The 72,089-nt window shown below is 37.4% G+C and overlaps 1 protein-coding gene across 3 annotated transcripts; it reads right to left on the bottom strand.

The window, feature by feature from the left end:
* Positions 1-19,660: 19,660 nt before the first annotated feature.
* Positions 19,661-51,748, bottom strand: FUT9 (fucosyltransferase 9). Of its 3 annotated transcripts, XM_031066574.1 has the most exons (3): positions 51,651-51,748; positions 49,251-49,408; positions 19,661-28,778 (listed from the first exon to the last, which is right to left on the bottom strand). In XM_031066574.1, the coding sequence occupies exons 2-3, from the start codon at positions 49,291-49,293 to the stop codon at positions 27,691-27,693; spliced, it is 1,131 nt and encodes a 376-aa protein (XP_030922434.1). In that variant the 5' UTR covers positions 49,294-49,408; positions 51,651-51,748; the 3' UTR covers positions 19,661-27,690. The 3 variants fall into 3 exon arrangements, with proteins under 3 accessions (XP_030922434.1, XP_005418391.3, XP_030922435.1); XM_005418334.3 differs by lacking the exon at positions 49,251-49,408 and having other exon boundaries at positions 51,651-51,742; XM_031066575.1 differs by lacking the exons at positions 49,251-49,408; positions 51,651-51,748 and adding an exon at positions 33,770-33,871.
* Positions 51,749-72,089: the final 20,341 nt, after the last annotated feature.

Raw genomic sequence — 72,089 nt, 5'->3', positions numbered from 1 at the left:
AGAATAAAGGGTTTACGTGTTAACCTACAGTAGAACACAGAAGCTGACATAGCTGGCAAGATCATGGGACAATCTCTCTACCCCGTACACTGGCCTAAGTCAATGGGGTCCAGAGCCTCATGGTCCACACAGACACTAAATAAATCTGCGCCATATTTCAAAACTCATTCTGCCTCTTGAGATACCTCCTTCAAAACCACTGCAAGAATGTTCCCCTAGGTAAGCAATATGATAAATTCAGATGTGGACATCAGCCTGGTACTGTAGAGACAGCCATTGTACTCAGATGGAATAATACCAAGTAGACAGTGATTTTGATTTTGTTTTTGTGGAAAAACTTGTCTGCAGTGCAAGTTCTGCATTTGCATGTGTGAGATTCTGTACAACAGCTATAGCCCTAAGCTTGAGCTCCAAGTAGGATTTTAAAATATCAGTAAGAGCCTGCAGCCTGAAATCCTGGCTAATAGTGTCAGATCATAAATATTTATGAACATATACTTTTGCAGAGATGTTTTTGTACTTTTACAGAAGCTTGTTTCACCTGCACTCTTAGTCAACAATGTACTCACCAACTTTAAACTGAAAGCACCGTGCCTGGAGTAGTACAGTAAGCCTTGCTCAGAGCAAAGTGCTGCCTAAGGAAGCTATGGGAATTCTGAATGAGACCTTGCATGCATTCTGCCAGCTCCAAGAACAACCAGAACAAGCTCAGGGCTGGCTGCAAAAGATTTGGTAGATCCTGAAAATAAGCAGATTACAAGCTCTTCACTGAAAACTTAAATAATGGCTAACTTCCCAGTTTTGAGGGCTAGGGTGAGACTGAACAGTGTTTGAGCAACAGTAGCCTTAAGCCAGTATTTTCACTTCATTGTGGAGTGCTTGTATGTAGGCCCAGTGCTGCATCCTAGAAAGTGAATAGAGCATGGGTGCACCTGAGGGTGCTGTTCATGGTCTGGCCTCAGCTGCCAACTCAGCCCCGTGCAGCTGCTCCCTCACTCCCCCCTGGTGAAATGGGGGACAGGATTGGAAGGGTAAAAGTGAGAAAACTCATGAGCTGAGATAAAAACAGTTTAACAGGTAAATCAAAAGCCATGTACAAAAGCAAAGCAAAACAAGGAGTTAATTCAGCATTTTTTATTGTCAGGCAGGTGTTCAGCCATCCCCAGGGAAGCAGGGCTCCATCAAGCACAACAGTGACAAACACCATCATTCCAAATGTCCCCTACCCCTTCCTTTTCCCCCCAGATTTATAAGCTGATCATGACACCATATGAATATGGATATGGCTGTGGTCAATTGGGGTCAGCTGTCTCAGCTGTGTCCATTCCCAACTTCTTGTGCACCCCCAGCCTCCTCACTGGTGGGGTGGGATGGGGTGAAAAGCAGAAAATGCCTTGACTCTGTGCAAGCACTGCTCAATAGTAATGAAAACATTCCTGTATTATCAACACTGTTTCCAGCACAAATTCAAAATATAGGCCCATACAAGCTACTATGAGGAAAATTAACTCCAGTCCAGTCAAAACCAGCTCACCACAGTGGTGAAGAGTCTTTGGTTTAACTAGCATAGTTTTTCAAATATTTGCAAGTTTTTACATATCCCAAATATTTTTTAGTGTGGAAGGTCTTTGGGGCAGTAACAATATATATCTGTCTTTGTGTGCATATTCAATGTATACATTTTTTCTTATTCTTAGATGCTCCAGGAGGAAAATGGTGAATGCATTAGAATAACAGAGGGGAAGTCAAACATAGACACTGGTGGCAGAGGTCATAATATTTTTAAGAGTGTAAGGTCGAGGTAAAACTAACTTCCTGATCTAAATTCTGATAGTCCATTGTTTGTTTTTCAGTGTTCATTCTTGCATCATTTATAAAATATTCTTTCTGCAGGCAGAAATCATGTGGGAAGAAATCCTGAAATCCTTGTTTTTTTAGCCAAGAAAACTGTGAGAGAAATCAGTTATTCCTGAGTGGATTCAGACCAGCAAAGCATGCTTGTTATCTGTTGCTTTCCCCAAATTCTACAGGATATTAGCCTGCTGAATGCAGATTTCAGGCACCACTAGGTCCTGCTGTGCAGAGAAGTGCAGCAGAGAGGGTTTGACCCTCATCTCTTCACTCCTTCCTCCACATTAGTGCAGGGCAGTGCATGGCAGGGCAAAGCAGAGTCTGTGTGACTGTGCTGCAGATTTGGCATCTCCCAAGGATTGAATTCTCATTCCCTGAGTCTGAAGATTCAGACGGCTGTGCTCCTGGGGCAGTACAACTGCATGCTGCTGGCTATTCAGGGCTCACAATAAATTGATGGTCTCACCCTCAAAAATGCTGGATTTTCTCAAAGTGAGAAAAATACTGCTGGAGGAAAGAAGGACACATTTCAAAGTCCTGTAAATAGCTTAGCTCTGTTAAACTTGGTGGAACTTGACTGCTAATATCAATTCAGGATTTTGATATTTTGGCAGAAATGAGCCTTGAGGTTTCAGCCATAGTGAGTTCATCATTACTGTTATTTTCTCTCCAGGTTTTACGGCAGGGAGAAAAGAAATGGCTGTGAAATCTTGTTAGCTATCTGAAAACCATCTGTATTTTCTTAATGAATGCTGCACTCCTCTTGGAACCATGAAATATGCAATATTGTATGTTGACTCGAAACCAAATTGTGCAGAATTGAAACTTTGCATATACACTGAACTTTCCTTTATTTAACAGATTCTCCTGCGAAATCTACCGATGTGATATTAATCATTTAGCAGCTGCTACAAGAAGGAGCTCTCAGAAACTTTGACTTAATGTCTTGCACTGGAGTAATTACTAGGCTACAGGAGCTTGATTCTGTGCAGGGAGGAATTCTGAATTTTGGCTCATTACTTTTTATGACGACTATGTCCTTTAGTGTAAACTTGTAAGCAGCCTGTCTATACTACAGCTATAAAACACAAGGATGGGGGAGGAAGTATTATTATATGTGCAGCCTACCAGAAATCCTTTAAAATCCTTTGAGGAAACCTTCAAATAGTACCAAATGTTAATACAGAATAGCAGTAAAATATTCAGCTGAGTTTCACAAAAAAAGATGGATATTTCATAAGTGTCCCAGAAGACCTATGAAATGTCAAAGCTTATAAGCCATTAAGTATTAGGCTGCTTTGATTCTGAATTCAGAATTGGTATGCTTTAATTTTTGCATTATCATTAACACAATTATGCAATACATTGAGGTTTCACAGAACATTTTAAAAACCAAAATAGCATGAAATGTGGTTGGGGAATAAGAGGCAGGCTGTGCCAGAGAATCTCCTCTTCTCTCACCAAAATAGTTCACACTTCATTATATGAATATTGTGAGATCTGGGAGAGGTTCTCAGCTCCTCAGAGCTGTGCACATCCAAGCCACAACCCCACTCCCTGTTGGCAAAGGAGACAGGCATGAACCACATGTATACATCTGCCTGACCCTGGTTTCTATTAAAAAAGGTTTGTACTACTGAGGTAAAGACCCATGGTGCATTTTCCCACATTCTCCAGTTTAGACAATGAAGGATCAAGGCTGAGAAGGTTGCCACAAACATACTTGCACTGTGAGCTAGATAGCCAGGGAAACAAAGAACTTATAATAAGTCCAATTAAATTCCTTGCTGTACGTACCTAACACTTGCGTGACCTCACCCACTCATTACTTAAAGAAATGGGATAGAATAATTTGACTTTATAATCCATAAATTGCTGAGTTTATAAGAAACCACCAGCTATAAATCATGTGTGGGAAAGAAAAACTTATCTAAAATAAGTATTGTAATAAAAACTGTCAGGGACCATTAACTTCAGGCATTGTTACTGCTCTGTGAACGTTGCAATTAGGCATCTGCTTAACTTTGAAACATTAAATAGTCCCAGATTAAATGAACTAACTGTTTGCATATTCAACACTGATTGTAAACTGTTTGCAAAACCACCACCACAGTGGAAACTGTAGACAGCTGCTTTTGACTATTGTTTTTTCTTATGTAATTAAATGAAACTTTTCCTATTCATTTGTATTCCTGCACATGGGACCATGTCTTGGAGGAAATGCCACATTTGCATCTACATAAATGGAAGGTATGGAGATTAGGACATCCTACAATACCTCTGTGTAACAGGACATTTAATTCTTGAAGAGACCTTACCTTTGAGCTTGGAGAAGCTGAGGTCCAGCTGAGGAAGCTCCACAGGGATGTTCCTGTATTAAAGCATCACAAAGAATGAAAAAGAAAATGAGCCACAGGTTCCCTGCTTAACTATTTGACACTGATGGTCAATAAAGTCGTAAAAAAACGGTGGCAATAATTCTTTTGCTGCCTAGCAGATCCTCCTCATTTTCCTTCTCCTGACTGTTTAGTTTTGAAGTTCTCCTTCTGAGAAGGAGAATCTTCTCTCACAGTGTAAAGTGCATGAAAATCAGACAGAAATCCCTGCCACATAGGACAAAACCCACAGCACTTCAGAAAAGAACACTATGGCATTTTTGAGGACAAAGGATTGAGCTTTTTGCTAGGGTATGAAAACATTACTTGATGGAAGGAGTGGGCAAGAGGAATCTGCAAATGTTTTTTGGCTGGCAAAAAGGTTATGTGAGAATATACACTTTAGGGCTCAGATCCTGCCTCATCTCAGTGCCCATTGTGTCCGGGCACAAGGACTTACAGCACATTTGGACCCCAAACCCTGAAGCTTGGAGGTCCAATCTCATGCTGGCTCTAATTCAGAGCAGGGTCTGTCCAGTGCTTTTCCTGCTGCTGGTTGTACAGCCCGCAGTGGCTGCAGAAGAGGAGATGCCTCAGTGCAGCTTTGGGAGGTGTGTTTGTCTCCATGGTGACTTCACCTGAAAAGAAAACTGCTGCATTAGACAGAAATGAATTTCTGCTGGATTTTCTGATACACAGCTTTCCAATTAGCCGTGCTGGTGTTTGAGAACTGGGAGCTATTTCACTCTGTTTCTCCCTGGAATTTCATGCCAGTTCTTAAAAGGAGGACTTGGAAAGAAAACCTGAATGTTTTGTGAAACTTTCATCAGAGACTCAAACACACAAGGATTAATCTCTTAAGTGAAACTCTGGGTAGACAGGAGATCTATTTAGAATTACCCACCATGTTTCTAGCACTCTAGTATATATAAGCTGGGGAGCTGTGTCTTGGGATGTTGTTTAGACCATGCTTTCACTTCTTGTCATATATGCACTGTTATCCAATAATATCAGGCACTTGAGGGTGGATAGGATTACTTACAGGCTCTGTTTTTAAAAGCAGGAAGTTACTTATGTTGCTTATGTGTGGGTACTGAAAGTGAAATGAAAAGCAACAACTGGTAGTGACAGTAGTTCAGACTGTACCAGAAAACAGCATGAAATGAGGCCTTGTTGAGTTTGCTCTTTGAATTAGCCTTTCCTTTTTGCTGTTAGGACCTTGCCATGAGCTGTAGGGGTGTTGGTGCAAACCTAATGATCTCTCTAAGACAACACAAGGGGCCCCTTTGGAGTTGGATTTTGTATCTCATAGTGATTCCATGTCTTTTCTGTAGAGTTCAGAAATCCTGAGCATTCAGTGGAGCTAACTGCAACCTGCACCTTTCCCTAAACCCACAGGCACACGTGTAGCAGACTGAGGGAGAGATTTACTTCCACATGCTAGCAAGGATTTAATCTTGTGATGTGTTGGATGTCTGCATCTCATCTCAAAGTCAATCAAAGTGAAGGCACTCCGGCTACTCCAAGACTGAAAAAATAGAGCATAATGTCTCCCATCAAGGGAAAAGAAACTCCATATTAGCCTTAATGTTGCTGGTTTCTAGAGTTAGTAATTATTTTGAAAGAGCACTGGTGCTGTTTTTTGTAATATCTAATTTATGGGTATTTTGTAATATCTAATTTGTATCTACTATCTCTTGCCCTCCTAGCAATTAATTTGTAAATACTCCTGCTAACAGTATAGAATTTTGAAGTGGGGCTATGAAAAGTCCTTCTACATTAAACTGAAAGATAGGAATTAAATAAGGCCCATTCAAAACTATTGATGTTGTTCTCAAGGCTACCTCTGCAGTTAAGACAATTCAGTTATTAAATCAGCTGTAAGATTTCTGTCATAAAATATCAGGTAAAATTCTATCATACAGATTAATTGTTATTTTTTTCTTCTCAATTCACAGCACAGCAAAGCCAGACTGTTTTTAGAACTCCAGTGTTTTATTCATAAATGCACTCTTAAAACAATGATAAGTTTTAAATGCTGCTAAAACAAAAATCATTCAAGTTAGAAGCAGCTATAACCACTTCCTTTCAACCAAAAGAATTAAATGGGGATTATAGTATTATTTATTTTTATGTAGTTGGAATTATCTTTCCCCACATACAGTCTTCCCCTACTGATTACCTTTATTTTAAGTTAAAGAAGAACAAGAAGAAAAAATAAAAGTCAAGTGTCCATCAGGCAGCTTTGCTTTGCACAGACTTCTGAGCACAGAGAATGAAATAGAAACCATCTCTGCAAGAAAAGAGCTTTATGATTTAAGAGTGAAGTACACAAAAATAAACTGCTCTGTGTTTATTGCCTCATATGCCATATGAAGGATATTGCCACTCAAACTTTTTAAATAGCTCTTCAAAATGGGATTGTTCTGTATAGCTTGCAGCTGTTTGCAGTTTTATAAGTCTGGAGGAAATGTACAAATTATGGACAGATTTGCACCCATTCAGCTTTGTATCTCAAAGATGTTTTAGAGATCAAGCCAATGCAAAAAAAAAAAAAAAATCAGATAGGAAGAATAAACTTGGAAAGATTTGACTTTGCCTTACAAAAATGGTACAGCATGTCAGCTAGGTTTCCTTTTCATCACCATTAATTTATTTGGATGTAAGTTCTGAAAACTCAATGTTTTTTGGTAAAAATTTAAACACAAAACCTGGATAATAATGTTGGGTGACCTTTTATCACTGATTATATAGCAATGGCAGAAATCAGTTCTCTAAAACTCAGTGCAGGTCCTGGAAGAGATACTTGAATGATTTCAGGCACTAGAAGTAGAGTACTTTGGTTATCACAATGCCTTCCTGCAGCTTTTCTAGTATCTCTAGTAATAATACACATTGTCTTTCAAATTCCTTGCTGCGTTTGTCTGAGATCCAAAGCAAAACTCCAACCCCATTTTATTTAGAGTATGTGATTTAGTGTCAAGGGGAAACACAAAAATGTTTCATTTTGTAATAACTTCTTTCAGCCTAGTCTTAAACTTTACAACTGTAATTGTGGTTTCTCCTAGTTTCCAAATAGCCCTCAGGTATAACTAGCCATTTCATGTTTATCCTTCAAAACTAACAAGCAGAAAGCTGTTTTCATCTGGATTCTAACCCTTGCTCCAGAAAATTAGCATTCCCTCATAAAATCTTCCTCTACAATTTACTCTGTGTTTTACACACACCGTAATCTTTTCCCCTCCCTTTACAATCATTAATGCTCTCTGCACACTAAAACAGTTCTTTGATCATTCAAGACTGAAAAGTCTGTGCAAATCAAAATGATGTTATTTCATGCTGGACTTCTAAGGTAGTATATGCTTAATCCAATTTATCTCCTCAAGATTTAGATATTTATATTAATAAACTATTTATATATTTATATTTTATACTTTCAGCCATTTACCTAAACTTCATCTACAGTTAGTGGAGAGAGACAGGCATCTTCAAGTATATATTGATCTTAAATATCTAAAATACATATCTTATTATTCCATGGAGATTTTTGAAAGGAGAAAGCCCAGGTGTCAAGACTTTAAACTATACACCCAGCCTTAAGACAGCTGAACTTAGGTGATATAAAACAGCTTTACCATAAATCTAGTTTGTTCCTTTGGGCTCATTCCAGCTGTGAGCCTACTGGTCCCTGTACATAACCAAATTATTTCCTGCTTTTTATTTTTTCTTTCTTCCAAATCAGTTTGTGTAAACGTATATCCAGCCATTCTTTTCCTGGATATTGAGATGGGAGGCAGTCAAATTCACATCAGATGATATAACTGAGGCTATAGTGCTAGAATGGTTAACTTGCTGTGAAATACATTAAAAAGTATTAATGGTTTTAGAAAAAGTGATCTCTTCAGGGCTGCTTAGATCTACCCAGCTGTTTCACATTGCTTATGAACTAGATTTTTATTTTTGAGATCTTTGATTTCAGAAATAGTTGATGTCTCAATACCCCTAGAAATCTTGTGTGCAGAACAAATGCTTGGAATACCAGAACAGACACTGGGCTGTCCTTTTATTATTTTTTCCTTGAAAATAAATGGAAATAGATTAATAAAAATGCAAGAGTCTGGACAGCACAATACAAACCAGTAAAAGTATTTATCTTTTTTTCCCCCTCTCTTGAAGTATTTTTTTCATTTACTTCTTATTTTTTTTCTTCTAGCTAAGTTGACCATAGCAAATTTTGTGGACTGTGAATTGTAATTTCTAAGAAATGTCTTATTTGCTTTACACTTCTCTGACAGTTGCTTCTTTTTGAACCTCTCAGGCTTTCAACCATTTTCACTCCCATCTTTTATGTAATAAAACCCAATTTCCCAGTGTTGCTTCCTTCTGCTGATACTTCTTCTAGAGCAGCAGTGAAATTCTTTCTCATCTCCTGCTTTGCTTTTATGACACTGAAATTGTTGTGTTTCTAGCCCAAAGTGACACCTTTTTTTGCCATGCAAGAAGCAGGGAGCTGGTGCTGAGCTGTGGTGCTGCAGGAAGAGGAGTCTTTTCTCCAGCTACAGCCATGCATCACAGCCCCACACATGTGGGGAAGGATGTGGAGGGTAGAAGTGTTCCCTCACCACTTGGTGGGACATTAGGAGAGAAAATTCTATGTACCTTACATAGCTGCAGCCATTCCGCCTTATCCATATTTCTGCTACCAGTACACTTTTGAAAAATTCCTGGGCTTTGAGTTTGGGCTCATGAGCTTTCCTGGAGCAAACTGAGGGCAGGTGACAATTCTGTTTTGCTCCTCCCACCACACAATATTGGTCACCTCACTGGATAAATCCTTTGATCAATGTATGTGATATACAGCAATCCAGTCCAGCTCACCTTATTTTCAGCCAAATAACTTCAAAGAAACATTGGAAAGATCAGAATACAATGGTTCTTTGTAAATGGAAGAAACAATCTAAAATTGAAAAGGCAAAATTCACTAAATACAGGTTCAGCAATCAGAAAGGCAAAATCAAAGGTGTAAGTACAAGATGAGTAATAACTGACCTGTCAGAGATACTGCAGTGAAGGCTGTGAGAGTTGTAGCAGATCACAAATGAAACATGATTCCCTGCTGGGATATTATAATGAAAGAAAAGTAACTCTCATTCTGTGTTGTATTAGCAAAAGTGGTGTATAAAAGAACAAATTACTTCCTCTGTTAAAGACTGCTGAGAAATTGGAACTTGAGCAACAAATTTAAAGAGGAAACTATAAAAACCTAGAGAAAGACCACTGAAATTAAAGAAAAAGCACTTGGGAAGCAGTTGGGTTTATTTGATCTAGAAAACAGAGCAGATGGGAAGATGGCAGCAGGCTGTGGCTACCAAAATGGAAGTATGAGGATATTTTACATAGTGATCAGAGGTAAAAGTTACTTTGCAGCAAGGAAGATTCAAGGCAACTACTCAGAGGGAAAACACTTTTATCCCTCCTTTATATTATGAGAAGTTCCTTTCTGGGTGGGTTCTGGCACCTCACTGGACAGATATATTGTAGTTAAAATCAGTTTACCTCCAGATACCATGTTCAGTTCTTAAGTTCTCTCCCTGACAAAAATGCTTTTGGTTCTACAACATAATCTCTGCAACCAGTCAGCCTTTAAGAACAGTGGCTGTTTTATTAATTTACTGTGAAAATGTTTTAAAAGAGATAAATATAAATTGTCCTAACTTGAGAAACAATGCAAGTACAAACAGAAATACATGGAAGCTTATTTATTCCATTCATAATTTACTGTGGAATCTTGCCAAGGTGAATTACTTCCTTCCAAAATATTTAGTTGAAGGATGAAACAGATGGGCAGGGATTTTTTCTTGCTATGTGTCTATTAAATTATAATTTATGCTACCAGCCTATGAGCTTTGTCCAGCTGGGAACCCATACATATGCAGATTCAGTCCTAGTAACAGATTATATGCTTAGTAGGTAAGTCAGTGGGTATCAATTGAAAACCAACACAAAAGAACTTAGACTAAAATCAAAAGATATGCTGACATAATTTTAGAACAAATTCCAGTGAAATTAGCTTTATGTAATTTTGGAACTAAAATAGATTCTTTTCTGCAGCAGACTCTTTGTTGAGCCTCATGGAGCTAGTGTTGTTGCAGAATAATCTAGTGTGTGTTAATTGTGTGCTATATTAGTGATGTTCCTCAGTGAACAAACCAGACATTCACCTAAAAAGGCTGCTGGGCCACAATATTTTGATAAAGAATTCTGTTTGTAGGTATTACGACTGAGTTCAGACACAAACTACACCTGGGAACTGAACATGGAAAAATACAAAAAAGGGCTAGAGTATTTTCCTTGATAATTCAAGAGATATTAAAAAGTAAGCAAGCTTTATTGCAATAATCAGTCTTGCCTGCAGTTGTATGAGGGTTTAATATTGTGCAGAGGTATAATCCAGTTGCAGTCAATAAGATCCACTCAGGAAAAAGGGTAAGTGAACACATCCCTTCAGTCAAAGTTTATGAGTAGCATGTGAACAATTGAGTGTTGCCATCCCAAGAATGAAATAGAAGGGTCTTGTCAGTTTATTGAGGCTTCTGCCAGAAGCAGGAGGAAGAAAGAGAGGATCTGAGGCAGAAACAAAAAGAATAAATGACATTGCAAAGTATACACCTTTCATTCACACTCAGCCAAGATATCTGATGGTATCATCTTGCTGCCATGAGGTTAATTCAGAATAGCTTGGGATATTGGGCATAAATTCAGCTCAGCATAACCTGATTTTTTTTTGGTAAGAAATGTTGTTCATTCATCTGGTTCTAACCATCTAACCACATTTATGTGTAAGCTGTGTAGTTATGCAAATTTGTTTTACGGAGTTTTGATGATGAGGTCATAACCTATTACTTTAGAGAAAAATGCTGTGCCAGTCAATAGTTTGGATGGAGAATGTTATTTTCTTGTATTGTACTGAAAATTAGAACACAAGAAAATAGTGGTGGGGTTGTAAATATCTTTATCTTATCTGTGTGACTTTTAGTTTTTAAATTTTAGATTTGCTAGGTTGCACATTCCTTACTCAAAACATCAAAAAACACAAACCAAAACAATATATATCAAATTTTTGGGGATTTTTATCTGAATGGTATGGAATTTTTGAAGCATGTTGATCTAAGTAATGAATTAATATCCTAATTTCCTTCTGAAAAGTGAAATGCAATATGTGTGAAATAGGTGAATTCGGGACATCTATTTAGTTGTGTTTACAAACATGCAAATATTCATTTGATTCATTAACATTCTTCCATGCCAGGCATCTGATTTGCCATGGTGAATTTCTTTTACATTTCTACTAGTATATTCAGTCCCAGTTTGGTAAAAAATATGTCCTGAAATTTAAGGAATTTCAGCAGATGCTTATCAGAAGAGCCAAATTTCTTCTGCTTGCTTTGAATTTTCTCTTGATCATGAGTTCCTGTTCTGTGCAGCTCGTATTTGGAAATATGTACAGAATCTTGCCTTCTATTTCGATTATATGGAGGGTATCCTTTTTGTCTGAATAGAAATTGTGTGCTGTGGTTTAATGAATGGACTATTTAATCAAGAGCTATCAATTCTCCAAATACCTGAAAAAGATTGAGTTCACTCTTACACAGTTGAACTCTGCAGGAGGGCTTTCATAGTAATCAAGGGGAGGAGGTCATCAAACAGCACAAAATTTAGACCTAGATTAGGTTCACATTTTATGTCATACCAGTTGTAAAAAATTTTGATTTCATTAAGGAAGAATTGCCACTAAAGAGGGGTAAAATCACATTAAATACAGGAGAGTAAATTGTTAGAACTCTGCCAAACTGATCATGCATTGAACTGTAACAGAAAAAGATTTTTCGTAAATTGAGTTTATGGCTCTTTTAGCATAACATGATTACCATTCCCAGAGAATATGACAATGCCTTTTGCAGGTGGTGGGATGTGATATGTTTTAGTTCATGAGAAAGACTGTTCACAAGTTTAAATAGGTACCAGTATTAAATGCTTAAATCTACACTTGAAATTTAGATGCATTTTACTAGTGAAATATGTCCATGACCATTCTCTGGGACTAGCTATGGTAGCCACATGTGTCCACATCAGTCAAATCTATCCCCCACAACAGAATAGTCACATATTAAGGGCTTCTTGGCATGACATGACTCCTGAAATGTGCTAGGGAGGTACTGGGAGGGCAGCAGGTGGTCTGAAGCATAAGTGGGAGCAGGGTTCACTCTAATAATGTAGTTATCTAGATCCCTCTAGCAATGTAATATACTACAACAGGTAACAAAAGCCTGGGATGTGATGAAAAAAGTGAGCTTGAATATCTGATTCCCACTGTCTGTGTGTGCATTTGAATATTTGGCCCATAGTTTCACCAAAAGCAGATTTAAGAGAGAGTTGTGCATTCCTCAGTCACTTTAGGGCAGGTTGGGAAAGAAAATCTGTGGGGTCAAAAGTTGTGGAAGTCCATGGAGCCAAGCAAGGATGAGCCTTCTGACAGTTATGCGAGGACTGAGAGAACTGTATCTTTCACTTATCTGAGACTCCAGGAGGCTAATGCTGGCTCTGGAATTAGTTAACAGAAACCAGACTATATTTTCCAGAAAGAGACCAAGAATTCTACTGGTGATTCCAGCAACAATGTCATGGTGCTGACAGCAGTAGTGAGGCAGCTCTATCCACTCACTGCTGTCTCCAAGGTGTGCAGCTGGCTTGTCCCTGGCAGCGTGTTGCTGAGCGCTTCTGCAGGTGCAGACAGGTCAACTTACAATTTACTCACTCAAGAGACTTCCTTTGAGATAAATGATGCTGTTACACAGGTCTGCTACCTGCCCCCATGTCTGAGACTGACCAAAAGAGGTGCATGCTCCTGGGATGGCCTGAGGAGTTCACACTGTCAAATACCTAAGACAGGGATTTTAGAAGTTGTCCAGAGAAGGTGGTGCTGACATTGGTCTGCAGAATGAAAAGCACTGGCCACCTGTGGGGCAGTTCTGAGATGCTCTCATGGAAAGCTCACCATGGCACTTTTGTGTGAGGGCATAAGGAGGATCAAACTAGGAGTCTCTCCAGCTGGGCTGGGTGGTCTGTCTGTCTCCGAGAACAGACACAAGCAGATGTCCGAATGTGCAATTTCGTAGGCTGCCGAAGAATCATTTTTTAATGGCTGTTTGGCTGAATGCTTATTTGTGAGCAGCTTGTGTTTGAATGAACAGTTGGGAAATGGTTGTCCTTTAGCAAAAATTCTTAGCTGTCATTCTCATGTTTAAAACATTCTATCTGGACATTTGAGAAACAGAGTTTTTGTCTGTGAGACATGAAAAATATTGTGTGAAAAGAGCTCTATGTGAAACTTACAAATTCAAGACAGTCTGAAAAAGAAGGAAAAGTTTGGAAATTGGGTTAAAAGTGAAGCAGCAGTTGTTTCAGCACAGAGCCTGGCTTTGTCTTTCATGTTGCATGGAAGGTGGATGGCTGAACCTGCATTTCTCTAAGTGTGTAAAAATGGCACATATTTATACTGCTCTATGGTAGAAGGAGATATGTATCAGAATTAGACATCTTAAGATATCCCCTAAGGATATCAAGCTTAAGTGATTAATTTCTCTCTTTCTCTTCTTGTCTCTACCTGTTTCCCTTTCTGCCACCCTCTTTCACACTTCCTAATTTATCAACAAATCAGCTGATTTCACAGTGTTAGTAGATGCAAAGATAATACGTTCACATGATTTTCATCAAAATGGACCCTGGAATAGTCCAAGCAGACCTGTAAAGTCCCCTTTCTGAAAGAGAACCTGATTCATGAATGCAACCCCCCAGAGACATGAGGGAATCCACAATTGAGAGCTATTATGAGTGCCCTAATTGTGAGTAAAGCTTTAATCAGTTATCATGCCTAATTATATGCTAGAGAATCCAACTACAAGACCTGAATTCATAAACTAGGCTTCACTGCTTCCTCTGCTAGAGGATCTTAAAAAGAATATATGTCTGTTACGAGTATGGGGCTGCTGATAAGCTTTGCTGAAAGACTGCTGTGGAGGTAAATTTTTTGTTTTTGGTAAAGAGAGGGAGGAAGAGCACCATATTGTCTGGGTTAAAAAAATGATGGTGAAGTGGGATGTTTTGAGAAACTTTTTAAAACCAGAACACATTGTGAAGGAAAACCCACAGAAGCAATTAGCTTCAGAGGAGATAACAAAGCTTATTAAGCATGTATTTTTGTGTCCATGGAGTGTAGTGTCATACAATGGAGATATTAGAACAATGAAATCAACAATGCCTTGAAATTAACGTTTCTGGACTTCACAAGCAATTTCAATTATATTATGCTAATATGTTAAATTGGGAAAACAAAAGCTATGTAAGACTTTTAGATAACATTGGGGTGCTGAGCTGATAAATGAATGAAGGGAATTCTCCTGTAGTGGGAATAAGTGACTGAAAAACTCTTAAAGGAATGTAATTGGGAAATGCCCTCAAACTAAGCAATCAGCCACTGGGAGAACAATAAGAAGCCACTATAAGACCCAAGACACCAGCAATAAGGGTCTCCCTTGGGGAGGAAGATGGAAAAGTTATCAATTACTTTTGAAATTTTGAAGCTGGTATGACCAAGCGTCTCAAGCACTGTGTAGATGCCTAGTCACTCAGATTCAGAAAGGATAAATTCATCCTAGCAGCTAAGAATATCAGGGGATGGCAAACCTGTGGTGTGGAAAGCAAATGGAAGAACAAGCTAAAAATGGAGATGGATTGCAATGCTATGGAAGCACATCATGAGCCTAAACTTAAGGGAGGAGAAAAATATTTTCCCTCCTAAGATAAAGTGCAGTGCTCTCCCAAGATGAGATGGACTTTCACCAGAAGGAATGTTCTGACTTAAGGAACTGAGATTTCAGAGCAGCAAAACACCTTCAAAAGTAAGTTTTGGCATAAGTATGAATTGTACACTCAGATTTGCTGAGAATTGCTAGTTCTGGGTGTCCTGGCCTAGAATGTGTCTTTTCCAGTCAAGTCTTAAATATTCAGTCAAGTCTTAATATCATGTTGCCAGCAAGTGTATAAAAAAGACAGACGACTACTAGAAAACCAATTGGTAGGAAGAAAACAGTTCTCTCTTCAGTAAGGGTTTTCCAAAACCTTAAATGTTTCACTGAGGACAGGTTAGAGTTGTCTTAAAAGGATTGTGCTGAGAGTTCAAGAGAAGAATCTTTGAGACCTCTTTATTAAAGTTGTGGTGAACTGTGAAAGTGTGCATTAATGTCCACCCCAGGGAGGTGCTCCCAGGTGACTTAGTCACACCATTCACTATGGTTGAGAAATTTAAAAAAGTGCCTAAGGCCTGTTTTGTGACTAACTTTCCTGAAGAATTCTAGAGATTTTCTGATTTGGAAGGTTTAGCAGATCCCCTGCAGAAGTGCAATGGTTTGAAGCGAGCTTGCTCAGCTGCTGGGTCAGTACGGACAGGGGTTTGTATTTTTGTACAGCCATGATGTACAACAACTGAGCAACTGAGCTCCTTCACCTTGCAGTGGGTTGTGCAGACAACCCAGATTGCTCAAGTGTAATGTCAGTCATCAACTCTGCCTCAGTTCTTTAATGCAAGGATGAAAACATGATGTTTATATAACACATTTTATATAAAAAATATATTTATAAAATAAAATATTTATGCAAGACACCAGTTTTTCTGGAAAGTAAAGGCCACAATTCTGAAAATACTTGTGCAGATGCTTTACATAAGTGTGGAAAGAGTCTCAAAACCATTTAAGCCTACAATTTTTAACATCAAAGGAAAACATTTTTAAAGATGCTGAAAGGTCAGATCTATTTCAACAACTCTTTGATCTCCTTGGTTGAATGGGACTGGTGGCTGTGAGAGTTATTATCATTTTGGTGCACATTCCTGCATACTTTTGCTGAAAAGATAGAGCTCATAAACTATATTTTGGTTTACAAATACATATTTGATCCTTACAAAAAAGATAAATGACCTCTGCCTTGCTACACAATATGTTTATGTGTAAATGCATTAATCTTGAACACAAACTTAAATTTAATGCATCAGAGTCATGTAAAATCACTACCAAGGTTAAGGGTTTGATTCTGTAATTTTTGTAAGAGGTTTTGAGCGTTTATATTAAGTGCATTGCTTACAGAGCTTTTTAATATCAAACAAATAGAAGATAAAAGAATTTTCAGACATCCAACATCAAAGACTTGAAAAATAATGGAAACAAAGAAAGCTCCACTTTTGAACACATTCTCTTGTTGATCTAGCTCTCATATGTCTAGGAGGTGGACTACAGGACTAATCCTGCACACCAGGCAGTGCTATCCAGCTCTCAGGAATGCTTGGAGATGCATCTGCGCTTTATTATTTCTGGGAAGATTGTCCAGGGTGCTGGAGAGTTCTGTGGATTCAAAGAAGCCAGAAGTGCCAGGCAGATCCTAGGCTGAGACTCAAGGGCTGTGTTGAGACAGAGCTGATAAACTCTGCTGTACACAAACCGAGCCTGTGCAGGATGATATGACTGTATAATAAATATTATGGTATGTCTAGATGCATTTTGGTTGCTTTTTCTTCTATTAATCAGAGAGTATTGGATAACTGCCTAAATTATTATCCTGTGGTATTGGTCAGCATTTCTTGCTGTCTTTGAGCTCAGGACTGGGGCTGGTGTGGTCTAACCACATGACATCCTGGATCTGCATTTGAGTAAAAGGTTTCAAGGGTAAAGCCACCACTCTGGATGTAATTGTTACACCCAGCAGATTGCAGTGCAATATATTTGTTTGACAAGCAGAACTGATTAAAAATCACCCAATTGCCCATGTACCTCATTACACTTCATTTCAGTGCATTAAACTTAATGTGAATTAAATCTAATTCAGTGACAAGGAAGGGGCAATGGCATGAGGATGTCGGGCTCACTACTTCAAGGTTACAGAGCCTGTATTTGTAGCTGGAAATGGATTTTTTTAAAATGTCAAAATGCAGAGAGAGGATGTAAAGATATAGAATTGGTGTAGAACAACAGGGCGTGATATGTCTGAGGAAAATGATGTCTGAGGAAGCCACACGGATATAAGATGAACAGATGTCAACAAATATCAGAAACTGTGGTAACAGGACTGGGCAGCTTGAAAAGCAGAGTGAAGTTCATAACTTGTCAGTGTGTATGTCTGAAAGCTGGAAATCAGCCATTAAATGATTGCTCCTGTTGCAGGAATAACATAATTGTGGTATGGCAACAATCTGTGACTATATAGAAATTATTTTGAAACCATTTGCAACTCTTCCATATTGATTAACCATATCCCACTGAGTATGTATTCTTCACACATGAGAGAACTCAGATGACAGAAGCCAAGAGAAGAATGAAAATGCAATTAGTGATATTTTCCTTATTCAAGAATCCTATCACAGAAAAACAGGCTCCTTTAGGAAAAAGAACAATTTCAGAAAAAAGTGTTAAAATTAGTGTGAAATTTCTCAAATTAATTTCATTTAGCAATTACTGGAATCTTAGGTTTTTGATTAAAGACAGGAAATTTGACAATAATTTTGATCTTTCAAAAAACCATCAATCATAACATCACAAACAACTAATTTTGATTGGAAAATGAAACCTGATAATTTTTCACATTTCAACACAAGTGCTTTTATTTTTGTTCCTTCTTCTGATTCATTGTACATCAAAATCAATTGTAATAACAATTGTTATTGAACTGCAAGTCATTAAACGATTTTTTAATGTGATCTTAGATAGGATTAAAGATGAAAACACTCTGAGTAGGTGAGCTGAGTTACTCTCAGACTCCATTTACTTTTTCAGATTTGTGACTACCTTATATATACTGGAAATTTAGGAATTCAGCACTCCTCTGTACACCTACCTGTAGAAACCTGTTCTGAAGTATCTTAAACTACCACCAGGTCTTTGGTCTAAAGATTTGTTATTCTATCCAAAGGGTTTACCAGAATGAAAATATATGTTGAGATTATATATTTCCTGAAAGGAGGCTTCTGTTTTAGTCTGTGAGAGAATTGACATGGAGTGTTTTGTATTTTGAGCGATGGTAGCTGCCTGCTCTCAGGCTCACTGGCTGCACACTTGTTTCAATGAAGTGCTTTGTGCTGCAGTATCAGCCTGTGTAGAGCTTATGAAGAGCTTATTGCTTGTTTCACTGCATGAAGAAGCTGTGCTAACAGCAGCCTTATCAGCCAGAGATGCAGTTTCAGCATCTGTAATAGCACACTATTGCTGGCAGGGTTAGAAACCTGCACACCTTCTGGGCCTGACCCTTTTCTCTTTCAGGTTTCACTGCAGTGCTGTGCTTTCAGAAGCATATCATTAAGCTGACTGCTTCTGACATTCAGGGCAGGGACCAGGCTTTCCAAACACACAAGGCTTTGTTGGCATATCCAGGGGAAGTTTGTGAGAGGAAGTAGAAGTGGATAATTTAAGAAAAAAGTCCTGTTTTAAAGACAGAAAATTGTATGTTCTGCCCTAGATTGAATTTTCAAAGTGGATTTTGAATGTAAGAATGTGAAAGGGTTGTGTGTGTGAGTGAAATGTGGCAGGGACTTCTGTCACACATACTATTGAAAAGTCAGTCTGTCTCTGTACTTGTCAAGGATGAGCTCAAGATGATGATAAGTTTGGTTTAAGTAAATGGCAAGTGTTAAATAAACTTTTAAAGAATGTATCCAAATTAACAAAGATTTGTTGCCTCAGAAGTAAAGTAAATTTTCCTGTCTGATAGAAAGGAAAAGGATCTTTGAAGACCCCTAACCTATTCTTCAAGGTGCGTGGCAGTCAGACATAATATTATGTCTTGAATGACCTGCAATTGCTGTGACCAGATGATCTTTTCTACTGGAAATACTGCATTATTTATTACATTTATTTCAGTGGCAGCTATTTCCATTGTTTGCATAAATATTTAGAAATAAATCTGACACCATTGTTTTAACCATTTGCTATTTTAGATACAGTTAACCTCTGCAAATGTAGGTTATTTGTACGGTAGATAAAGCAATGAAATACGACCATGTAAATTACAATTCCACTCCTAGGAAAAATTTTAAAGATCATTGTTAAAAACAAGGCAAAGTAACCTTAATAACAATACCATATTAATTCATCTGTGGTGGTTGCTGTACATAGTAAACTCACATGACAGTCTGTATGAATTCAGTCTGACCTTGGGCACTTAGAAGAATTTTGTGTGCAACAGCTTAAAAAAAACCCAAAATTCTGTTTGTGAGATCTCTGCCAAAAGTCATGGTTATGAGTAGCAGCAATCTTCAGATCAGGCTTTTAGTGACAAGTACCACAAGAAGAAAAAGTGTGACATCAGACCTATAAAATAATGATCAGAGACTATGGTACACTTGGAATGTTCTCTTTTTATTTTAAATGTACCTATTACAATATTTTGTTAGGCTTATATAGAGCACTATTATTTACATGATTCAGTGTTTATCCTTTAGGGAGAATTCCAGTGCTCAATAAATAAGAGTCAATGAGCTGCTCGTTAACCATCTTGGAATCAGTGTTCTGAAATATTAATTTCACATAAATGGTGAAAGTCTTTGAAATAATTATGGTTACCTGTAGTTTCATTCAGTAGGTATCTTCAGTCTGCAGTTAAATTATGTTGAAAACTCTGAACATAGCTATAGGTAATCAGAAGAAAGTTCAACAACAACATCATACTAAAAAAATACCACAAAACATCAGTGGTTGACCTCTACAGTTTCCAGATGCATCTCAGGGTGATGGTAGTGTTCAAAGGGAAGAAAAAAACGGTTTTTGGTTGACTCCCTGATATAAAATGTCTAGATCATGGGGCAAAATATACAATCACTAATAAATAAAAATTACACTTTTTACAAGATCTTTCAACATGGCATCTCAGAATGTGCCTGCAGGTAAGAATGGTTTCTATTATTTTTATTAAGATTCAATTTGCTGTGGTTACTCTTTCTTACACATGAATTTATGCATTATATATATATTATATAAAACACATAAAAGTTGTCAGTACAAGGAATATCATTAGCTGGGAACATGAAGAAGAGGTTCTTATCAGATCTCACTCAGTGTTATGGGCACAAGTTCAAATGTAAAAGGGACTTTGGTCCTGATCTTGCACTAACACAATAAATGCAGTCCCCACATGTTTCTATGCACAGAACTTACTCTCTCTGCTGAGGTTGTCCCAGTCCTGCCTCGACAACCACCCCATTTTCATGTGACCCATCGCAGAAACTGAGTTTGAATCAGGACAAACAGCTTGTTTTTTCCTCTTAATCCTCATTAATGTACCTCAGAGGTAAAATCCATGGCACATTATTTAAGCGACTGAATGTCTATGACGTTCAGCTATGGCACACAGTTTTGTTTCCTCAACATACACAAAGACAGCAGGGAAATGCAGCTCGTAACTACTGGGCATTTATCCTAGAAAATGTGACATTGTCATCATTATTGGACTAGAAACTTATGTTTATTGACAGTGTGCCTATTTTTCAACAAAACACCATTGATTTTAGTAGCATTACAGTTTGGCAAAGAATAGTTTCTGAATTATTTCTGTTACAGATTTGAATCTCTGGCACATTTAAGACGCTCACCCACCTATTCAAATAATATTTTAAAGCAAAATTAATGTTTGATATAAAATAACAGTTGTGTTGCAAATGTGGAAAAATAGTCTAATAAAAATAAGTATAAAAGTGATCTCAGATTTATGAATATGTTTCATATAAACAAGTCCAGGTGAATTATCAGTGTTAGAAATGGCCCTTCATAGGCTGTGTCACAACAGAACATCACATTTTTCACGGTTTACAATAACACAGTTAGATTCACAATGTAATGACACCTTATATCAGAAAAATAGTATTTTACAAACTATACATTTGGCATCTATTTTTAGATTTTTTTTCTGTTTCTTTTTTCAGTTCCTTTTTAATTTTTTCCTTTTTTTTAAATTTTCTTACAAAATAGTGCAAAATTACAGTGCGTTAATAGAAGATTTTGTAAATCCTAATAAAAAGTCAGTATACTTAACTGTGTTGTTCATTCACTGGAAACAGTTTGGCACATTAGGATTTTGTATAGATGGAAAAGCTTCTCACTTCTTTTCAGTGTGTCCATGGATTCTTTAAAACATTAAATTACACCAAGGGAGTTAACTTTCCAAACTTTTTAATCTCAGCTCTTATGTGTGTTACAAAGCAGCAAAAAAAAAGTAGGTTTTGCAATTAATTTATTTGCCAAACAGCATATATCAGGCTGGCTTTTCATATGATGTTATAAAGAAATGGATTGATGGGAACATTTTCTGTCTGGTGACTGCTAAAGTGCTTATTTATAGTTTCAAGATTGTGTAGGAAATTTGTCCCAATTTTATATATATGTGTTGGTTTACCATATATCTTTCAAATTTTGCTATCAAACACATTTCTATATCTGGATCCAACCGGGCTATATCAAGCCAGGAGGATAAAGTTTCATCAAATCCTCTTTTCCACTGGACTAATTCATAATAAAGAATAACAAACAGTTGTATTTCCTGCCAATTTGCAATGACTAAATTATTTTCCTGCTAATTAATTACTTAAGAACGTTAATGAGGAGTTCCCCCAAGTATCAATAATTAATTTGCACAGACTGGCACCACACCTCAAAAAAATGAAAATTCTTATTACTTGGAGCAGCAAAGTCTTCTGCATTCTCATAAGCAGGCAGGGTATAGGCTACAGGAGTGAGAGTGTCTTAAGCCCCCCTGTGAGTGTGCCATGAAATGCACAGAGGGTGTCAGATGAGTCTCAGCTCTGTTCTTTGCCTTCCTTGGCTGAAAGCAGCAATGCAAAACCTGCGACCACAGAACCACCTGCTAGAGGCTGCCAAACAGTGACCTGTACCAAGCAACTCCTAATTCAGGCTGTTAACCTGGCAGTGAGAGGCTCTCTGCCACGTGAGCAAACTCTGAGATATTCACTGCAGAGAGACGGCTGCTTTCAGTCAATTGGTGACACAAAAGATTGCCAATTAATTACATTTGCAATGGAGTAATGAAATGACTTCCTCCAGTATGAAAACTGCTGGATGATGTCTCTAGGCCAAGTTATTTCTTACAAGTTGATGATTTTATCATCTGTATCGCCCTGTAGCAATAGTGCCATGAATTAAAATTGCCACGGCATGGTTTATTTAATAAATTTATTGGTATTTCTGTACCTTTTATGAGCATCTCTAACCAGTATGCTTTTTATATTGATTCTCTGAACGTAGAATTGTCCATAGCACAAACTACATATTCAAAAATTAGAAGGGAAATATCCATTAATAAGACAGGGTTTTTCTACACAAGCCATTTCACTCTTAGCTCAATCCTTTGTTACTAGCATAGGAATCTCCCAAATCACCTGCTAACTCTGGTAGAAGATTTGCCCAAGCTAGAAGCAAAAGATAAAGGTGAAATAACTATCTTGTATGAATCATATTGATTGATTTCTAACATTTTCAAATCACTTTTATTAAAAACAAACAAAAAAGCTAAAACAGAACTGTCAGCCAAAATTAACGAAGAAGCCCACCAGCTGGTAGGTGGGTATACAAATACTTCTCCTGGACTCTGTTGTCAATAACACACTAGTTTTGACCAAGGAAACACTTGAGTATTTGTTAAATTTTCACTGCTAGGTTTAAATAGGTCAGAAGCTTCCTTGTCAGCCTACACAGAGACACCTCTTGTTCCCACTTTGCACACACAGTGATTACTCACAGTCTCACCTAGAATGAACCAAATACTTTCCTCAGAGGAAAATCAGGTGTGGCTGAGACTGACTCTCTGTAGGGCACAACAAGTTCAGGTTTCAGGACATGACCAGGTTTTATGCTTTCATCCTTGGACAGGCCTTGAAATACTATCTCAGCATCCTCAGCCACTCTGGCTTTTTCATGCCACATGGAAGTTCAGTGACCCTGCGTAGCACGGGCAAGCTGTAAGCTGAGGTGCTGTGCTCAGGCGATGGCCTGAAGTGGTGGAGGAGCAGAAGAGCTCGGCCAAGATTTATTGGTTAGACACCAAATCAGAATGAATCAAAGGTTTTCAGTGTGGACCTATACCCAGCCAATCTTTACTCTCTATGTACATAATGCAAAAGAGGCCACACAAGCTGGTCTCTGATGTCTATAGATTGCACTCTTTGGCACAATTCCTAAAAGGCAATGAAAACGTATTCTCTGGAGCCCCAGTGCATTAAAGCATTCAGGATGCTCTTAAAATTAAGCACACACTTAAGTCTCATTGTCATCTGCATACTCTTAGTGCCTTTTTGTATCATGTCCAGAAGGTGTTGCTGCGTGAAGACTTATAAATCAAATAAGAAAATAAGAACAAAGATCCTTGAATCTAGATAAGAAATAGAATTATCTTACTGACAAAGGTTCTTCTTCTCCTGAATGTTATTCTGCATCTAATAAAAAAGATAATACAAGGCTAACAGGAGTCCCATTCTTGAATAAAAAGAAACAGTTATTGGTTACTTAAATGCTTGTTTAAAGATGGGAGAAAATTATGTGGTTTTTTAAAGCCTATTTTGAGAAAAAAAACCAAAACAAACATGAGTGTCCAGAGAGAGCAAGTAGAGCAAGTAGTTCTTTATTGTGTTCAGTGGTATCCATTTTCCATGTCTTGCTCAGCCTGTGTGAACTCTACAAAGCCCCACACTGATGCTCTCTCAGCCCAACTTTCATTTTATTTTATCTGTTTCTTAAAAGACAAATATGTTGCTGAATGTCTCACACTTTCAGTGGGCCTCACTCAGGCTGCTTGCTCACCGTGGTATAGACATCTGGAATGAGGCATTCAAAGAAACTGGCAACAGGATTCCCTAAGGAATGGAGATCTCATACTAAGCAAGGTCTGCTGTGGACATTGTCTATGTAATGGATGGAAAACTGCTTTAGAAAGATCTGCTGCCAGTTTTGTCTTATACCTGTCCACATTCAGTGGAGTAGCAATGCATGTGATGTTAGTATTTTATCTGGTTTGGGTATTATTTTCCACACTGAAAAAAGAGTAATGTTGATAGCTCAGTGCACGACAGAGAGTCTAAAAACATCCAAAGTAAAACAAAGAATGGTGGTTACCCTCTGTCTTCATTGACTGCTTAAGTTAACTTGGGTTGAGTGCAACTCAAGATTGTTGTGGGCTAGCAAACAAAAGAAACTGAATGTCTGAAAGAAATTTCTTGAGAAAACAGTTAGGACTGGTGTGATTTCCCATTTTCTAGTTCACTTTTCTGGTACAATTATCTTCTTTTGCCAGTGGTACTAAAGCACAATACCTATTTTGTCTAGTCCCTTCCACAGCCGCTTAAGTTTGCTCATTTTCTTTCACAGTGATTTGTTATTTGAGTGTCTATGCTTGCTGCCCATGTAGAGTAGATCACAAAAGAAGCACAGACCTCACAAAGCTGAATGTCAGATACAGACTGGAAGCAGCCTTAGGTGAATTAAGTCTAGGTCTAGGCAGCCTTTGTGCATGCATGGAGCATAGATGTTTTGTATCCATTGCTTCATTTACTACATGGGCTGAACATGCCCAAAACTGCTTCATCTTCTATCAACAAAGATATTTCAATCCAGAACTGCTTAAGGTCTGATACTTGCAGATCACCTTAAAATCTTCATAATAAATTGGCTCAATTTTGTTCCAGCACTTACTCTTCAAGAATGCCAGCGAGGCATTAGGGTCATGTATATTTTTTAGGGCTTGGTAGTGATTCTTATGCATAATTCTGGATTAGATTTCTCTCCTGTTTTATTAATCTTTGAAGCAATTTTAGCAACGTTTCCTGAATGAAATATATACAAGCCTTGTGTGGAGCTTTTCTTCTTGTGAAGAGAACAACACTCTTCACTCCTTCCAGTTCCATCAAAAGACTTTTCCATTTCTTAAAATTCAGCCTAAGATTAGCCATGCTGGCTGAATCTTGTGCTTACAGGGGTAAAGACATTACTTACAGGATTAAAATTCAGAGTATATTTCAAATCTTTCCTGTGTATACGCTGACCAATATTTCACACTTCATATATCTTATATATTCTTGCTTATTACTGAAAGGACTTAGCTGAACTTGATGCCAAGGAAAGAGTCTGAATCCACCCAAGCCCTTCTAACACACAGAACAGCTCTCACAATCTGAAGTGAGGAATGGTTGTACACAATCACCTTTCATTGAGGTAAATACAAGTGACTTCTGAATTCCAGCACTGAGGGAATCAGGTTATTGAGCCAAACCAGTGGGATGTTCTGTCACTGAGAATTTCACAGTCCTCCTGAAAATAAAATGTTATGATGTCCTGTAGGACAGATGATTAGCTAAAGAAACTTGCCTTCAAAATGATAAGATACTACTTATATTACATGCACATCAGAAATTTGTTTTTAGAAGACTCAGTTTCCTTGTATTGCATTAATGTTCAAGGTAAGCTTATCTTGCTGCATACTAGAATGCTGGTGAGTTTAGGTGATTCACAGTATATTGAAAGCTAGCTGGATCAGAATACACCTTTTGAAACCACAGGCAGAGCAGAAGTAATTCTATAGCTTTTCCATGGGGTTTTGAGTTCTATAAATTTAACTAATTACTTTTATAGCCTTTTGTGTTTCTATTCCAGCCTCTAATAAGTTCCACTGTCTTTTGCTAAATATTTATAATTATCTCTCATTTCCTTACAGCAGCAATTTTTTGTTTGAAAATTTAATCTCAGTTACTTGATTGACTACTTGGCTTGATCAGGGTCTTATACATCTCATAAGCAGAAGTCTTTCCAGTTGGAATTTTTTCTTTTTTTTTCCAGTAGCAGGTGTGATTTGCAGCACTTTGGCCTGAAAATCCAAGCTGATTTGCTTTCATTTGATACTAAAGCATACCCATACATTTCTGTCATTAAACCAACCTTGTACATATGAATATATATAGCAATCAGAAATTTGTCTTAGCTGATGGAAAGAAGTGGTAAAATCAAATGATACATCTTTGAAGCAGACACATCTTAAAATTATGACAATCATCACAATTTTGGTTTTGCTATTAGAGCAAATTTGATACTTAAAAACCTACTTATATTATCAAATATTGATAGCAGTTGTTGCTCTGAAGCGTTCATTTTTAATACCTCTCATACACAATATTTTCAACCCCCCAAATTTATTAGCTTGGTAAGTTGAAAGTTTATATAGCCTCATATCTTATTTACTGAATTTCAGCATATTTCTCTCAGAAAATTGACTGCTTAGTATTTTTTCCCCTCACTTATGTGTCATAACATCAAGTTGTCCAGCTACAGTTAAAATTCAACAGATCTTTACAAACTGGGGGAAAATTCACAATTATTCAACAAATTATATGAGAGAGCTTTATAAAATTTGTCAGCAAACTGCTTCTAAAAATCCATTCTTACCAGCTGAATTCAGTGCATAAGTCTGATGTAATCAAACACCTTTTTAAAAATCTGTTTATCTCAGTGTAACACTTCTGAAAGCCCTGGTTCAGGTTAAAAATACTTGAGACATATTGAAGGCCAAGGGTGTTCTGCATTTGAATGGACTCAAAAATTGGATGAATCCGGGCTTTGGTCACCAGGATTGGTCATTTTCTCTAAATCTGACTTCTCTTTTCTTCAGAGGGTAAGAAGAGATACATTCCTAAAGCAACGTAATGGGATCATTTATTAGGAAACCTTTTTAGAAACAAAGACTACCCACTATTCTAATACATTTGAAAAATTATAGTTCTAGGTTCATTATCCTTAAAAAGGGGGCAATTAATCACACTTCCATAATGTTAGGTATTGTACTCTACTGTGCTCTTAAATGCAGGATGAACATATGAAACTTTGCTGTCTTTTGAAGTGTTACACACATTTCTGTCTGGAACAACAAATTATGTTCTTAAAATTTTCTCTGAAATTTAAAATTCGTTTCCTCATTTTCCAAATAGGTTAAACAACAAAGATAATGTTAAAAATAAAAAAAGAAAAGTTAAAAATTACTACTTCAAGTGAAAGACTGGGACATGTTTCACAGAAAATGTGGAAAATCTTGTTTTAAATTTATAAAAAGCAATCAAATACTCTTCAGTGCACATAATTAGTATATCTATTATAATTTGAAACTGAGTACTGATGACTGCTGCTGCTGATATTTTAAAATCTCTTACAAAATATAAATAGGATAGCCAAAAGAGAATAACTGATAAACCATGATGTGAGATTATCTTTTCCTTCCTTTTTTTCTCTTTTCCATTCCTCTCCACTTGGACTGAAGTCCTTTCTGGCTTCTTCAAAAAAATGCACACCCACACCCACACACACCCACACACACCCCCCACAAATTAATTCCAAAACCATTTTTCTAAATTTCCAATGGACTTGTATTCCTGGTGTCTTTTCACATGATCACAAGCAAGACATGCATGTGATTCCCAGAACCTAGGAAGATGCACTGAAAAATCCTTCTTCCAGTTGAAATAACTAAGATACATCTTATTATTTTTGTCAAGCATCAGAAGATATTCTGCCAGCTCTCTGGGGGAGAGAAAATCTTCCACATGTATGAAAGAGTCTGCTGGAATGTAATTCTCATAATTTTCTCTGGAAGGGCCCAGTACAACTGGTACTGATCCAGCCAGAAGAGCATTGTAGAGTTTCTCAGTAATGTAATCTTTGTGGATTGAATTTTCAAAGGAAAGGTAGAATTTGCATGTGGAGATAGTTGGAATCAAGTTTTTGTCATTGACGTAGTCTCCAAAGGCTTGTCCATAGGTGTGGATTTCAATGTATTTGCTGAGCTCGTTGTAATACTTGACTCGAGCGTGCTCAGGGTTCCAGTTACTCACAACCCAACAGACCAAGTTTTCCTTACTTGGTACTTCAAATGTGAAGGAACTGGTGCCAACCATCATGAAGCCGTAAGGCACCTGGATATCAGAATCACGCCGGTAAGTCAGGGTCAGGTTAAAAAGGTGTTCGATGCCACTCTTTTGAGGAGTATGAGTTGGAGACTCCAAGTTCATCCAAATCCACTTCTGGAACGGTGGCCTGGCTTGCTGAGGTAAATTGGCCAGATCCCAGCTGATGTCTCTGTGATGAATGAGGACAGCGTGGGATCTGTTATAGAGCGAGCGGTCAATAGTCAGATGGCACCCGGGGATGTTGAACATCGTTTGGCAGGACGTCAGATCGAACGTCTGACCAAATGGCCAAACCCAGATCAAAACAGTAGTTTCATTGAGATTATCAGTTTTGGAAGAAAAGAAGTTCTTCATTTTCAACACTGAACTGGCTGATTCTATAGGACCAGAAATCCAGCTGTTTGTTGGTTTGATATAAATTAATATAAATGCCATGAAACAACCAAGGATAATGAAGATAATAAAAAATGGCCGGAAAATTCCTTTAGATGTCGATGTCATAATTTGCTCTGAGAAAAAAAGAGGAAGAGAGAAAATAATATCAGGTATTGAATTACATATATATGTCTTGTTAAAATAATTTAGATATAAAATAGATAAAACTTCAATAACACTGAGCTGCAACCTCAGAAATATCTTTTGAATGGAGAGGGCATGGTGTCTTGCACTCTGTGACAAAGTGACAATATTTCTCTTCTTCACGTTAAAAGCTCACTGACAAATTAAAAGCAGGATTTTAATGTATCTCATACTTGGTGAATCAGTACATATTGAGAGGTTTTTTTTTCTCAGAACCTAGGCCAAGCATTTGGAACACAGGAGACAGACAAAATTACCCTTTAATTCTATCCCCGTGTCTGGATAATGTAAAGAATAACATGCTGCAGATTTGTTGCATTTGTATTTGTGTGAATGTGGAGGACATAGGATTAGAGGATTGAAAAAGGAAGGAACTAGAACTTTAATTGTGTAATCAATAAGACTTATTAGAAAACTAGTTCATGTCTGGTGGCTACATAGGGATGAACATTCATGCCTTCTCCAGGGGACTCCTAAAATACCTAGGGGAGGAAGCACCAATAGAGTTTCCCTATGCAGCCACATATCTCACATATTTCCTACATAAAAAAATAAAGAGAAATTAATATAAAATATGTTCTTGTATATTTCATTATGTTTTTATGTGTTAAGAATTGGGAAAAGTAGAGATATGCTGCATTGTTATGAGGCATCCTTTTTTTCCATGGGGAGATAGAGCTGAGAAGTTCATAGAGCCTCCTTTGTCCTTGCTCTAGTTGTTTCCTCCTGAGAGAAGTGATCAATCTCTTTCCAAAACTACTCTACCATATGGTTCTTGCAAAACCTAACAACCCTAGTTAGGGGTTGTTAATTGCTAACCTTTGATCCTGAATGCAGCCCTAGAACTCACAGATGTTCTAAAACTAAAAACCATGCAGCTGTATGGCACACAAGGGAAAAGGAAGGGAAGTCAGTTACCAGGAAAAGTACTCTGAACATACTGGCACACTGTAGATTCTACAATGTGTTACAATTACTGTAAATGTTGTCTGACTTTCCTTTTCTGCACATCTTTCAATTTGTTGTGTTTTATTTCCTTGGCTAGATAGTGCAAAAAAAAATCCACGTCTATAAATAGAAAAATATATACTATTATATAGATGTATAAATATATATATACACAATCAAAGTCAAAAAAGCAGAAAGTAAATTTCAGGCCTTTAAAACCACTTCTATAGCTCATCTTTTCCTACTATGAAATAAATCATTAAATTCAGAATGAAATCATGGTAGAATGTGATTCAGAGGGCCACTAATAGCACATAACTTTGCAGCCTTTGTGAGTGCAAAAACTGATGTGTAGTGACTGTAGCACTACAGTTACAACAGAAATGTTTTCACATTCATTGTTGAGGAAAGGAAGAAGGAAGGAATATCCATTAACTTAGCTTCACTCTAACACTGTATCTTGAAGAAAAGGGAATTTGTCACAACATCTCCTGATTTTGGGAGTATGGATGGTTTTAATTCTGGTTTTAGTTATAGTGGTGGATTAACCTTGTCTGGCTGTCAGATCCACCCAGCCACTCTCTCACTATCTCTCCTCAACAAAATATGGGAATAAGATGAAAGTCTCATGGGTTGAAGTTAGGATGGGAAGGTCACTTATAAGTTACTGTCATAAGCTAAACAGGCTCATCTTGGGTCGAAATAAAGTAATTTATTGCCATTTAAAATTGATTTATATAGTGAGAGACAAAGACAAATATTAAAATAAAATTTCCCCCTCTTCTTCCCAGGCTCAGCTTCCTCCTTCATTCCACTCTCCTATACCTCCTACCCACTCCTGAGCAGTGCAGGGGGATAGGAATGCAGGTTTGTGATCAGACCACAACTATTCCTCTTAGCTGCTCCTTCCTCCTTTTATACATTTCCCTTCCTCCAACATGAGTCCTTCCTATGGGATGCAATTCCTTCAGGGGAAAAAAAACTTAGCTACTGAGTGAGCTGTCCATGGGATGCTTCAGGACACATCCTCCTGTGGGGTCCTCCCCAGGCCACCAGGGGCTGCAGGGGAATCTGCACTCTAGTGCTTGGAGTACATCTTCCTATCCTTCTTCTCTGACCTTGGTGCTCACAAGGTTGTTTCTCACGTTTTCCCCCTCATTCTCCACTGCTTGTGCCTTTCTTGAATACACTTTCCCAGAGGTGTCAGCACCTTGGCTGCAGGGTTTAGCCATGCCCTGCAGTGGGTGTGTTGGGATATGCTGGAATTGGCATGGGTGGCCCTGGCTTCTCTTTGGAGACGCTTTTGGCAGTCCCTGCTGCCAGTGCCTGGGCACAAACACCTCCTAAAATTATATAAAATAAATGGAATGCTGAGTCTGGTGCTTTTGTCTAGGCCCTTTTTCTGAAGGACATAGTTTAGCAGGCCCTCTCTGATTTCAGCAAAATGATCCTAAGGGGAGTAAAGAAGAGGAACAACGTGTCCATGGCTTTTCCACTTATCCACATCAGTTTAAATCCCTCTGAAAGAAAAATGAGGCTTTACAGCAACATTACATTGTCTTTTTTTAGCCTGTGTTGATTGTTTCTTGAAATTATGTCTAGAAGGAAGGATATGTCCTATGAGAGCCTAAGACTGCTTCCCTGCCTTACTACAGGGAAAGTGAGAATGGGACCTCTAAGGAAGAAGGGATTTAGGTTGAACAGCTCTAGGAGATGCAGCTCAAGGAAAAAGCAAGAGGCTGAGCTGATATTCATGTAAAGCTGTTCTTTGTTTCTGTGCTTTTGAAAGCGATACACAGCACAGGTATAACTTATCACTGAACAGAGAGTGTCAGCTGAGTATGAACAATAGATTGGGACACATTTATTCACAGGAGCTGATAATTTTCTAGGGATTAAAAAGGATGATGAAAAATCAGAAAAGGATTTTAACATTGTGCCTTGTAACATAGTCACCCTCCAGGTATAAGCCTTTTGACTCAAGTCTCTGACAGGGATTATTTTACACTAAGCTCTTCTGCTAACTAATAACAAACCCCTGCATCATCACATGACAATTCTTACTGCATAGGAAATGACCAGATATTATATCTCCTGTCCTCTGCCTGAAATACTAGTTTGTCCAGACTTTTGAAATGTAGAGCCAATCTGAGGATAATCACTTGTGGTTGCGCGACCCCAAGTACCAATATTAACATCTGACCACGTTAAACAGATGAGTTTGCCAATTTTTGTCTCTTCTGGGTTGATTTCCTCTCCTGGTTTTGCTGTCCTGTGAAGGCATGCCCCCCTTCTGATGTGGGATCATGGTTTTTAGTTTTTGCCTTTTACCAAAACACTAACCTATATCCAGACTCTATAGTCTTTTATAGTCCTGCATCCTTTGGATTCAGAGAACCAGCCATTCATTATGCAGTCTCACAGATCCATTAAATGTATTGGCATCACCGGCATGCTCTGCTCTGAAACTACTGCTAATGGGATGGTGGAAAAAGGTTCTAATAGCAGAACCCTTTAAAAAATTGAATGAGAGTCTTGCAAGGAAGCAGAGGATATGAGCAGACTTCTGAAAATACCACTTAGCCATACCCTGAGGAGCTGGACAGGGTTTTTTCATGGAATTCTATTTTTGTATTCCATTTTGTGGAATACAGTAATAACTATTAAGATGTATACTAGGAATAGCGGCGATTTTTCGTCATGAAGTACTAACAGAATCAATAATTTCTGCGCTTGCCAAGGCAGATTGAGGGACCCATGGAATGGACCAGCAAACTCTGCTTTCATGGCTTTTGGGACTGAGTCCTGGGCACATTCAGGCAGCAGTAAGTACAGTGAAGGTATGTGTTAAGCACTTGTTGACACATATTATTTGCATAGCATCATAAAGTGGTTTGGGTTGGAAGGGATTTTTTTGAGAAGTAGTTTGTGTGCACTACTAGGACATAAAGGTTATGGTGCACTAGAATTCATAGATCATTTTTTCCATAATAATCTCCAAAATGGGGATTCTTTTCCATATTTATTTATGTCCTTCTTCTTTGTGCCCAAGATAACCATTAACATCTGACTGTAATTCTCACTCTAAAGGTGACACTAAGGAGACATTTTTTGCAAGCCATCCATGCAAGTCACCTTAGCTCACCCTTCCCCTTTCATGGCTTTTCTTCCACCACAGAATCACAAATTTCCTTTCTGTGAATTCCCTCCCCCATGCATGTCGAGTCTGAAAGGAGAACTTTGTCAAAGAGATGTGTTTACTGAGATTTTTGCCAGCTGGAAGAATTCTGTACTTTTGATAGTTTTGTTATAAAGTACATTTCAGAGTGTTGTGGAGTAGCAAGTATTTTCTAGGTGCTTTTTTTCCCAAGTTGAAAGTGTAGTATTTTATCAGTACAAGACTGTTTTTCTTGGTACAAAACTTAGCAAGCCTTCTTTTTAAGTGCAAATCTTGGCATTCCATCAGCAAGCAACTGTATTTAGCAGCAACACAAACAGGGAGATAGTAATGGGGTATCAGACCTGTTAACCCAAAGCTTACCAGGCAAGGCTTGCAAAAAAATGTCTGGTTTTGAATGCATTATGTTTATTAAGAAATAAAATTGAATTTTATGGAAACAGTTTTATCATATTTTCCTTGCAACTGGGACTTCTCAGTCATCCCAGAAGGGACAGATATGTTTTGGTTTGTTTCTGATTATGCAATACTGCAGTGGGGAGAAAATATGAACTTTCTCGTCAATAATATTGATGCCTTTTTCTCTGCCATTTTTTTCACCAATTTCTTCAGTTTCTCAAGGTTTTGCCAGTAGCCCAAAATATGCCATTACTTTTAGAGGTATAATGTTCATTACTAGCCTAGTACTGAGATTTTCCAAAGGGAAAGGACAGTATTTTAAAATAAAAATGAAGCTAAGATTCTTAAAAGCATGGACACTGAATCATGAAAAAAAACCCACAATACTTTTCACACCTTAGAATTCTTAAGTGTTTGGGGCTAACTCTTGTCTTCACCACCAGTTGGTCTCAGGATTCCTCAGGTAGAAATACTTAACATCAAGATCCTCAAGGATCACTCCTGGCATCAGAGTGGGTGAAGAGCAGAAGGACTTTGAGGTTAACAGAGATGTCAGAGGTAGCTCCCTCTAGAAGCAGACAACCTAGGTAGGTACTTCAGGGCTATAAAAGGACAGCTGAAAGCAGTGAGAGCTGACAGGAATCACAAGCAAACAATTGTTATTGTTAGAAAGCAAGCTCAACTGAGATTGCTCTCCCTGTCCTCTGGCATGTTTTACCCCCCCTTGGCCATGGCATATTTGCATTTATGCTAAAAGCTGGATTTTCTTAAAGCACACTTCCAATTAGCTAGAGCTTTTTCACCTGCAGTATTGAAGAAAACCTGATTGCCTCAGGATAGCCAGTGTGTAACTTCTTATCTCCAAGTCACTGCTGTATGGACATGCCCCCGAAGGCTTTTGCTTTAGCTGTCTGAAACTGAGGAGTGCTCCTTTTATTGGAATTAACTCACTGCTCCCAGTTAAGCTTCCTCTGTTGCGACTGGAACAGTGGATTTTTTTCTCCCCCAACATCCAAACACAGGCTTGTTTCCACACATTTCCATGCCTGTCCACAGATTTCTGAAAACAGCCCAGCATGAAAAGGCTCAACAGAGCTGCACAGAGTTAAGAGGCTAAAAACAGAATGAGCTGCTGATCTCAGACTGCATATTTTTATTCTACTGTTTACAACATTCTTTTTCTTCCCTTCTCCACCTCCTTTGTTTTCGAGTTATTTGTTAATTCCAGAGATTCCAGTTTTGTGTATTTGCACTCTGAGAACAATATAGGATCATTTCATTCAGTGGTGGTAAATTTTACTTGGAACAGTTTAAAAAAAATTACCTAAAAGCACCCCGAGGACAGGTAGCCATTAAGATAGATTGCTTCAGAATCGTGCAGAACTTATCACTGGAGACTGGCAAGAACAAGGTTAGACAAGCACCACTAAGCAATGAGACATCAAATTATGCCCCCAGGTCCTAGGGCTGGGCTACAATGGCCTCACTTGTTTCCTTCCAGCCTTGTGCTCATGGCAGTAAACACAGATTCTTGTAAAATGAACCTAATAAGAATACAAACTGGCAGTCTAAAACTGCAAAGAATTGCAGAACAAATTAGTAAAATCATCCCCCATCCTCAAAGTTGTCCTACAAACTATGAAGCAGCCACATGGCACAGAGTGAAAATGTGAAGGAAAGCAAAAAATTATGTGGACAACAGCAACTAAAAAGTCCCTATTTTTAAAGGCCAAACCTAAATCTTCCTGTCAATTGCTGGATGGGGTACAGCTGCTTTATTTTGTGAATGTCTGAATCTTGACTCCCTTGCTGAAGAAAATCCTATTCTCAGCTTCCTTCTCCAAATTGCTGTGCAAGGCACAGCATCCTGCTATGGCTCAGCAGCCCCCAGCCTCCCCCTGATTGTCATCTATCCTCTCCTTCTCTCCATGGCAGTCACACACTGTCACTCTCCAGCTGCTTATGCAACAGCTCAGTGGCTTCTTACTGTGATCCAGTGTACAGCAAAAGACATTAGCCAGGGACACAGAGTCTCTCAGAACAGCAGGGGAAAATGGCTAAAGCACTGCTGTCCATACCAGAGTGGCTTTATGTCCACCAACACTACCACATATTAAAAAAATAGACAGTCCTATCAGCAAGAAACTTTTCCAGACAATCTAGAGTTAGTGTCAGGACACTCCACATGGCAGCAGCATTGCTTTCTAATCTTACGAGTTTGTCTCAGAAGGTACAGGAGATACCCTTTCCTTCCCTTGGCACAACTGGAAAATAAATGGCATGCAAAGTGATCAGAACCTCAGCAGCATTGCCAGCCTTGGTAGCATGCAGACAGAACCTTTTTTACCTTAACTTCCACGTTTGCTTGTCCACATCACAGCTAGTTTATGACCAACAGCAATCTGTGAAAGGGGTGATGGCTTTCTATACTGTGCTAGGTATAGAAAATGGAGTTCTTCACCACTGTAGCTTAGCAGCAAATTTTATCTGCCTTGCTAGAAAAGTGCTTTTTATCTTCCTGAATATAAAGCTCATCCTGGTTATGCAGCACAAGCCAGTCCCTGCCTCTTTCAAAAGCCCTGAAAAGGCTCTGCACAAAATGAAGCTGATCAAAGAAAAGTGCTCCAAAAGCAAGTGGTCTCTTCCTCCCCTCTTTCCATGTGGTTTGGGAACAGCAAACTGCTGTTCTCTCTGATTCTGCCAGAATTGCAGAAAGAGCTCTTCAGCAGCTTTGTGACTGGCTTGTAAAACTGCAGCCGGCCAGCTGAAATATGAATAACATACCTGCACAAACTGTGTGTTTGTGATGGCCCCCCGCCCACCAGAGAGCCCTGGCTGACTCACAGTGGCTGTGAAAATGATGTGAGCAAAGACAAACAGAGAGAGAGCATGAAGTGGTAGGAGAAGAACCATAGGCATTCCTGTGCACAGAAGTTAAACTCCCCATCAAAAAATCACGGTTGCCTCTGACTGATTTCCTAATATGTAGTTCCCCTTATAGTGGAAAAACACCTCCTCCTGTGAAGAAGATAAATCAGAATCAGGAAAAAGCAGAGGATGCCTACTTATAATATGGAACACTTACTCTGGGGTATATTAGTTCTGTGGCAAAGCAAGGCTTTTGGAGCTCTGAGGAGCAGCTGTTTGTGTAGATATGATTAGAGGCTAGGTGCAGTAGTTACACCGCCCTATCTTGATGCATAAGCAAGCTCAAAAAATTTAATTGAGATTTAATGCTGCCTTTTGTGCAGATAAACCTCCACAGATCTGAGGATTTTGCCACTGGCAACACAACTTTTGAGACAGCTCTGTAGCCAGGAAAGAAAGCCTGAGAGGCCTTTAAGAATACCATAAATTCCCCATAATCTGATCTCTGCTTAACATTTCACTTCTCTGCTTGCCTAGCACCTTTTCCTTAAGAGACTCTTTGTACCTCTAGGTTTGGGATCTGTACTGATAGAACTGGCTTTTTTAGGATGCAGGTCAATGTTCTTGCTTTTTGAAAAATCTTCTGTGCTGTGGGTCCTGGTTGCCGTGAGACAACAACTGCCCCAGAGAGAAAAGAAAGCTACTGGAGTGCTGAAATCCATTGCAATCTGCTCTGTGGCTGAACTGGAGAATGCCATTTACTACTATGTTAACAGAGAATAGAGGTGATAATTTATACGCTTACTTTTTAAAATATGTCCATCTATACTCTTTGCAAATGAGACTTTTTCCCCTCACAGAATGGAAGATGGGCATTTGTTTTAAATATACAATCAACAGAATTGGGTTTCTGGACTATTCTGAGCAAAGAAGTAACTCAGTGTTCATCAAGAGGTTTCGGGACAACCAAGAGTCCTCAGCCAGGTTCTGCTAGTTGTCTAGATGCCCTGAGCAGAACTCCTCACTAATCCAGCTTTCCTAAAAGCCCATCAGTGACTCAAAACTTCGGGTTAGATTCTGTGCATAGCGAATACAAATCCTTCATATTGTAATATATTGAGTGCCAAAACAACAGAGGCTTATTTTCCATATGGGAAAAGTGCAATTCAAATAATTGATAGATTGTAGAGCACTTGTGTGTGTGAGGACACCAGCACTAATTGGAAAGAAAGAAAACCAGCACCAATCATTTTCATTGTGCACTAACAGATATGTTCTCAAGATTACTTGTGTTGGTAGTACCAAATATTTCAAAAGAATAAGCTGTTAAGTGTAAGAGAGGAGGTGATTATAAAGCAAGACTCTTGAATGAAATACTTGCTGGAGCAAGTTTAGTAATTCACTATAAAGGTTATACTATACTGTAAAGTTTGGACACTGAAAACAGGAGCAGCAGAGATCTGATAGATCTCTTTTAAGATCTGATACAAGTGTCTTTTACTCAAACACAAGTAGAAAGAGCAGGATCCACAAAAAGTAAATTCAGAAACTTTCCTATTAAGAAATTTAAACATATGCATGCACACAAACCGAAACAAAAACTTAATCACCCAAAACCTAAAGCGTGATAAAACCAGAATGAAAGCATATTTTAAAAAAATATATATTTTAGATAGTGTATACTATAAAACCAGCAAAACTAACAATCCCTCAACCTCTCAAACTGTACACTCTTCTGAGAAACAAAATTGCAGTTGAGAAAAAGCAGCCGTTAATTTCTTGGAGTGTGCATAACTTTCTTTTTGTGTGCACAACAAAAGGAAGTGCAGATAGCTGGACCTACAAGTATAACAAGCTGAGAATACAAAGCTTAACAAAGTCACTGAAGAGACTTTTCTGTAGAAAAGAAAAATCCTGAAGTTCTTCAGTGAAGAAATAGGAAATACACAAGAGGAATGGGTCGAAGGAACAATAGTCTGAAAAAATCCTCCAGTAACTGCAAACATCAACCTGCTCTAAGGTGATGTTTTCTTTTTACTACTTACTCTCCAAGATAACATAGACACTGATGCCTCTGAGAGCAACTCGAGGTTAGAACATGTCAATGAAGAATATTCTGCACAGGCTGCTGACAAAAAACTGCACAAAGACAGCAGTTAGTCCAGAGATCATACTTCTTTTGAAAAGGCTCAAGTTATTTGCTATTTCTTAGCATATTGTCTTCCTTTTAAGCATATTAAAAAGAGAAGTTAAATGTTTGCAGTCTAAGTTTAATTCTAATATTCAATTTGCCCTTGATTGTAATGCTCAATTTCTGGATTTTAGTGTCATACATTATTCTACTCTTAATAGAGCAAAAAGTTCCATAATGAATCAATGAATGTTTTGCCACTAGAGTAACAATTCAATGTACAATTACTTACTGTATCTTAGAAATACAATTGGCCAAGTAGTCTTTTTCCCATCTTAAGGTTTGCAACCCATAGTCTTTCTCTGGCACAACTTGACTGCTTATTAAAACTAGGCATTTAAAACGTGGAAAGAAAGAGATTTCCTTTGTTCCTACAAAGCAAGGAAGGCTTTATATAGCAATCTTACTCAGAAAGCAACTTTCTAAAGAAAGTCTGGAGAGATAGGTAGGAGGAAACAGAGAGAAAGAAAAAGAGCAAGGGAAATAAGCTGTAAAAGATTAAAAAAGGGGTCTAGATATAAGGTCAGCAGCACTTAATGCTGGATTCCTTTACTTTAAGGAAATTGGTGTAAAAAAAGTGATGACAATCAGCTGCCTTTTCAAACAGACTGAGCATCCATGCAGTTAATTCAGTTTAGCAATTGTGGGTAGGACTAATTTGATGACAAAAATGTTAAGAGAAACCTAAATCCCTAGCTGATTCGCTATCCTAAGTGTCCTAAGAAGCCCCAAACCAGAAACAGGCTCTGCTAGTAGGGATCAGGGGACATGTTGCAATCCTGCAACCCTGAAAACTTCTGTTCATTTGTCTGTTAGTGCTGGTCATGCTTAAACTCTCTCTGACCCTCTGCCTTTCAGACTCCTGTGCTCTTAGCTGCCTGGTGCCAGCACATCCCCAGAAGGGGCTCATTCTTCACGAGGAAGGGCCCCTCAAAATCGATAAACCAGCTATTACCCCAGCCCTGAGCCCTAAGGAAATAGATGTGCCTACAAGAGCAGACTCCATCTTAAATGCACTGCTAACAGCTGCTTGTTGTTTGCTTGAATTTAAAGGAAACAGGCAGAGGATGAAGTCCCTTTATGTAGAAATTGAAGCTATGACCTATTTAGATATGAATATTTCTTCAACCTCAAGTGATTCAGATCTTGATGATTCAATTTTCTTAAAGGCTTTCTAGCTCCTAGACAACAATGTCTGTTGATTTTACAATGTGTGAAGAGCTTTAGGAATAGAGGTGAGCAATCCTTTTCTCCTCACTGGAGGCCTAGGTGCTGATCAAGACAATACTATTTTCTTTTGACCTCTTTCTGTCTCCTGCCTATTGACTCCCCAATGATTTATGCCCAGGGGCACATCTGCAGCAGTAGAAGGTAGAGTCAGCTTCCTTTCCCATGCAGTTTACAACCCTGTAAAGAGAAGGTTAAAGAGAGGGTTTAAATCTCCATTGTTGGAAAGAACACAAAAACTGGTATTTATTTTGGGTGAATAATTTTCTGGCTGAGTTTCAAAAGGTGTAATTTCCTAACTTCCTCACAAAAGGAAGGGACAAGATCCCTGCTCTTGAGGGAGGATTCCTCAAGAATCCTCTGATTCCTCAAGATTGCTTCTGACCCAATCCTTTAGAGCAGTGGAAGTATCTTGGTGAAGGATGGAGGAAGACACACCCCAGTTCTGTCTTGGGCAGCCTCTTTCACTGTTTGTGGTGTGTTGCACTTGGAGATGCCAAACAGATTGTCTGCATTTTGTAGGTGCTCCAGGAACCCTAAGGAAGCTTTTGGGCTAACAACCAGACCGGCTAATGGTCAGCAGGTGGTGGGTGTTGAGGACAGCCTTTGGTCTCTGTGGTTAGTTGTGGTCAAATGTCACACAAAACAAATGTTAAAGTACCACAAAGAATTCTTCCCAGCCAAATTAAATGGAATTTCTGCTAGAATATATGTCTATTTTAAGTCCTCCTAAAGGAAGTTTAATCAAAAGCAATGATAATAATGTTAGGAAATCATTATTTCACTGACAAGGAGATTGCTCTGCTGGACAGCACTGATTTACCAGGGCAATTAGAGCCTGCTGATGCCCTGACAAGTCTCATACACAGGACATGGAACAAAGTGGTAGAGAACTTCCTGGCTCTTTTATCAAGGTTATTTATTAAACTAACCTGAGTTTAGTTGAGCAGAATTTAATTTGAGTTAGGCACTAATCACTTTGTCTCATAGACACCCAAAGTGTAAGACTACTTTCCTTTAATAAAATACTTTCAAATCTACCAATTAAGAGTACCATAGAAGCAAAATAAATGGTGCTCTAGTAAAAACAATGCATTCACTTTTGAAATGTCTTTCCCAAAAGAATCTTTTGGACTTTTGCAAGCATAAAGTTTTAATCAAGCCACAGTCAGAAAATTATTACTGAAACTGGAGTAAAGGAGGGGTGGAAATCAAGTCCAGGAAAGATAAGTAATTTTCACAATATAATGAAAATTTGAACAACTATTTGACAACTATGACTTAAATTTGCCTCAAAATGGTTGAATCTGTGGGATAGAAATTTTTTCTTCAAACAAACTTCACCTGAAGGTAGTCATAGCACATTTATTCAGATTAGATATCTTTTTTATGTATCTTTGTTTCAAATCTCTGAAAACAAATTCAATTTTTTTTGATTGAGGTAAATTAGTACAGAGAAATGGAAGACTTAGTCAGATTAAAGTCAGTGACCCCTTGATCTTTAAAATAAGAAAAACCCAACCCTTTTGCAGAGCTATAGTTGAAATTCTACCAGCATAGCTGGATTTGCTGAAAGACAAGAAGTATCAGAGATTAAATTTTGCTCACAGAAACACTGTAAAACCTATTAGTTTCAGTATGGTTAGGGTTTTGTTCTTTCAATGGATTGCAGCAACATGTAAGAAGAGAAGAAAAAGAGAGCTCAAAAGCTATTCCTTTGTGTTCCTTAAGGTTAACTTAGAAATAAAAATCCTAAGGCAACTCGGGAGACAGGAAGACAGACGTAAATTAGAGTACAGGGAATCTAAAGTTTGAAGAAGGTGCAAATAATAAACACCCTCCCTTATACATGCACATACAGTTCCATCCACAATCTGAACTTCAGGAAAGATTTAATCACCTTTTGGAAATGTTTCTGCTGTTTTCACACCTGCTGTATTTTATAAATACATACTTCTATGATTACTTAAATATATATATATATATATACACACACATATATATATATATATATACATATACACACTATATATGTGGTATTTGTAGCACACTTAATTCCTTAGATTCCCTGAAATGTGATTTATCAATTATGCTTTATATTTCTCTGTAACCTCTCTACATATGCAGTATGCAAACAAACCCAGACACGATGAACTTCTGAATGTTTAGGCACCACTGCCCAAGCTGCTGGCCCTGGATGGAGGCTGTGTCCCAATGGGAAGTGCTGCTGTTGTGTTGTCCTTGTGAGATGTGCTGCAATGTGATCTATCCAATCTTAAAGCACTGAATTCACTGGGGCACTGAGCCAGGGAGGGGTGGATGGGAAAAGGAGGCAGAAAGTAGAGACAGGTAATATTATTATAGGAAAAATAAAATATTTCTCATTCTTATGTACCTTAAGTCTTTTGTCAGAGAGGACATGAAAGAACCTATTGCTCTGAAACAACTATTTCATCAGGAAACACAGCAGCAAGCTGAATCTTGCAATCCTGAAGATTATTTACAGCATGAGATGCATGAAACCTCTGTATAAATTACTGGAGATGGGAAATCTGCCTTTTGATTTCTGGAAAAAGTCTAGCAAGGAACAGGAGGCAGTTGCTTAGACTAGAATTCTGATGAAATATGGCGTGGGGGAATTGGGTGAATTTACTCCCCATTAAGCAAACAAGCATGTTTATTGATACAGCTGATATGAATAGAAAGCTTTAAAGAGAAACGATTCTTAAATTCCAATTTAAGTTGCATTCATATTCCGTCCCTTTTTGCATTTTCAGCATCATCAATTATTATCAATGTCTTTTTTATTACCAGCCAGTTTCTTTCAAGGCTTCTGTTCTTTAAGGTTTTTAGTGATGAATAAGACAAACACAATTGTTTTCAACAAGCTATTTTTAGTGGATTAATTTTAGTTGCCAATACAGATGTCTAAGATTTATGAGCGTATTTAAAAAAATAATAAGAAAATTGTAAGAATATGTTAGAATAAAGCCTTTTAAAGGCTTTTTCTATACATCTTCTGTTTGTTTTTTGAGTTATTCAGGTTCCTATGTCATGTTCAACACCTTAGCATCTGGTTTTGTTATTTATTGTTCTGAAATCATGCTCTGAAATGCCAAAAGGGAAGATTAAAATGTAAGTAGAATTTGGTACAACAAATCAAGAGAAAGATATGAAGATCAGAGGAGTATTTTTAAAAATGGAGTTACTTTGGATTTTTTGAGGTGTAACTACAGTGCAGAATACTTTTTAATAGATTCCAAATAATTTAATATTAATTGGAAAATAGAGTTTTCAGATACCCATCAAATAGTTAGAAAATTCCATACAGTTTAAAGGCAGTTTTGCTGCTTTAAGCTGTTTGTTTGAGTGCCAAGCAAGCATTTATTCAGTGTTTATGGTGGAAGCATTTAAATAGAAAGTAAAAGATTACTTAACAGTACTTGTGTGCGATTGACAGATATTGGAATTTGACTGCACTCTGTGCTACTTAAAATGATAACAAATGAAATGTGTGCATCCAGAAAAGCTGGTTTTGGATGGATGAACTTGACTTGCTGATGAAAGTAAAATGAAATAGATTACACTTCAACCTCTCTGAAACTGGCATGTAATGCTGAACTGAACTGTAAGTATTTCACTAGGAGACTTCAAATAGGTTGTCTAAGTTTTTTTTTTAAACCTCAATAGAGAATAAAATACAATAATCTCCACGAGATTTCTGGAAAGGTACTTTAACCTGTCATTTTATGCAAGGAAGCACGACAGAGTTTTGCAGAGCTAATGTGTTGATAATATGATTATTACACCTAGATTTATTTTCCCTTTCAGATTTTACATCACTATTTTATTTATCTGTCTCATAGAAGGAAAATTAGATAAAAATAACAGCATAAAGGAAAATGTAGATCAGAATTTATCTTTGGAACAGATTGACTTACAATATTTAAGAAAAATAAAAACCTTTCCACTGCAATAATTATTTGCAGTGAAGAGTAAATTTTTAAAATTTATTTTCCAGAATCCTGCAGCATATAACCTGTTTTCTGCCAGTGAAGGACAAACTCAGATTTACTGGATAGAAGCTATAAACTATGCTGGAAATGAATTTCTTATTTTCATTGGACAAGATGAATTGGGTCCTTTGTTCTCTATTCTGTCTTCATAAACTGCTTCTAAAATGATTTTTTGATGCATTGTGCACAAAACTATATTTTGATCTACGAAAGTTCAAAGAGACTCGACCACAGAATGTTTAATTCTTTTTTAGGTTATAAGTTTGTCAACACAAAAATCTACCTTGGGAAAGTTGAGTTTGCTAACATTTTCTCAGGGGTGATTTTTTGTCATATTTGAAACAAATTTTAAGGGAAGAGCAAAGATGCTTTCCTGTCAGTGTACCTCATTAGGGAGAGATTAGTTTGAAATATTTCAATTTTGCTCTGAATAAAAAGGGAACATTTCAGTATCACAAAATTTTGCAGAGGACAAAAAGTCATCCCAGCTATCATTAAGGTTCCTTTAATGGCTGGAAGATTTCTTCTGCTGTCAAGCTTGGAGGAGAGATACACACGTCAGGATGCTGTCAGGATGGGATATGAAAACAGCATCACATCCCTCTCATGAGCTGTGAGACTGAATTACGTTCTAAAAAGAAAGTAAGAGGAGAAGAAATGTATCTCACTTTGATACAGACATAGCCTGAGTGATTAGTAGTTTCTGTCAGGAGACAATCCAGCAACTGTTGCTCTAGCAGCAAGCGCCCACAGGAGTACCAGCATCCCCAGAGCTTCCCAGTGTCCCCTAAGATTTCAGGTAAGGGCAGCTCAGAGGACCTGTCCTAAAGAGCTTGTACCTGAACATGCACATGTACAAGAACATGCACACTGTACCTGAACATGCACATGTACGATGCTTCTACAATGCAATGCTTCTCCTTATCGTCATAACCGCAGATATGATGGTCCTACTAACAGATGGACCTTCTCTCTTAACTGCCTCTCTATTATTTTTTTCCCTTCTACTGTTCCCTTTTCATAATTCTTCTGACCCTGTTTTCATCTTTACTCCTTTTCTTTTTGGGGCAATGTCAGAACCTTTCAATTTCTCAGAATTAGAAACAACTAAGGAATTCTGTCAGCTCCAGCAACATACAAACCTCTTCACTGAAGTATCCAAATAACACTGCCAATGCCTTTTTCCTAGCCTTTGTCATCATTTAGAGTGCTTTTATTTACTGAAGATTTACAGATTTTAAGACACATTAGCAGAACTTTGATAGTTCTTGATAGGGTCCAGCATGTTAATTCAACAATTGTTTCATATCTGGAAATTGGTGAAATAAAGATCCATGAAAAGACTGGGAGAAAAGGACTTGGAAGCATTGCATTTTTTTCTTTGTGTACTGTTCCTCTGAGAAAGGGGAAAGATTATCAGTCAGACAAGGAACATTAAAGAACTGGAAGCTTTAAGCCTTAAAGAGTGTGCAGGAGAGACAGGATCGCCAGACTCATCCAGGGTAGAGGTGGCAGAATAGAGGCAGTTTCTTGATAGTTATTTTTCTGTTAAAGACATAATATATATATATGTCCTACTGTGCTATTTATTCTGTATTATTGAATCAGAATTGAAGAATCATGGTTTTGCTATGTTATTTATTATGCAGAATTAATCTAAATGCCTACACATGTTTACACTAAGGGTGCTACACTTACTTTCATGGAGACAAGGTGCAGGGTGCATTACATCTCTGACATTTTGTGTAGGCTCTTAATCTTACATGCATTTCACACCACTTCACTCTACTAATTCATTACTAGAGTTGGACCCTGTTACCCCAGCAGCAGACACTCCAAATTAAAAATGACTGCAGGATCTAATCACTGAGACTTTCAGGTGTAATCGTTACCCAGTTAATGAGCATGAATTAAAAATCCCATCAATTTGGTAACAACACTTTATTTTGCACACACTTTCTGGACCTGTGATTGCAGGCTTTGTGTAGATTGCCATGCAAATGATGCCTAAAGAGGCTGACCTGGAACAGAGGCTAGACAGAGTTAAAGAAATAAAGTGGATATTTATTGAAAGGCCTTCAAGGGATACACCTTGGGCAGTACAAGAGCTTGGCCATGACTCTGCCAAAGGTGGACCCAAGATGGACTCAAGATGCACAACCTGTCATGAATTTTCACACTTTTATAAGTTTTGGTCCATTTACATATTGGGGTCAATTGTCCAATTACAGCTTCAGATTATGAAATCCCATCCTCCCAGCTTGCTCTCCTCAATTGACCATTGTTTACACTTCTTGAGCCTAAAGCTGCAATGGTGTCCTTGGTTCTCAGGCTGGAAAAGGATTGCTTTGTCTAACTAAACTGTGAAGAGAACTTGCTAACACTTTATATGAATTTCAGAGTCGCACACTAAGGCAGTACAGAATCTAAAAAATATGAAAGCTAAAATTCAAGGCATCACTAACACCTCATTGAAATAAGAGGCATTATGTTCTGTCTGTGTCCAGCTCTGTCTGTTCCCAAACCCAGTTTCCTCACTGTTCTGCTTCTCAGATCTTCTGGAAGACTCTGGCTGCACATGACAGCACTGTGACCAGTGATGATGCTCTCAACCAAGCTTATTTTTCCCATGTTCCTCAACATGCCTGATCCAGAGCCTGCATCTGGCCCAACATCTACCTGGTCCTGTTCTGATCTTTAGTGAGGTTCCATACTGGATCTCACTTTTATTATGCCTGTATATACATTTGTAAGCTTTTGACATGTGTATGTAATTGGGAATCACTGTTCTCAAACTTTCCCTTTTGATTGGCCACAGTATAAATATAACCACTAAAACCTAAGCTATAAAGATATCTGTACACCAAACTGGTCAAATCATGATGCCACAAAAAGCAGCATAATAAACAAAACCACAGAATTATATAGAGTATAACTATTATCAAACTGAGTACAACACACTAAAGTAATTCCTTCTGTAGCTGCCAGGGAAGAAAATCACTTTGACAAAGCAAAGCAAGGGAAGCTTAATAAATAAATGATACAAGGAAGGCAATTCTTAGCCCTCTCCCTTTTAACTTTAATTGAAAAGTCTCCGAAGGAGAATAATTCCAAAGAGCTGCTTGGAATAGGGAAATGGATAGATGTTTTTCTAAGGGCAAAAAAGATAGGTGAAGCACAAATATGGACTTTCCTGGTCTTCACTGATCAGCACTTTGCTTTTGCTTTGAAAGCTGTTATTACTCCCTAAATAACCTCGTTGTTGTTACTCTACTTTCTCTGTAATAAGGGTGGCAGCTGTTTGCTATCGTGCGTCACAAGTCTGAAGGTGTATTTTAGTGGTAAATACAGAGTATGAAACCCCCTATTTGGATGTCATTCCCACAGCTCAACTAACATGCTGTCACTGTCATTTTAGCATCCTAATTACATCAACATTGTCCTTTGTGACTCTCACTGCAGATTTCCAATCAAAATGTCTGTGATGAGGGAAGTAGCATTATTGCAATCAAAGAGCTGAACAGCATCTCTAATCCTAGCTTGTTTAACTTCCCAGACACACTAGAGAACATAGTGTGTGTTCTCTAAACATGGCAGGAAATGCACCTGTGCTGTGACCTGCTGTGGCTTAGACAGCTGCTGAGGAGCAGCAAACGTGAATGAGAATTGCCAGACTTCAGTGCACCTCACTCCTGGGACCCTATAACATTGAAGGACGGTGAAGAAAGGGAATAATCAATGTAATTTCTGCCGCTTAGTATCTTTCCTGCGTGCTTGCATATATGTATATGAATTCACACACACAAACACAAAATCCCACAAGAAAATTATTTGAAATGTTCTCACCATTGGTTTTGATTCAGTTTCATGGTAAGCCTAAATCCAGGAAGCATGAGGTTCCTGGGTTCTTCAGCTCTGTGAATACACAGAGATTCCATTTTCCCAAGGAGATATATTTCTAGAAATCACAGCAGTACTGCAAAGCTTGAAAAAGTAATGTGCTCTATCCCAAAAACTAAGATGCAAAAAATACAGTACTGACTGCAAAAAATCCTACTAGGAGACTGTAAGAAAGCAGTTCCTGAGTTTCACTGCTGTTTCTAATAGAGTATAAAGAGCTTGCTGCTTGTTATCTCAAGGCAGAGAGCCCTTCACATGGAAGGTTTGAAATAGTCTCAAACAAATGCTCTTTTCTATATTTTCTGATTTTTTTTCTTCTTCTGATGCCACATGAGTCTGAACCATGACTGCAGCCTATTTTGTGTCAGGAGAAGAAGTTGTGCTGGATACACTTGGCTGCAATGCATCATTAGGAATTGGTTTAGCAATTGCATAGACCCAGGGTAGAAAAATATTTGAGTGATGCTCTCTGTGATTTGCAACTCATCAGAGGTGTGGAAAGAATATGGTCTAAATATCTCTAGCTCTATTACTGTTACAGAATAACTGCTCTAATTTGGAGAAATTTGCCACCGATTGGATGCTCCTGTCCTGTTTTGCTGCATTGTAGGTCTGTGTTAGTTCGCATGTGTGGTGAAGTATTTTCTGCAAATTATGGTTTTGTTTTTTTTGCTTTTCTCCTAAAATGATCCATGAATTTTACACCCCTATCCTCTGTTGACATCTCTACCAGTGAGAGCACTAGTGAAACAAAAACTTCTTCCTCTTCCCCGATAATGTAGATAATATATACACATTGCTGTCTGCACATTTGCTGTGGTTTGCCAGCACTGTCCTTGCTCCTAAAATATGAAGATATATGAAGAATATGTTTATTTTGTGCAAAAAATACATGAAACTTTTATTCTGCTGGGGAAAGATATATTGAAGTCTAAAAAAAGGTTTCAGAGCTAGTTATGCTATAAAAAAGTAAAAGTGTCTCTTTCTTTATTCTGTTATTAAAGAAAAAAAAAAGTTAGGATCCTTGCACAGCTCTCAGATCTAGAATCTGTTCTTGGGCTAGAATTTCATCCTGAACCATCAAAGCTGTCTGATCTGCAGCAAGTCTTCCCAAATGCACATGGAGTTCCCATTCACATTCTAGTCTCTTTCACAATTTTTTCCTCAGATTGTCAATCTCACTACTTAATCAAGGTATCAGTTTTCAGCATTGCTCCCAAAGGATTGCTGAGTGTTGCAGCAATTGCCTGGCTTTGGAAATCCTGGTATAGCCAGATATGTTACCTGTAAACAAACCTGTTTTTTTAAGAGATTGTGGAAAGCATAATTACTAGTCTGGTATTTAATTTTGCTATAAAGGTTTTTATTACACAAATAAAATCTCCCTCTACACCAAAAGGAACAGGTTTATTTCACTGTAAAGTTCTTTATACTTTAAAAGTATAATTTAATTCCTTTACATGTACAACTATACTTCAGACTGCCATAAAAGAGAAGCTGTGATGGCACTTCTGACAGAAATTAGAAACGAGAGCAACCTATTATAAGTTTGAGCGTTGATGACATTTTACCTGGTCTGCTTGAATGTTGAAAGATCTAATGGGGACACTGGCAAGTCAGATCTTATGCCTTGATTTAGCTTCCTCAAACAAAAAATGGAGTTAAAGAGACTCACCTTCTTTGTACAGCATTCTGAAAGTAGGTACAGAAATTATCATGTAACTAATATCGTGTAACTGTTTCTCTTGTACTGACTGAATCCTCTGTTAAGTGAGTAATTGGGGTCTGTGACAGCTTTGGGCTTGCAAATCAGCGCAGAGGAGATTCAGCAGACTGGAAAAGCAAAAATCAAAAAGTGATCTATCAGATTACTTCCTAATCTGAGTGTCATGGCAAGTGCACATAGTAGGTTGTAGTAATTGCAGAAGAAATTCCGATTTGCATTTCTTGTAGGTCCAGATCACCAGATCATGGCCTCAATGTGTTTGCTTTCCAGATGAGACCAAAATAAATAATTTCAGTTCGGATATCATGGGAGCACCAGCTGTAATTTACCTGAGCTGATGTATCCAACATTTCAGTGTGGCTTTGTGGGGGCTGGCTGCACTGATGCCCGGCAAAACAGCATGGAGCAGAGCTGGCTCACTTCTTGAGTATGGCCAGATCCACTGTGCAGCAAAGATCTTACACAGCACTGTAGAGCTGTCTTACATAGACATTGTGGCAGTCCTCATGAACCACAATGCATTAGCACTCCTACTACTTTACACCAAAGAGCAATGGACTCAGAACTTTGCTCACAGGAGGCACATACAGGTAATAGTAATGCACTGCATGGATCTTGTGTGTAAAGGATTTCCTGCTTGAAAGATTGTCATGCACTTTCCTTCATTGACACCAAGTTTTTTAAGTTGAGAAAATACAGTTTCTATTCTATGACTTCAAAGCCTGGAAAAAGCAGTTTTAAGCCTCAAGGTGACATGAAGAAGGATAACACTGATGGGCACAGAGGAAAAGCAGACTAGGCAAATATACCCCAAGCTGATATGCAGTACAGCTATTACTATTATTACATGTTGTCTGCCTTTATATACTGTATATTTAGAGGCTTGGTAGTAGAGAGGAATTAGCAGTCTCTGTTAATCTATTCATTACTTTCAGAGATATTTCAAATGCTTTTTTAGCTAGCATGGATCTAAATCCAAAGAAATCAATAGGAAGAAGTAGCAGACTACAGCAGTTACACATTAGCAAAAAGAAAACAAAAGTATTTATGGAGTTCTGTCCCATGTTATCTTCTTTCTTATTGCATTATTGGTGTAGTTATGCCATTGTAGCCCGTTGCTATTAAAATTCATTAATAAAGGTTATTTTTGAGAAAGTTTAAAAGTTTAAAAGTTTTTGGTTGTGCCATTGTCTCTGAGGCAAAAGTTACTCCAAATTCCTTCTTCTGTTTTCTTCTCTCAGGTACTTCAGACAATTTCCCCAAAACATGATTATCAATTCAGAGCTATCTTTTTAATGACATATGAATTACAGCAGTGATCACAGATTTTTTTTTCTGTATTACAATTTTAATATGCTCTTAGTAAGTTCACAATATTGTTTTATAAACTTATTTATAAGAATAATAAGAATGAATGAAGACTCTTTTTTCTATTTTCTTTCAGAATCACTTCTCTGTGGGAGCTAAAGAAAAAAGAGCTAAAAAAGGTGTGACAATAAGAAGATTAAATATCAAGTGTCAGCAAGTGTTTCCATTTCTCTGCAAAGACTTCTATATAAAATTAGCTTTTTAAAGCTTCTTACAGAGTATTTTATAATTGTTTTACATGGAGTATAAATAAATCACCTAGCCATTTAATAACTATAAAGAATCTTAAAGAAATTAACTCTTTTACACACAAAAATCCTGTTAACTCTCACTATGTGAGTCTCATGATGATGGCCACATTAAATTCCCGATTTAGTACATACTAATTGTTTTGAGAACAAGTGTAATTTAAGCTTGAGCTAGATGTTGCAGAATTCTACAAAGTCCCAAGTGAAAACAGTAAGCTTGTTGAACACATCCTATTTGTGGAAGGAACATGGTCCCACTTTAAAAAATCACCTGATGTCCATATGTGTTAGAAATTCATCACTGTTTTCAAAAATAACTTAGACATGTTAATTGGGACTTCAATCTTCTAAAAGTTAGGCATATTTTCTAAACTGGGTTTTTAATCTATTTTCATATTTAATGAGAGAGACTACTAAGTAAGCAATTCACAAAATAGCTGTCTTTTAGGGAGACTAGATGCTTATTTCTTATTTTCTCTAGGGATGTAGTTATTAATCTTCTTTTGGAGTCAAGTGGATGAAGGAGTAGAATCTTTCTGGATTGGCAGGTGGAATGCCATTCTAGAAAATGGGAGAATAAAATCCAAATACCTTCTGTGTTTGATTTGGGTTCTTATCTTCCAGGAAAGAAATCTAACAACTAAGCTGTAAGGAGGAATTCAGAAATAAAGGTCTTTGTGCATCACAGGTGAGACTTAAATACTTGACTACTGTAACAGAATGTGATTCTCACCAGAACATTGTGGCTGTGGAGACAAAATCTTCCATCTGTGATGCATCCTAGAATACAGCAGCTTCATGTGACAGATTGCAGAATGGGCAAATATCTGTTTTAAAATGAAACAAAACACATTTTAAGGACATCTTGTGACATCATAGGTCAATGCTTTCAGCTACATGTCAATTAGGTATCCTTCCTCTCTCTCCATGTTGACCTATGTGAAGTTCAGTCATGCTCCAAGAATCCCAAGGGGGTGAGACATACTATAGGGAGAGCACGTTTTGATTTGAGAATCCTAGGAGGGTAATGACATGTTCCCAGGCTTTTGCTAGCTCAGTCACAGTAGAAAGATCTGTAGCTTCCAGAGCCAAGCAGCCAGTCTGGATTTTCATGCTGGAGACTTCACCAACAATTTGGATGAAGAGGTCTCCAGAGACAGAAAGCCTACACAGCAGCTGAGAGGGTGGAATGTCCCACAGGTACCTTAACATTTGAACTTAGGAATATGAGGCTGTTGCCTAAGTCCTCTGCAATGAGAATTTGACTCTCTAGGCTCTATATGAAATATTTCCATAAGTGCCTGTAGGTTAAATATTTTACTTTTATGTAAAGACCTGAAAATTCAAATAATACACCAGAGGGAATTTACTAAAGATTCCGGGTATTATATTAAGCAGTTAACATTCCTACTTTCAAATTTTGCCCTATCCATGACTTGTACATGCTTTAAAAAATGATATTTTAGAAATTCTTTCATAACATACTGTGAAAAATTACCCTCCCATTTCACTAGAAAAATGCAAAAATTTTGTTGGTTCAAACACTGACCTAATTTTCATACTGTCAGGTTTGCCTATAAAGAAGAAATAGAATGTAAACACAAGTATAACACAAGAGTGTAACACAAGGGCTTTGATATGTTTGAAAACAAAATCCAATTAAACTCCTATATTTGCTAATCTTTGTCTTAATAAAGTTGCTGTGGGTGTTATTGGCTGTTTATACCATGAAAACATGGCAAAGCAGAACGATTATTTTCATATTTGTGTTTAGATATTTTACCATTATAAACACATGAGAAAACCTGCTCGAATCTTTTCAATATAGAAATCAGCAAATAGTTTTTAAAAGGAGAGAAGGTAATTAACTTCACTTCTTAATGATGCTCTTAATTTAAACTATGCAGGAGATGTTTAATGAGTGAGAGAAATGTTGCAGAAAAAACCCGTTCTTCAGTTAAAAAAACAAAATAAGAATCAGCAGAGTTTGAATCTATTTGCACATCTTCAGCAGACTTACTCTGTGACCTTAACTAAAGTGTTTCATTTTTGTGCCTTGCAGTTTTTCTATAAAATGGAAATAATAAGAGTCAACTTGCTGAGAGATTGTGGGCCTTAGTTGTTTAGTATTTATATCTTCTGAGAGAATATAGATAGGATTGCAGAGTGTGATGAATGATTAACATTCTTTTGCTATTACCAAGCTCTGATATTTTTGCCCAGCTATTTTATCATACAAAAATCTTTCCTTTTTATAGCCCTGCATACAACAACTACCCTGAAATGCAATGAGCAACAAATGTGAAGTCTTCCTCATGTCTCCTAAATGTAATTAGCACCCAAATTACTCTCAAAATCAGTAGAGAACAATAATAGTCTACCTCCACTGATTGTACCTGCCAGTTCCACAGGAAGATGAGTAAAGAGTGTCTTCCAGGTAAAATATATTTACCACAATTTAATGGTTTAAAGCCCCCACAAATCAGCACAGAACTCATTGTCTTCAGGCTTAGCATGCAGGTCCTGGAGACTGGAAAAACCCTCAACTTTCTGCTTCTGATTGAGGTGGTGAATACACTTGTAGGCAACAGACAAGATTTGTTTTGCAGGTGATGAATTCCTGAAGCACAGGTCTGGCCCACACAGCTGCTGGATCTGGGCACCCCAGACAGAACATGAAGCAAACCTCTCAAGCAGTAGCTACAAGGAAAAGGCTACATAGGTACCAAATGCTCTCTAATGGTTGGTGAATTGCTCAGAGAAATTGCAGAGTAGTACTTGTGATGAAAAAGTACTGCTTCTTTGAAGCAACAAGCAATTGCTAACAAATACTTTCAAAAATTTCCTACATAGTTCAACAGAAAGAGGTTAATGTTCTTTTTCTAAAAACATTTTCTGATTGTTATTTGTCTTACTTCGTGCATTGTTACTTTGGATTGGGGTGTGTGGACAAAGCTCTTCAACTTCTTTAAATATTTGATGCAGCTAAGCAAATGGAACTTCCCACCTGATTTATTTGTCAGCATAAGCTAGGAGAGGTTTTTCTGGTTATAAAAATAATTTTATTTTGCATGGATAAAATTCTAATGCTTTCACACAAAATATGTAACAAGACAACAAAACCAGGGGATTAGTACTCTTTCCTATCTACATTTAATCCAGCTCTGTGGAGTTTGCATATATGTATTCTCATATACATATAGAATATGTATATGAGAATATATAGTAATATAAAATGAAATTACATCAGAAACATTCTATACCTTGACTATAGAATAAGCTGAACTATAGATCCTGAACTGTTATAAACAGGGTGCAAAACAGTGTATATAGAACTCTTATCTGTACATGTCTTTTCTACCTTCTTTTAAAATAAAAATCTAAAGGGAGGTGTCAGTACCTAGGAGGTTGCAGACTGTGAAGAGCATTTTATTTGAAAACTGCAAGCAGCAGCTCAGGATATAAAGTCCATCATGCCATTACAAACATGAAATGAATCAAACAAACAAAAAAAACCCCAAAAATAAAATCTGTCCACAATAAACACAGATCCAAAAATGGTTTATGAAAGTGTTGTGGTAAAGAAAATAACACAATCAAATAATTAAAAAATAGCACAATGAAACAATTAGAAAATATGGAATAAAGTTTTCTGTTTGCTTATTTGCTTTTTTATTTAATTTATTATTTGAAATGATAATTTAATATTTGTAATTTAAAATTGTATTAATAACATGCAAAAATATAATAAGTTTTACTGTGATGAAAAACACCAGCCTTTTCAGGACAGAATCATAGTCTCTTCTATCAGGCTTGAAGAGAATTAAACATTTGTCAGTGTGACAGGTCTTAAATTCCCAGAATATAATACAGGGATGCAAAAAGTACTATTTCATATTATTGAATACTAAGGACATCAGAGCTACTGGGCATGGCAAGTGAAAGTGACAGATCTAACCATGTAGCAAGTATGTTAAATAATGTTTGGAGCAAAGTAAGAACGCAAACTTTACAACTTACTGGTAAAAAAAAAATTGAATGCCCTTAGAAGGACAAGATGCAGATATTTTTGACCAATATGATCATATTTTTAATGTGCCAAATACATTTACAACCCTGGAATACATTTGCAATCTATCAGATTAATCTAACTATATAAGTGTCAGATGTGATTTGAAGAAACAGAAGGAAGAAATGCAATTAGAATATCAAAAAGGCACAATATGTTTATTCTTTTTTGAATTACTGCTGTCCAACTTTCTCATGTATTTGTCACACCTCTCCAGTCTGACCTTCAGGGTAAAGAACCAAACACGCGAAACATCAAGTTTCTTATTTTGTACTCACAGCCTTTTTTATCCTTTTCTAGCTATTTCAAATCCATTAAATATTTCAGTTGTAATTTGGGTATTTTCAGACGTAAGTAGAAGAGTTTCTTGGTTTTTTAATGGTAAAAAAAGTGAAGAAAAAAAATTGATTTTTACCTGGTTCATGCACTAAAAAATTTCTCTTAGCTCACTATCATTGACTTTCTCAGTAAAACTCCTCTTGATTAGCCTCTGGTTTTCTCTGCAGTATGCCAAATTCTCTTTCAAAGCTGGGTCAAAGGCTTTTGAATATTCCCAACTTGCCGGTGTGTGGGGTAAGGATTTCAGCTGAGTGTTGTAACTTGCATTAAAACTGTCTGGTCTGCTAAGGATAAAACAAGCCTTGCACCAAACACAGAGCAGGCCTTGGAGAACAGCTCCAGGGGATAACCAGTATGCTGCACACCCTTACCTTCAAGCAGCTGAAGAACACTTGGCTTAAAGCATTCAGTAGATGTGTTCTTAAAAGGCCAAAGTTGTACTTCAGAAACACATACTAATTTAAAATGGAATTAGCAGCTACTTGCTACAGTGAAATTTCCCAGAGAGAGACTCTTGAGGATGCTCTGAGCAGTTCTTTTACACAAAATATTGAAAATGAATTGCAGCACAAAACCTCTTAACTCCCTACACTTACCAAAGGCATCTTTTCCCACTCCCTCTCTTCCAATAGACTTTTTTTTTCAGTGTTTCTGTTTAGCCCCTCAGAGAAATCAAGTGAGTGTGTGTCTTTGCTCTTTTTTTTTCTCCATCTGATATCGCATTAGCTCTGAGTCACCTGCATTCTCCTGAGCTCTCATTCTGATCTTGTCTAGGAATTGTACTCATTAGCTCAGCTGAAACAGCTCACAAAGACATCACTAGCATCATGTACAGAGCACAGAGTCAAGGTCAGGTTGCTTAACATATGCATTCGTTCAGCTGTTTTTGAATTTCCTCCTGCAAATGTGAGCTTGGGGACTGAGTGAGCTTGTTCAATGCTTCTAGAGATCCTAAATGGAATAATTTGATGTAAGGTTCTTACCTCTGCAAAGCTGGGTTTTCAGCTTTAATTTTTTTTTTTTTAGCTGTTGTTTTAAAGACTATTTTAAACTTTCAGCTACTTCAAATAGAAAAGATAGTGTTAGAGTGTATTACATTATCTGAGAAATAAATACATGTAAATGGTAGCTGTACTATAAAACGTGGAAAATAGTAAAGTTAAGGCTAAAAAGGAAGTTGTTATTTCCTGATGGCTCTAAACCATGATATATATAACGAGAAAAATTGTCACTTTTGCTCAAACTGAAAATCTGAAGTACTTTTTTTGTATACAATACACTTTATTATTAATATTCATTATATTATACACAATTTATTATTCATATTCATTATATTATAGACTTTTATAATGAATATATTAATTCATTATATTATACACTTTATTTATTAGTGGAATTTAACTTGCACTTTTGTGTTAGGAGTGATGTCTTGCTTAATAGATGATGGACAGAGCCTACCTCAAACTGAGTTGATTTGGGTCATCAGGTAGCTCAAACTTTTTTAATATTTTGCAAAATTACATGACCACAGAACCTGTTCCTTTATAAAGATGTAGTTTGAGTGGTTTATGTAACACTTAGTTGTAGTTTCTAAAATATTATAATAATAACATATGTTTTGTCAAGTTCCTGGAGGGCTCACTCAAAACAAAAATGTCATTGTGTTTGTATTATGAACGTTCCCTTGCAGGTGGAAAACTTGCTGCAAGAAGTATTTTGCCTGAGCCAAGTAAATGATGGCAGCAAAAGAGGAGAAGAATGATAAGACAAAAAAATAGAGCAAGGAAAATCGTGCATTTAAGTATGCAGGTCTCAGTGGCTTTAGAAAACTTAAAGTATCTGATCTATATCAGCCATCCTATTTGCTAGTGAATTCATACCAGAGTGCTCTCTTCTTTTTTCAGTGTTTTTTAACTTTTCTTTCCTTAGTTGTTAATGGCAAGATCAACTTGAGGAGCCTATTGTAGCATTAAAGGGCAACCTAGAGGGAACTTGAAAGGTGTTTGCTACCACAGCAGCTAAATGATGTAAAGATGGACAGGTTCCAAGGTGAGCACAGTGGCAAAGACATAAAGGCTGACTGATGTAGGAAACAGGAGAAGGAGAAAGAGCTTCAGAACAGAAGAAAGCTTGTCATATCAACTGACATGGCTATTTTGGCAGCTGTATTTTATATGAGCAGAGCAGAGCGATGAGGAGCCTGGTCAAAAACTTAAGAGAGCAGAGAAGGCTTTAGCAGCAATAAAAGAAAACATGCTATAAGCTCATCTGAAGGAACAACATGGCTTTAGCATGTCAATAAAGGCAATGGAAAAGGAGGAACTGAAAATTTTCTCTTGCAAGTTAAGGCATTGCTGGATTTTTAATGTTGGATTATTTGAACAATCTGCAAGCACTGCCTCATGGCAATCCAGTATAATGGTGGGAAGGGATGGAACATCTAGGTAAGAAAAACACAGAGTATTCCTATGTCCACACGCTAAGTCAATGTTCTTATTGCTGATCCTCATTTTATTCCCTTTCTTTCCAGTGTACTTTACAAATTTTCTATATAGCAAATATTTTCCAGCGTGGGCTTCTGTCTCTCCAGGCTGATTTGTTTTCTCAGTACTTGCTGAATACTCTGAATGAATAATCTGAAATCTTTAAATCTAATTGCATTATTTATGATCTTTTTGAGTAGACAACTAGCTCTGCACTTAGCCTCTGAAGCGCTGGAACTTGAGTGGATGCTGTCTTGGTTGCCACAGAGGCCAGCATTGTCTTCTCTTTCTCCTTTTGCAGTGTGACTACCACAGTGAAGGTACTGTCCCCTTAATCCTTTTAAAGAAGAGGCCTTTTCTACAGGATATGCCCTCTCAGAACACAGGTGAGGAGGGAGGGGTATGAAATGCATTTGTACTTCACAAGTAGAAGCCAAAAGGCATTTATAGCCAGTAACAGGGATGCTGTTTGCATGAATTATGTCTCAATAATTGCATTACTCCTGAGTTAAATAATTTCCTTACCCATTTTTCTATCATCTTTTCTCCATCAAATTACAAGTATGATATCTGAGAGCAAAATAGCCCTAAGATTGCCCTGGCATCTACAATTCTTTCCCAAACTGAAAGATTGCATCTCAGATAACACTCACAAAACGTCTTTCCATCCTGCAACCGCTCACTTCCCTTTTAACATTAATCTCCAAAGTGAAATCATCCTAAACACACTTTGAAATACATCCTTCACAGGTGTTAGGAATAATTTCCTCTGCTCTGAACTCATATGCATCTTCTAGTCATTTATGCAGGCAGCATATGGCCACTTTTTTCTGGCTTTTCTGCCTTTTCTTATAACCTAAACCTTGTGACAATTTTGTAACTTTTTTCTAATGAAAGGAAATTGAAGAATGGGAGAATATAGTGCTCAGAGTCACTTGTCTTAAGAACTAGGAAAGTGTTCAGGCAGATATAGTTTAATGCTGCAATGCCTAAAACTTCCACACTTGGAGCCAGGTGTAATATTTGCACTGAGAAGTGCACTGTGCTGCTGAGAAGGGGAGCACTTGGAGTTGGGTTTGCACTATAAAATCAAGTGCCCCTCTTCCCTCGAACAAATGGGACATCTAGATGTGTACAAGAGGGATTTGCACTTATCAGCAGCTGTAACAATTTGATGCTTAAACCAGTCCAGAGCAGGGTCAATCTACAACTCCATTTTGTTTGCAAGTAGGCATCTTCAGGTGGTAGGTGTCATGTCTCTTAAACTGGAATATGGGTCCTGAAGCCCTGCCCCAGACCTTGGCTACCAAATAAGGTGTTATGTGGCCTTTCCTTCCTCGGATGTGAAGAATATATGACTGTAGAGTACAGCACTCAGAATTGTTAAGGTTGGAAAAGACCTTCAAGAACGTCAAATCCAAGTAAGAGCAAGTATTTTCAGAAGAGTGACCTAGCCAACAAACCAACAAACTCATTGTAGAAAGATGCTGGTGAAACAACTTCTATTTTTTCCCCTGTTGCATTTTGTCAGCCAAGAATATGAAAGAAATGGGAGGCCAAAAGGATTGTGTTTTTTCCACATCTCATCAGTGCAGAATTTTGTGTTACAACACACACCTAAGAAAGAGCGTTCTAGAGGAATCCTGCAAATATGCTCAATTGTAGGTCCTCAGTAAATATAATGTTTGACCTGGAGATAATTGAAAAGATAAGAAGCAAATTCTTCCTGTGCTGAGGATGTATAAAGCCAGAGTAGTTATAGTTGCCTTAAAACACTCATCCTCAAAACAGAAGCTTCACCCATGAAGCTTGGATGCTACTTTGAATTTAGACTTGGGAATTATTGTTTTTTCCATTTGAACCTCCTGAATGTTCACACTTAAACTAAGCAGAGTTACTCATGACCTTAACATTGAACACAAACAAAGTATTTGGATGGTATGGACATGAGGTAAAATATATGATGCTTAATAATGGGAGTGGGGTTTTCCAAGTTCCTGTCTGGGTTAGTACAAACTTGTCTCCCTTATCTGCCAACACATATATACAACCTGTATGCCTACTTTGGTTCCAAATTACAAGGTACCTAGCTGCTTCTGTTCTGATGGGAAAGCCCTCTTTGGGAAAGAATTTTGCAAATCTTGAAAGCCTTTTACGACTTTCTCCAGCTTCATTCAAGAAAACCTATTTGTTACTGATGTTTACACTAGGTAAGTCGTCCTCATGGGAATTAGGCAGCATGATACTTTCTAGAACAGAGCTAGTCTCTTGAGACCTCAAAGCCTTCCTACATTAAAGTGCTGCTTGTTGATAATTTCTTTCTCGGTTCACATATGCACTAAAGTACTGGTAAGTATCTAAATAGTATTGAAAAACTGATTAAAATTTACTGGTGTTCTATTACAAAAAGGTGCAAAATTCTACATAATTGTCTTTAGAACTAAAATGTTTCACAACTATTTAACATTTTATCTCCTTTTGCTGATTGTAAATTCAACTCATATATAAAATTAAGTAATTAAAAAAAATTATTACAGCAAATGTCTAGTCTTTCTATAATACAAATCTGCTGCTTCAGCCTCAAGTAGTTTCTCTTCCTGCGTTGTTAAGTTGATTGACAGTCAATCCACTTTGTTCATCAAAAGATTTGAGGAAGCCATTTCCACCACAAGTTCTTCTCTGTTACTTTTAAAACATCAGATAACTTCCTTTATCTTTTCAGATGAAATGGCATTCACTGTATCTCAAGGGTTTTTTTGCGTGTTTGTTATCCATGGGTTATCTTAATTTGACTTTTTCTTTTTGTCAGTTTTCTGTCTCTTTTTCATTGTCCCAATTTAATCTGATTCTGTGATTTTTTTTTCCTAGAAGTGATTTTTTCTATTTATCTCAGTTGACAACATAATTTTTCTTGACCTATTCCTTATGCTCTTGTCTAACTAGCTATGATATAAATGTATTCCACTCACAAAAAGGGCAGTTTATACTTCCTTAATTTACCTACTTCAAGACACAAAATTGATTTAATATAATTTTCAATATAAGCCAAACATCTTGTATTAAACTAGAATCACTCTGTGTTTCTCCAAAACTCAAAATATTCTATGGATGTTGGTATTCCTTATTGTACTAACTTTCTAAAGGAGCTATAAATGTCATTTTCATTAATGTGTGTTGATAATTCTACTGAGCTGTTACTCACGTGTAAAGATTTAAGTGCATGCAAAATCATTTCCCAGGAATAATTTTAAAATAATGATCTTCATGGGTAGTTATTTAGAGAATATTGTACTGAAGCAATTTGGATTCAAAAGCCCTATTTTTGGTTTGAAAAAGGCAAGACTAAGGCACATGCACATGATTCCTCACACCTACACGTAAGTACAAAATTTTTGGTACCTCAATCTAAAAAAAAGTGATCATTACCTCCAACAGCTGTAATGTGGGACAATAACATAGTAGCTTGGCCAATAGATTAAAAAAAAAAAAAAAGAAAAAGTTATTTTTCCTCTGTAAGTTCTGCTTGATTGAAAAGTTCATGATCAATTCCCAAATAGAGAGTTATATTTTCCCCAGCATATATGTCTGTATCCTGGGTCCTTTGGAGACACTGTAGCAATGTGTAGGTAAATATGAGAGAGCAGAACGGGCTTAATAAAAATCAACAACAGATTTGTTTGAATAAGGATTGCATGATCAGGATTTTTACTAGCAGGCTGGCAAGTATCCAAGGTTACAAGTGCTTAGAGGGAAAGAATACACAAAGAGTGAAGACAAGCTGAAATTTAGGGTAAAAATATTTTACCATTGGAGAACTCTTGTCTTGGGAATATATAGTAACTTTATATTTTCACTGTATTTCTGCAGTGCTAGATCATACAAGCCTGACCTGTGTTGGCCCTAGAATTTCCATCTGTATGTATTAGGGCAAACTATATACCTTGGAGCTATCCCCTGCTCACTCTTTCCAGTTATTATTCTTAAAACTGACACACATGAGTCGGCAATAGTTGAACTAGCAGAAGATAAGTGAATTTTTGCTGCATTTCCCCCTCATCCACTTAAGAAAATTAAGTGATGTAGCATGGATTTTATATGCAGAAGTCTTCTTTTCCAGAGAATTATAAAATATGTAATCTATTTGTATAGAATTTTTCTCTGAAGTGAAATGTCCTTAATGTTGCAAATGGGACGTTCTAACCAGCTCATTTTTGTCTTTTTGTTGGTGTGTCCTTCATATAGGGGTGATTTGCACCACCAAAAGAGTGTCAGAGCTAGTGTAGAATTGAACATTTAGCTAATCAAAATAGTTTCACTGCAAAAATTTTTTTTATTATTTTCTCTGGACAGGAATTAGAATATCCAACCACTATGAAAACTGAAAAAGAACCAGTGCAGTTGTCCTACTGACACTACTGCACTACCAAAAAAGACACTATTGCCTTATAGAAGAATTCAAATTCAAATATAGGAATAAAATGGGTAAGGGAGATTTGCCACAATTAAAACAAAAACCAAACCATCAAAAAAACCCCACACCAAAGGGTTCTTTGCCCAGTCTTTTGGGCAAAGAACTGAATTGGTAACTAATTTTCATCTGGTAGCAGAGCATGGGAAAAAGAATAGTGAAATAAATCAAATGAATATATAAACCAATTTATATTTAAGTTAAAATATTTTTAAAAATCATCAACTCACTTTTAAAATTGCAAAATAATGAAAACATCAGTTACAAGAACTAGCAGTAAACATCTCTATGACTCAGGTTTGCAATTCCACCAATAAACAGCACTTCTCTGTGTCTACCAACTCATTTAGAGACAGGATACTTGGTTTTAAATAAAATAATGAAATACATTTTAAAAAAATGTAGTTTGTTAGTAACAGATAATCTCTTCTGTTGTTTATAGGTAATCTGTTATAGATAGTTAATAGATAATCTGTTAGATTACAGATAATCTCTTTATAGCTTTAAACTCACCAGTATTCATGGTGTCCTGTTAAACTGTAAATTAACCATCTAAAGTGTTTGGCAGATGCATGAAATGCTGGTTTGGACCTCTTTGGAATCACTCCACCTGAGTCTCATTGTCTTCATGAACCAAGATTATCTCTTTTTACTTGGGCCAGAAGTGAAGAAAAAGTTAAAAAACAAAACAAAGCCTAATGTCACTAGCATAAGTGTGTGTTTTCCCACAGACTTGAGTGAGAAAATATTTTGTCTTATCTACTAAGCCATCTGGTACCATTAAGATGCTGAGAATTGATCAGATGGAAAAAATCACCACAGAGACTAAGCATGGTCAGAATCAACCCTGTGACAATCATTGCCCTATTTTCACCAAAGTTCTTAACAATATAAAAGGCTCCTTTTCTTGGAAGTGGATCTGTTAATTTTTCCTCAGTGATCCAAAGTTTGCAAGAGTAAATGGTTTGCCTGACTTAAATTAGTTTTGCATAAATTTTTCTGTAATGACAATGGTTCAAAAAAAGAAAAAAATCAAAAGACATATTGTGGTGAGCAATTCTTGTGTGGAAGCACATCATGAAGGTGATTGTCTCTTTAGTATAATTTTCATTCTCTTTAGTACCCTATTCTTTTTTTTTTTCTTCTTCAGACCCAGTCTTTTTTTTAATCTTCAACAAGTACAATGTAAATCAAGAACAATGTGGAGTTCAGATTAACATAATTTCCATTACTTTCTCTAAAAACTGCTAAACAGTGAGACTGTGGGCTTTCATGCACACATTTCATTACTGGCACATTTATGCTCTGGTACTAGAAAGATGGATGCACCTGCTTGCTCTTTTGCATTGCAAAGAGCCCCCTTGATTTTAGTGAGCTAAAGCAAGTCTCTGAGCATGCCTTTGCAGGATCAAAGCTCAGCTGCCTCAAACTTCAAGCTTCAGTAAAAACATGACATACCTAGGTCAAGTTTCTTTTCTGTTTTAATAATCTGTTTCTGTAATTGCTTTGTTAAGTGCTCTGTTTTTCATCCTACCTTCTGTAATTGAATTTGTAGTTCAAACCTATACTTATTTAGCAATTTATCAAAATAAAACTGAAGTTAGCTATGCTGCTTTTGACAAAAAAACCCCACAGAATAAATAAAGCAGGTGAAAATTTTTTCAGGAAAAATAAAGTCAAACCAACAGGTCAGGTAGAAATCAATAAAAACTGAGACTTATTTAAACACACACATATAAGAAATCTTAGAATGAGACTGGAAAAGCAGAAATAAAATTGTTTTCTTGCAGATTAGATGCCTATGAATTGCACAAAAAAAAAAAAAAAAGATTGCCCAGATATTTCAATTTAAAGCATAAAATAGCTATTTGTTAAAACCTGTAATAACTCCATAACTGGACACAAAATAAATAATGGAGTTACATGCAGGGAAAATGTTTCTGTGTTTCTTTGACAGAGTTTTAAAGTGCAGGCAACCCAATGAGTCTTATACACTTTATATTTCAAATTATTTGCATGAATCTTGCTGCATGACTGTATTTCCTCTGAAGATTTTTCTTCCTTTCATTTGCATCTACTTTGTGCATTCATACCATACTGGTTTGCTAGGTGGAACAGTAAGGTAAATGCCTTTAAAACTAACTTTCTTATTTGGGAGTTTTGCTTTGTAGATAGCAGGCAAAGTAGTCAGATTTTATATCAGGCACTCAGAATCAATTTGACCAGGCCTGTCTATGGTGGAGCTTAAGCTGCTGATTAGCTACAGATAGAAGTGAGCTTTATTGGATGACATAGTATCTAATTGCTTAGAAGCCACCAGTTTATGGAATGGATATAGCAATAGAAAGTGGATTAATCTTGTCTTTGTTTATTCTCATCAGCCTTCCACTTGCTTATTTACCTAGAAAATATTATGCACAAAAGTGACTGTCTTTGTGCTTCTTACTCTGGCTATCATGAATACCACGGCTTTGAGCATTTGGAAGATGATGTTTAGGCTACTGCTTTACTTCTCTTTTTTTGTCTTCAGAACATGGTCAAAAGTCCTGAGTGATGGTACGTAGGGAGAATTGTAAGGGGGCACAGTATTCCCCAATGAGTTGCAGCTGGGGCCAATTAAGAACAAGTGGCACATACACCTGTAAGCAATTAAGAACGAGAGGCATAAAAGGGTGGAGTCAGCCAAAGAGAGTATGAACCAGAAGACTGTGAGAGGAGCTGCATGGCTGTTGTGAAGACTGCAGGGCCCAGAAGAAGACTGCAGGGCCCAGAAGAAGACTGCAAGAAGAGCCAGGAGAAGGCTGCTGCAAAGACCAGGAACCCCAGTAGAAAAGAGAAGGATTGCAAGACTCCAGGAGAGAAAGACCAGAAGAAGACCCTGGAGGAGATGGACTCTGTTGTTATCAGAAGACCTTGGAGAAGGTGGTGAGTTCCCCTGGAGGGGATGGACCCCAGGAGAGGGTTGAGAAGCTTTGGACATGCCAGGGCTCTGTGGCAGTCTGGCAGCAATATCCTTTATTGGATTGCTGCTGGATTAGCTGCAGATGCTCCTGGCTGGATACTTTGGGAAAAGCCTCTGGAGGGGATGGACTCTGTAGTTGTAATGTTTACTGTAATGTATTAGTGTTTGTTGTAAGGTTTCCTGTAATGTATAAGTATCAGTGTTTAGGGCTACTGTGACCCACTGGGACGGAGTGGGGGAGGCAGCGTCGGTGAAGCAGAGAGTGGCAGGTGGAAGCCACAAAGAGGTCTAGACCTGATTATCTCAACCAAGACACCTGGGAATAGGTGAGCCACCAACAAGTAATAATTATGGGACATTTGAGGGATTTGGTTTGAGACATTTGAGGTATTTACTTTGAGTTATGACCGCCTTGACTAGAAGAGATAGATGTTGTTAGGAAGGTAACTGTTATAATGTATAAGTTGTAATGTATTGTTGTGTAATATATGTACAGGTATTGTTGTGTAATGTGTTACTGTATATGTATGAGAATTGTTGCAAATGTGTTTAATACAACAATGGTACTGATTGCTTTTGATTTATCTAACTTTTCTTCTGGAGTATGTGAGCTAAGTGCTTGACATTCTTCCTCGGGCCTTGCCTCTCATCTCCTGTTTTTGGTCAGCTAAAGACTCTTCCAGATGGTGAATAATCATAAGGAAAGACAGAAAATTATAACCAGAGAAAAATAGTGCAGACTGAGGCTGAGTGGGAGCAGTGTGGTTTCCTGTTCTTAATGATCTTCCAACTATGCTCCACATGCTGGAACTACCTGATAATCCACAATATTCTTATCCTTCTGTTGCTATCTTCCTAGTACTGAAATTAGCATAACTTTTTTTCCTCCAGTAGCTCTACAGACTAGCAATTAAATACAACTAAAAACATTTGCTTGCTTTATAATTTATCTGTGCAATTTGGCTGTCTTATAATTTGTTTCAAACTGTGCATTATAATCTCTATTATAAAATACGGAGGAAAACTTGTGCTGCTGCTGAAGCATGCAACTGGGCAGCTATTATTAATGTAAGTAGAAGTCAAACAGCCTTGATCCTTTTCAAGTTTGTTGGCATTTAAATACTTAAATATTTTAAAAATTGTGGAAGGAAACAGGATACTTCCAACTGACTTCCATGTTAAAAATGTACCAGTATTTAGACACTTTAATGTCAAACATATATATTCACCTGCTTTACCTCTATAAAGTGAAAGTAACTTCCTTTTTAATCAGTTTTGTTCTATTGGCCAAAAAGCCTTCATCTTTCCTTTAGTAGAAGTGCCTTTTGAACAGCTGAGCCCTTTTTTTGCCATTCACTGAGAGTTTTCAAACTTTTGTGACCAGTGAGGCAAGGTGCTTTGGGAAATCAGTATGGGATTGTGCAATTAAAGATATAACACACACATTCACACAAGGGCAGACTGACAGTGACAAACCTTGGCTCTGACACTTCCTAGCTCTGTGTTTTGGCTTTCCAACCCAAGTAACATTCTTCAACCCTATTTTTGTGGGTGAAGTACTGTTATGTGAGTTAACATTTGTAGGAAGTGTGATTCAAATAAAGAAAGGATAGTCTGAACTAAATTCAAGTGTTGCACAACTTTCCAAAAAATATGAATTCATTGTGCATCAAGTAGACTGAGCAACTTTTCCTACTTTGCTTTCAGAAAGCATTGACTTGACATCATCATGTTATTCTATATCATTTTGTGCCTTTGAGGCAAGTCCTCTGCTCTTTATCATTGCATGTAATTATTTATCTTCCTCCCAGGTAAGTTTATCTACAGCTATTAATATCTTCAGTCTGCAGGTAAAGGAAAGAGACTTCATTGGATTTCCAAGTTAGTCTACAGTAGATCAGTATTTGGACATTGTAATTTAAAAACAAGGCGATAGCAACTTTGGAGGGATTCCTGTATGCTTTTACTGGGCTACACTAGTTTTTTGTAGAAAAGAGGCTGTCAGGTGAAACTTTACTGAAGTAAAAAATACACTCCTAAAAATATCTGTGGAAACAAGATCCTAGGAATCATGTAGTCTTCAATTTCTTTTTCAATTCTGCCATGGTATCTATCCTGCCTTGAGGAAACTGAGACCTCAAGGTGTGAGTGGTGAGAACTCTTGCTCAGTTCTCAGCACTTGGCCCAGCTTGATGGGTATGAACTCAATACGAGTTCATCAGCTAAGAACAGAATGAATAGGATGGGATTTTTCTGACTGCTACAATTCTGAGATTGCATTTGAGCCCACAATTTTCTTATTAAAATGAAGTAGGGAAACAAAGGCTCACAGACAATTGCGCATATAAACCCAAGTTACTGGGTCATAAAAAGATGACATATTTACCATAATTTTAACACAGTGTGAAACAAGCAGCAGATATTGGTCTCAGTGAACAAAGCTCCATCTTTTTCTTAGCATCTGGACCTGTAAATTTCTAAAGCAACAATGCCATCATGAATACAAAGGTTTCTGCCATCTGTTCTGTTTGATGAAGATTATTTGTTGCCCTTGTGATTTTGGCAACTTTCCAGTAAATATTCCAACAAATTTGGGTGTAGAAATAGTCGGGTATGAGGTATATGACCATTATTGTGTCCGATGTGCAATAAAACACGATGCAGTGAGGAAACACAAAGGAGAAGATAAAAATAGAGCACCAAACATAAGGAAAGAAATCTTAACAGATGTAAAGTATATTTGATTTTTTTTTAATTCACTAAAATTTCACAATGCATAAAAAAGGAGTAATAATAAGGCCATGGTTTCGAACACTTAAAAACAGTAAATATGCTGTTGAACTCCTCATCAACTGCATAAAAGGTCCCTTGTGGCTTTATGAGAAATTTTCCTGCCTGAGAGGAGCTCAGGTGACTGTGAGGCGTGGAGCTTGTGACAAAGATGTAAACATACTGGTGGCACATGTAAAATGGACAGTAGCTCTAAAAACAGGAGTACAAAGATTACACTTTAAACTGGGAAGAAATTACTGTAAAATCATTACCTTTGGTAGAAAAATTGACAACAAGTTAACACATGGCATTTCTATTTCATTTTGTGAGGCACTGCATAAAATTTAGCTTTACTGTATCTGAGTGCCTGAGAATGTCCTGTTGTCACTGTGAACGAATGAGGTGCACTTTCTCTCATCTGCTCAAAGTTGCAGCAGGAATAGTCTCAGAATTTCCTATACAATGCCTTCTAAACATAAAAAAATGAACAAAGTGCAAGTAGATTTAGAAAAACATTGCTGTGACCAGGAGATTAATATTAAGAGGAATAGTATTTTGAGCAAAATAGAGAACTAGCTGTTCTGATTTCTATTCAGATCCTTAAGAGTCTTCTTTTTGATCACAGAGAAGTGGGATCATTAAAGATGATAGAGACCCTTGAAATTTTTCATTTGAGCTTTTTAATTTTTTTAAATTCAGTTTAATAAAAAATTAACTGTAAATCTATGAAATGAAAAAAAATTGGAAAATTACAGGCACTGAATGGGAAAAAGTCTCAGGTTTCTTTTCCAGTTTGAGTTTTGTGAGCAAGTGTTAGATGTTTGTCTAGGGCCTCTAGAATCTGATATAGAGCTATTGCAAAATTCAGGTTAGAATGTTCACGGCAAAATCGACTCTGCTATCTCAGCTCTCAATCTGTATAACTTTGCTTACTCTTGCAATGTTCTCCTGAGTTGCTATTAACATGTTTGACCAGTCAACAAACAAATAGAGCAAATAAAGTGTTTACTTTGAAAAGAAAATAACAAGGCTGCAATCCATAGTGAAGAGAATACAAGCTGCCAGGGTTACCAGAGGACTATGGAAATATGTTCCAGTTTGGTATTTGCTCAGAATTTTCTCTTTCCAGACTAAGATAGTCATAAATAAACTAAATTAAAGTGAAATAACATGGACTGTTTTTGTAAAGGCATCATCAGATAGAAAAAAAAATACAATGCCTCTTTGTAGCAGTTGTGGGAGGACACAGTCCTGGACAGGAAGGCTTCAGAGGATATTGATGAAAAGAGAGCAAGACCATGAAATGGAAACAAAGTGATAAGGAGTCCTGGAGGCATTGATTTATGAGAAAGATCAGAAAGGTAAAAGAAATCTATTGCTAATCAGTGACTGAAGATGAAAGGCAGCAATGGATGTGGGCATGCTTTATAGTCATGCAGGGAAATGTTACTGGAATAATAGGGGTTTTTGGGGATTGGCAGCCCAGTGATCTCATTCCAAAATGATCTCAAAGAGCTCAGTAGGCTGACTAATGTTTAAAAGCAATGGAAATAGAAAAGGCAGTTATTGAATACAGGTGATAGAGACAACACAACTAGATTTTTAATTTCAAATTCAGTAGCATATTAATGTTGAACTGGAGCTGGGAGAAAGAATTGGCCATGCTGACTGCTATAGTGGCTGTACTCAGCCTATATCTTCTTTTTTTCCATGGTTATCCCTATCACACTGGGCAAGGAAAATGTAAGGATCATGTATGTCTATGAAGCTAAGTAGCTTATGGGGCAGGATATATACAAGATATTCATTCAGCCTAAATTCAATACGTGGCACTGTGGAAAGTATTGAACTTTGATCACTCTTAATAGTGACTGACTCATCTGCCATTGTGTGAGGAATGACCTCTCACCCTAGTGACCGCACACATACTGCCATCCAACTGGAAAGAAACTCTTGTTGACCCAAAATGAAATATATTCATATTTATATAGGAATATATAAATGAAATACTGAAGAAATTTTTTGGTGTGTGAGTTGATGAAGAGGTGTTAATACCTGCCTCCCAAAGGGCACCCCTGAGTTTACCGTATGAATTACAGAGTTTGATTTGTACATCTGAAGGGGAAGAAAGCCAGAAATATGTTTGCTTTTTTCTCTTTTTGATGACATGAAAATCCCTGTATAGTCTAGCGAAGAAAAAAAGCACAGCATGTCTATGAATGTACCTGTCTGCTAAAGATAATCCTGGCTCCAGGATTTCTGGCACTTGAAAAAACTATGAGTGGGATTTAGTATATAAGGAAAGACTGAAAATGGTATTACTTGACGATTCAAACAAGCTTGGTACTGCTTTCAACAAAGGTGCTTTAGATCATGTGTTTTTCTCAAGAACACCTTTACAGAAGCTAAGAAAATGCCAAAGTTGCACTGAGTGAGCAGTGAAGGTCACATGAGGGCACCAAAAATGACCATTTCAATAAAAAATTAGGTTAATTTGGATTAAGAATGGCTTAGCTTTCATGAGCTCTCCTGTTCTCACTGCTAGGTTGACTTGTGAATGACCATCTTACACAGGCTTTTGTCTTTAGATAATTGAAATGTTTCTTGGTAAAAAGTGGTTTTGGTAAGAATATTTTTTTGCCTTAGTGACCAAGTAAGTAGTTAAGGGCTAATGGCCAGGGCTATGATTCAGAGTGATTTAAGCAGTCTGGAGGAATGGGCCAGAAGAAAAGGTTGAAAATTTCCACAACAAATGCAAGGTCCTGCACCTGGGAAGAAGACCCCTCTCACCTGTCCATAACCACCGTGACAGACAAGTGAGATGCAAGAAGCCTCTTCATCAAGAGACCGAAACATAGAAATCCCTGTGTGAGAAGGCTCCCTCTCACCTTCTCCCAGAGACTGGGACTGAAACCCCCAATCCGGGGGAAGTGTGCAGTGGGGGAAGGAAAGCTGCCCAAAGCAAGATGGATGTTGCAGGTGTAGGCAGTGGATCACAAAAACAATGGTTTGTGCCTGCTGCCAAACTTGGACTCTGTGTACCCTTACTTTTCCCCCCTGAAACTACCTTTGTTTTGGTTGCAAAATCCATCCCCCTTCCCCCATCGAAAAAGAGTATAATTGGGGTCCAGAGGAACTGTGCCTCTGAGATCTCCCCGACGTAACAGGCGGATCCTCGACTGGACTGGACCAAAGGACTTTGTATTTTCATTTGGTAGCTATATCCCCCTCTATCTCTCTCTCTCTCTTCTCTATCTTTTTCTCTCCCTTAATCTCTCTATCACATTTTGCTGTGGTCATTCAATAAAGGTATATTTGTTTTGATTATTATTGCAAATCCCCTGTGCCATGTCGGTTTTTTGCACCCTGAGATCAATCCATGAACCATCAGGAACCCCGTTCATAAGGACGGATCGTGGCACATGGTCTAGGGCAACTTTAATCTACTGAAAGCTTTAAATGAGAGTACTACATTGAACTGAAATCAGAGGTGACTGTAGCTAACAAATTTACTGGAGCACTAGGTTTAATACTTAATATCAAATCTGTTTAAATGTGTCACAGACTTCATAAACACTTCAGTACCACCTCCTCAAAGGGAAAAAAAATAGTAAACCAGTTTCTGCTTACAGTTACAGTGACTTAAGTGCTTGCTTTTTCACATTTTTTCATGTGTAAAGATGAGTACATTCACTGATGTCCCATAACACTAACAAATAAAATATAATAATACAGTGCTCAACCAAGGGAAAATGAACTGCACATGGAATTCATATAGCTCTCTTCTTGTTTACCTGTATAATTTATAAAATCTATAAAAATCCACAAACAAAAAGTCTTAGCAAAAAGAAAAAAAAAACCACAAAAACTTTTTAATGGATTTAACCCTAGAACAAGAATAATTCCAATAATTCAATTTATTATTTAATCAAGGAATAGAGAATTCTGGATATGCTACCAAAACATTTTAAAAAGCAAGTTAATAATGATCAAGTGACTGACAATACAGCAGCACTATCTTTAGGCTTCATTTTAAATCTAATTTATTTAATCCAAAAAGCTCAACCATGAGCAAGCAA

This window comes from Geospiza fortis, unplaced genomic scaffold, assembly GCF_000277835.1.
Source record: "Geospiza fortis unplaced genomic scaffold, GeoFor_1.0 scaffold53, whole genome shotgun sequence".
Lineage (NCBI taxonomy): Eukaryota > Metazoa > Chordata > Aves > Passeriformes > Thraupidae > Geospiza > Geospiza fortis.
This window is presented reverse-complemented; position numbering and strand designations above follow the sequence as displayed.

Bases quoted from the DNA above. Each gene is read 5' to 3' on its own strand.
- FUT9 (XM_005418334.3), bottom strand. From the start codon at position 51,717: ATGAAGCTGCTGTATTCTAGGATGCATCACAGATGGAAGATTTTGTCT. The intron at 28,779-51,650 runs GTGAGAATCACA...TTTTTTTCTCAG, and splicing joins TCCACAGCCACAATGTTCTG to AGCAAATTATGACATCGACA.